Source organism: Peromyscus eremicus, unplaced genomic scaffold (genome assembly GCF_949786415.1).
Source record: "Peromyscus eremicus unplaced genomic scaffold, PerEre_H2_v1 PerEre#2#chrX_unloc_1, whole genome shotgun sequence".
Lineage (NCBI taxonomy): Eukaryota > Metazoa > Chordata > Mammalia > Rodentia > Cricetidae > Peromyscus > Peromyscus eremicus.
This window is the reverse complement of record NW_026734288.1, coordinates 7871480-7943568: the sequence shown is the minus strand read 5'-3', so window position 1 is coordinate 7943568 and position 72089 is coordinate 7871480. Positions and strand designations below refer to the sequence as shown.

Below are 72089 nucleotides of genomic sequence, written 5' to 3'. Positions count from 1 at the left end.
CTACCACATATCAGTTGTGAAATGATGCTCAGCCTGACAGCTTTGGAGAATGCTGGTTATGTGTCCCTCCAGGGTCAAATGCTCATTCACCATTTGTGGCCTCACCCATTGTCCTATTAGATTCTCTCACCTTATCATTTGTTATTTGCTTCAAGCTAAATGTCTCTTCTACCCCTTATCTCTCTCACATTCCTTTCTTTTGCATTACAGACTTCTCTAAGTCCTCAGGAATACACTTTGTGTGTACTCTGTATTCTGCAGACTGCAATAATACTATTACCCTTGGTACTAACACCCATCCCTTATGTCCAAACATTCACAATGCCTCTATTCTCTGTGGTACTCATGTTTATCACTTTACCTGCTAGGTGGTCTGGAACTCCAACCCTGGTATTCCTGTTTTGTAAATTAGGGATGGTACCTGGTGAAGAACCCATGCCAATTCCCAACACCAAGTTCATAGCAGCAAGGCATGACAAATGAGCCATCCAAATAATACTCTTTTAGCAGCCCTGGGCATAAGTGCAGGCACAGCCACTGGAATAGCAGGACTGACTACTTCTCTAGCTATTTACCATTAGCTTTCCTCACAATTCATCCAGGATTTCTAATGAGTAGCTCAGATCATCTTTACTCTTCAGGAACTAATAGACTCACTGGCCACTGTAGTATTACAAAATCAGAGAGGATTACATGTATTAACAGGAGAAAGAGATGATCTTTGTCTCTTGGGGAAGAGTGTTGCTTTTATGTCAATCAGGGGTAGTGAAAGATAAGATCCAACAACACCAGATGGATCTTAAAATTAGAAACAGCTTGATGCCCCCAGACAGTGGAGTGCTAATAGTCAGATATGGAAATGGATGCTGCCTTTCTTATCTCCTCTTTTCTTCCTTTTTCTAGCCATAATAATTGCACCCTGCCTCATACATTTCTTGGTTAGATTTCTTCAACAACAGATCCAAAATATTTCTAACCCAACTCTGAACCAGTTAATATTATAGGATTACCATGACCTATTGACAAAGCCAGAGATCTGCAGAACCTGGTTACATCCTGAGGAGGAAGATCAAGATTGTCCCTAGAACCTCGATGCTCCAAATCAGTAGGACTCAGTGTAATAATAACTTCATCCCCTTTCCAGCCCCTAGCTGCTTATTACCCTTTCCAACTTTTAATTGCTTATTACCCTTTCCACATCCCAGCTGCCTATTACTTTTCCAACACCCAGTGGCTTATTTTTAAACAAAAAAGGGGGATGTAGGGGATAAAAGCTAGCTAAAGAAACCCAATATGACCCTGGATCTAAGAATGAGGAAAAGGTGGCTCATATAAGTCCAGTGAAAGAAACACAGTTTGGCTCAAATCAGAGCCATCTCTGCCCCTGGTGAACTGACTTGTGAAACCAACCATTCACAGAGTAGGACAGTAGAACCCTGGCCCAAGGGCCCATGACCAGGGAATGAAACAAAGCCTAAGTTTGGGACCTGAGCCAGAGAAATGTACACTTTATCCCCAAACCCAGAACTAAGGAAATATATCCTGACTCTGACTCTAGTGATAAAATAACACTCTTGGTCCCTAGAATCAGAGTCAGTGAAAGAAATAAGCCCTGGTCTTAGAGGTAGTATTAAAAAGCCAAGAACGGCCAGTGAAATAAACACAGTTTGACCCTGAAATCAGGGCCATCTCTGTCTCTAGCCCACAAAACTGGCCAATCCCTGGAAAAAAAACTAACCAATCACGGTGGACTCTGCCCCCAGGACATCCTATGTAAACCACCCTGCCTGGTCAGTTGTGAGCTGTTCTCTCCACCCTGGTAGAGGCAGCTACTCTCCTGGACTCATCCTTCCTAAATAAATCACTTTCTCAAAATAGTTTTGGGTGTGAAGACCTTCATTCACTAGTGCACAGAAGATCCTTGCTGAATATCCCATAGTGGATTGAGCAAGGGGGAGCTGAACAGAAGAACCTCACTGAGATTCCCCCATAGTCAATTGACAAGAAGGAGATAAACAGAAGAACTTTGCTGAGGCATCACTTACTGGATTGAGCAAAGGCGAGCTGAACAGACTATCATTGTTGAGATGTCTGTCAGTGGACAGAGCAAGGGAGAGCTAAAAAGCAACACTTTTCCCCTGAACTGGAGGAGATTGGTACATATTGGCAATTTTTTAGGCAGAAGAAGCAGAACTTTGCTAGGAAGACCCCTTAAGTGGGGGCTGAGTAAAGCTCAGCTGTAGTGGTTCTCCAGGCGAGGAACAGGATTGCTATATCCTGCAGGAAGACCATCCCACATCACACCAGGTATAGCCTGACTTCTCTGAACAGTCAGGATACCCTGACTTTCCTGAACAATTAGGATATTCTTTGCTGCTGAAGCACTTCCAGGCCTACCTTTCCCAGGAAGTAGAAAAAAAAAAAAACTTCTCTCCAGGCTGAACTGTCTCCTTGCAGTTCCAACCATCAGAGCTGTGCTAAACAGCTCCAGGTGTCTAGGACGCCTTCAGGGCAGACCTATTGTTCTGAGCAGCTTGAGGTGTCCAGGATATCTTGCCCTTCAGCACTGAATTGTTTCCTTGCAGTTTCAGCTGTCAGAGTTGTCCTAAGCAGCTCAAGGTGTTTTCTGACTTCCAAGTAGTCAAGACACTTTTCCTCAGAGTTGCAAAACTCATATTTTGGTGGCAAAATCTGGGACCAAACCCAGAGTTGTTGCAACCAATTTATTTACAAATACATTTTAATGATGTTAATTTTAAAATAGTTAATAGAAAATATAAAAATCATTAAATACTCCATGTATATCCAAAAAAACATTTTCATCTATGTGGAAGAGATGTAATAATTTAAGTGAGTCAGTAATCAACTGTATATTTTACAATAAAATTAATGTGCTATGAATATACATACATTATTTAAAGTTCCACGCATTTTCATGTCCTCATCTGTTATGCATTTGGCACTTCATCCCAAAGTATTGTCTTCTAAGGGAATTATCCAGAGATGCCAGATAATGTAATAGCAGTGAGATTTAATTTGTGAGGTCTACTTTTGTCCAACTTCATATAGTCATCAACATAACATTACAGACTTGCACAAGAAAGACATTTCCAGCACACCTGTCTCATTGATGCTCAAATAAGATTAGTGGTGATATTAAATCAATAAAATAGCATCTTTTCAGATTGTAAACATATTTTCATTGAAAGATAATGCAAATTAGGAGAAATTGAATGCTAAATCCTACTTGTAAATGAAAATGATATATTGCTATCTCTTTTGTTTTTCCTGTTTTTGAATGTGAAATTATTTAGTTTATTCCAAGGACCAAACATTTGTTCATATTAGTTTTTCAGATCAACAAATGAATGTCAGTTATTAGTCATAGATATGTATATGTATATATGAATTCATGATCTTCATGTGTCAGTCTCCTGAGTACAAGTCTAAGGATAGATGATTTACTTCCAATAATTTTTATTTTCTCAAAATATTTTAACAATGTTAATGTTAAAATTCTTAATTCAGAATATGAAAACATTAAATACTTGTTTGTATACAAAGAAACATTTTCATCTATCTGGAAGAGATTTAATAATTTAAGTTAATCCGTAATCAACTGAGTATTTTACAGTAGAACTTGATGTACTATGTATATGGATATATTATTTGATATTCTGTGCATCTTCATGTCCTCAACAATTATCCATTTGGCATAATATCTTGAAGTATTGCCTTCTAAGTGAATTATAGAGGTACCAGTTAATGTAATAGCAGCGACATTTACTTAAAAAAAAGTCTGGTGTGTGTGTGTGTGTGTGTGTGTGTGTGTGTGTAATGTGACTATAGGTTTTTAGTTCATGACAGATATGTGAAGAATAGAAGACTTTGTGGGGTCTACTTTTGTCCATCTTCATATGGTGATCAAGATGAGGTCACAGTCTTGTACAACATAGACATTTCTAACAGAGCTGTCTCATTGATGCTGAAATAAAATTAACTGAAAGATTAAAACAGGAAATTACTGTTTTTTTCTGATTGAAAACATTTTTTTTAAAAATAATGGAAAATAGGAAACATTGACTAATAAATACTATTTGTAAATAAAAAGGATATACTGATATCTCTTTTTTTCTTTTTCTTGCATGTGTAATGAGTTAGTTTATTCTAAGAACCAAACATTTTTTATAACACTTTCTCTAAACAACAAATCAATGTCAGGGAGTAGTTTCTGTGAGTAAAGGTGGTTGCTGCTAAGCCTGGTGTCCTGAGTTCATACTCTAGAATCCCATATTACTCCTACAAATCTTTCTCTTATTTCTAAACTTCTGATGTGGCATATGGACACTCACATGCCAGCACATACATAAATAATTTCAAAATAGAAATAGGTGCCATTGAGGTAACTGGCAACCAAGTGATTACCTGGCTTTCATCTCTGGAACTCACATAGGATGAATAGATAGCAGACACATAAGTTGTCCTCTCACAGCTACATACACATCATGGCAAAAGAACAGCATCAGTACATACTGGACTTCATTTCTGAGGACTCTCTCTTCGATAGCATGATTACACTCTGGACTTCATGTCCCAGGTTGCCTTTCTTTATAGGGTCATTACATATGGACCTCATTTCCCAAGATGCCTTTCTCTAGAGCATCATTATATTTGGACTTCATTTCCCAGTTTGCCATTCTCTATAGCATCAGTACATTCTGGAATTAATTTCCCAGGATACCTTTCTCTAAAACATCACTACATGTGTGATTTCATTTCCCAGGATGCCTTTCTCTACAGCATCAGTACATTTGGACTTTATTTTCTAGGATGCGTATCTCTACAGCATTACTACATATTGGACTCCATTTCCCTGTATGTCTTTATGTATACCATCAGTACTTTATTGACTTCAATTCCCAGGATACCTTTCTCAATAGTGAAACTTCATGTTGAACCTCATTTCCCAGGATGCCTTTCTCTAGAACATTACATTATGGACCTCATTTCCCAGGATGCCTTTCTCTATGCCATCACTATGATGGACTTCATTTCTCAGGATGTCTTTCTCCACAGCACCATGACATTTTGGACTCCTTTTCCCAGGTGTCCTATATCCTCAGGAGTTTTCCCATTTCTTCAGCAGGTGTCCAGGGCTCTCAGCCGGTGTAGGGCCTCAGAAGGTGACCTGATTTTCTGAATGTTTGTTATCCTCAGCAGTGTGATGATGGGGGTCAGGGTCAGGGTCTTAGGTTTAGGGTTATTGTTAGGGTTAGGGGGTTAGGTTTAGGGTTAAAGTTAATGGTCAAGGTTAGTGTTAGTGTCAGTGTTTAGTGTAAGGGGTTAGGGTCAGGGTTAAGGGTTACGAGTTTTTAGGGATATGGTCAAGGGCTTAGGATTATGGGGTTTGTTTAGGGGTATGCATTAGGGTTAGTGTTAGAGTCACAGGTTATGGTCAGTGGGTTGTGGTTAGGGTTAGGGTTACGAGTTTTCAGGATTTTGGTCGAGGGAGTTTGCGATTACAGTTAGTCTTTAAATTTATGGTTAGGGTTAGGGTTCGGGTTTGGGTTAGGTTAATGTTAGTGTAAGGGTAAATTGCTGTGTGATGGTCTGTATGTCAAATGTATTGCTCTGATTGGTCTCTAAATAAAACACTGTTTGGCCAGTATCCAGGCAGGAATTATAGGTGGGACTAACAAAGAGGAGAATTAAGAGAACAGGAAGGTGGAGGGAGACACTGCCAGCTGCCACCATGACAAGTGGCATGTGAAGATGCTGGTAAGCCACGAGTCACGTGGCAAGGTGTAGATTTATAGAAATGGATTAATTTAAGATATAAGAACAGTTAGCCAGAAGCCTGCCATGGCCATACAGTTTGTAAGCAATGTAAGTCTTTGTGTTTACTTGGTAGGGTCTGAGCAGCTGTGGGACTGGCGAGTGACAGAGATTTGTCCTGACTGTGGGCCAGGCAAGAAAACTCTAGCTACAGTAAATTATATGCGTTTTTATGGTTTTGGTTAGGGTTAGGTTTGGTTTAGGTGTCTCTATGATCAGGACTTCATTTCCCAGGATATCTTGCTCTATATTGTCACTATGTTTTGGACTTTATCTCCCAGGATGCCTTTTTCTCTATATCAGCATTGGAATAGAAACTCCATTTCCCATCATTGCTCTTGAGTTTTGAGGACACTTCCTGTTCACACTTGAGTGCAACAGTAGGTGTTGGACTTCACTTCCCAGGATGCCTTTGTCTATAGCACCACTTTACTCTGGACTTCATTTTCCAGGATGCCTTTCTCCATAACACCATGACATTTTGGACTCCATTTCCCAGGTGTCCTGTATCCCCAGGAATTTTCCCTTTTTTCAGCAGGTGTCCAGGTCCCTCAGCAGGTGTAGGGCCTCTGCATGTGAACCTGACCTTCTGCAGGTTTGTTTTGCCTCAGAAGTGTGTGGGTATGGGTCATGGTCAGGGGTCAGGTTCAGGGGGTTAGGGTCAGGTTGTTAGGATTAGGGTTAGGGTTAGGGAGTTAGGTTTAATGTTATGTATAAGGGTTAGTGTTAGGGTCAGGGGTTACTGTTATTGGGTTCTGGTTAGGGTTAAGGATTACGAGTTTTTATGGTAGGGAGATTTTGTGGTTAGGGTTAGGGCTAGTTTTAGGGTTCGTGGTTAAATTTAGTGTTAGGGTTAGTGTTTGTACAGTGTTACAGCTATGATTATTGGTTAGGGTTATTGGTTAGGGATAGGTGTGTCCTTTGCTCCTCAGGGTTAGGGTTAGGGTAAGGGTTAGGTATTGGGTTAGTATTAGTGTTAGAGTCAGGTTCCAGGTATATGGTCAGGATCAGGTTCCAGGTTTACTGTCAGTATCAGGGTCAGGGTTAGTTCTCTCTCCATCTTGATTTCATCTCCCAGATGCCTTTCTCTTTACATCTGCAATGTTTTAGAAACTACATATCCCCTCATGGAATTTCAAGTTGGGTGGAAACTTCCTGTTCTATCTTTATATCATCATTTCTTTTTGGCCTCCATTTCCCAGGATGCCTTTCTCTACATTGCCAGTGTGCTACAAGCTACATTTCCCATCATACCTCTTGTGTCCTCTTCCAGGATGCCTTTAATGATACCATCAGTATGGATTGGACTCCATTTCCCAGGATTCCTTTTCAGTACATTAGAATGGTTCTAGAAACTGCATCATGCCTCTTGGATAATTTCCTAGGATCCCTTTTCTTATAGCATTGCTCGATGTTGGACTCCATTTCCCAAAATGCTTTTCTCAATATTGGCCTTATATTACAAACTACATTTCTCATCATGCCACTCGCATCATTTCCCTGGATGCCTTTCCTTTTGGCAACGCTACCAGTTGAACCCCATTCCCAGCATGCTTTTCTATGTATTATCTATGCCAAAATGTTTCCCATCATGCCTCTTGTGTCAAAAGCAAGCTTTCTATTCCCTGTTTATACCATGAGTGTGCTTTGTACTCCATTTCCCAGGATGACTTTCTTTTTATTGTATGTCTATTATAAACTACACTTCTCATCATGCTACTGGGGTTATTTTCCAGAATACCTCTCCTTATTGTATCAGAGTTTTGTGCTTTAATTCCCAGGATGCCTTTGTGTATTGTGTCACTATATTTTAGACTCCATTTCCCACGATGCCTTTCTCTACAGCATCAGTACATATGTACTTCATTTCCCAGGATATCTTATTCTATGGCATCACTATAGTTGGACTACATTTCCCATGATGCCTTTCTCCATAGCACCATGACATTGTGGACTTCATATCCCAAGATGCCTTTCTCTTCAGCATCACTATATTATGGACTTCATTTTCCAGGATGCCTTTCTCCACAGCACCATGACATGTTGGACTCCATTTCCCAGGTGTCCTGTGTTCTCAGGATTTTCCCCTTTTCTTCAGCATGTGTCCAGGGCCCTCAGCATGTATACGGCCTCAGCAGGTGGAACTGACCTTCTGGAGGTTTGTTATCCTCAGCGGTGTCTGGGTAGGTTCCGGGTTTACTGTCAGTATCAGGGTCAGGGTTAGGGCTCTCTCCGTCTTGACTTCATCTCCCAGGATGCCTTTCTCTCTACATCTGCAATGTTCTAGAAACCACATATCCCCTCATGGATCTCAAGTTGGAAGGAAACTTCCTGTTCTATCTTTATATCATCATTTCTTTTTGGCCTCCATTTCCCAGGATGCCTTTCTCTACATTGCCAGTGTGCTACAAATTACACTTCCCATCATACCTCTTGTGTCCTCTTCCAGGATGCCTTTGATGACACCATGAGTATGGATTGGACTCCATTTTCCAAGTTTCCTTTTCAGTACGTTAGAATAGTTCTAGAAAGTACATTTCCCATCATGCCTCTAGGGTCAAAAAGAAACTTCCTGTTTCCTCTTAATACCATCATATGCTTTGACTTTAATTTCCCAGGATGCCTTTCTGTGTATTGTATATTAAAAACTACATTTCCCATCGTGCCTGTTGAGGCAGACTGAAACTTCCTGTTCCTTCTTTATACTATCAGTATGCTTTGGACTTCATTTCCCTGAATGCCTTTCTCCACAGCACCCTGACATTTGGACTCCATTTCCCAGGTGTCCTGTGTCCTCAGGAGTTTCCTCTTTTGTTCAGCAGGTGTCCAGGGCCCTCAGCATGTGTCACAGTCCTCAGCTCATGGACGTGACTATCTGCAGGTTTGTTGTGCCCTCAGCAGTGTGAGGGTGGGGGCCAGGTTCATGGGGTTAGGGTCAGGGGATCAGGGTCCTGGGGTTAGGGTCAGGGGGTCAGGGTCAGGAGGTCAGGATTAGGTTTAAGGGTTAAGGTTATGCTTAGGGTTACGGTTAAGTTTTGGGTTAGGGTTAGGGTTAGTTTTAGGGTCAGAGTCAGGGTCAGGAGGTAAGGTCAGGGTCAGGGTCAAAGTTAGGATAAGGGTTAGGTGTCTCTCAGGTCTGGACTTCATCTCCCATCATGCTTTTCTCTTTACGTTGTCATTGTTCTATAAACTGCATATCCTGTCATGGCTCTGGAGTTGGGAGGAAACCTCCAGTTCACTCACATTAGATCATCACTAGGTGTTGGACTTCATTTCCCAGGATGCCTTTCTCAGTATTAGTGTATTACAAGCTACATTTCCCATCATGCCCCTCAGGTCATTTCCCAGCATGCCTTTCTTTACAACAGTCCAATATCAGTATGCGTTTGACTCCCTTTCCCAGGATGCCTTTTTCTGTTCCATCACTACTTTTTGTAGTCAAGGCTCATGAGTACATGGTGCTGGGTCTTCTGTGGCTCATCTGCCTGCACTCCCATAATCCTAATCCTCAAAACAGATGTATGTTAGAGACTGGACCTGACCTTCAGCAAACCTACTTAGAACAGGTGAGCAGCCTTGAGAAAGGAGTTTTAAGAACTTAGTAATCGCGAGTGTGAACTTGGTGTGATGACCATCAGCCTCATAAAATATAACTTTTGTCACACTAACTACAGATATCTTTCTTGCTCATGACATTATCTTTTTACCCTACGTCTTCTTCAACATTTGTTGTCAGTTGTTTGGCAGGTCTTTGCCATTCTTAATGCAATTACCACAACTCTTTCCAACACACCAAAACCACAATCTATAGAAACAGTAATAATTTATAATATCAAGCTCCATTATTCTCATAATAGACAATATAATGAGTGTTTTAAATACAAAATAGCAAATGTCTCAAAGCAATAGTTATGAGCTTATTACTTTATAACATTTCCAGTTTTACCTCATGCAGTCCAAGGAACATTATGTTACATATCAATACCTGAAATCTGAGAGAAACTGGGGACCCATGGAAAGCTCTGTAAAGCAGCTGGGCAACAGGAAGTATTTGGAAAGAATTTGGATGCAAAGAAGGGTCTGGAGAGTGGATTAGAGGCTAAAGAATCAGAAGGTAACCTGGTAGCAGGAAGGTCCTTTAAAATGGTAGGTAGACATCTACCTCAATTTGCCTTTATCAGGTTCTCACCCATATGAACAGAGCTAGCTGTTTCTGGGTTATTTCCTGCATCCTGCCACTCTGAACATCCACAGCAGCAGCACTAAGACCTCCACCTCCCAGGATTTCATCACCAGCCTTGTTAACACCTTTTCCAGCTCAATTCAGGTTCTAGAGATTTGCATGGAATAGTTCCAGGACTGCAAATGATCAGGGCTGGGGCCACTCTATAAACAGCCCCTTCAGCTTCACAGACATTTGAGATAGGCAAGACAAGTGATGGGTTGGTGCACAGGGCCTGTGAGCTTCTGCAGCCCTGCCTTCCTTCCACTCAGGGCCATGCCTGCAGATCACCAACTAATCATAACTTCTCCCTGAGGCAAACTCAACAGAAATTACATCAGTCCTCTCCTCACAAGAACAGCAATCTCCAGATGCACTCCCAGGCAAGACCCTCAGAGACAAACCCACAAAACATGCTTCACAGACATTCCCCCCTCCCTGGAAATACCCTGCTAGATAATATTTTTAGCCTCATTCAGAGGACCTAAGGATCCTGTGATAACCTCAGTTTTGAGGATAGATACACGATGAGGAGTACTTGTCATGTAAATTGAAAAGCTGCTCTAAGATCAAGGTCAGTGGAGACAGCAGGACAGTCCATGCAGTATACCCACAGGGCCCTGATAAAGTCCTGGACCTCCAGAACTGGAATCATACAGGAGCTGGGAAGCCAGAGTCACAGCTGGCAATGTAGACAGACCCTGAGCCCTGCAAGAAAATCTTAGGTAAAGGAGAAAATATGGCCAGTACACATACTGACGTAGAATTTTCAGGGGAAGAGTCTAATAAGATTCTCTCCCTAGACAATGTGCTACAGAAAACTAATGACTATTAAGAGGGAGAATTCTTTTTCCCAGGGATGAGCCTCCTAGTTGGTTATCCAAAACAAAGTGGCCTGCACTGAAATCATATAAATAGAAGAAATACCAAATGGACTCAGCAGCTCATATTTATTTCTGTGCATAGACACATAAATAAGAAAAATGAAACAACCAGTTTGAGACAGTAATTGAGGGCATTGAGCAGACTTTCTTATGAACTACCAATCAGCTCCCAAATTATGAAACAAAGGCTTCCTATTAGTTATGAATACTTCCTGTCACATGAATTATGGCCCAAGAGTTGATTCTGCCCTATCCACCCATCCAACATCATGCACACCTGATAAACCTCTGCAGCTCAGATTTTTTTTTTATCCCCTAGAATGAAATTTCACTGAAAAACACTTTTGTAGCTGGTGGTAGCAGAAAGTTAGAAGGTTCTAATCACATATTACTGAAAGATGGTCCACATCCCCACTTTTCTATCGTTTCTAAATTATTTGTAGCATTTATAAGACAATCATGAAAGAGAAGTGCAATGTTCAGAACTTCTAGAAACCAGACCTTCAGTTTTCCAATCTGCCTTCTCACTTCACACCAAAAGCACGTCTATGTGTGCACACTAAACAGTGAAACTACAAGCATTATATCCTCTCATGCCAAGGCTACAGAGTCTCCCCTCCCAAGGAAATCCATCCACAGGGAAGTTCCGAGGACAAAGGTAACTGCCAAGGCCACCATATGGACCAACAGAAGCACAGTCTGCCTCATGGTCCATGTGAGTTCCAGCACAAATGACTGATCAACAGACCTGCTCTGAACACTCTATACCCACCATGGCTTAGCTTTTGGTCTTCCTTACAACTCCCTACAGCAGAAGCAGAGAAGAATCCTGGAATTAAACTATAAGCTACCTGCCACCAGGACTCCACATTGCTAAGCCTTCCCAGAGTCCCTCATTGGCTAAGCCTGTCCTCCTGGGCCTCAGAATATTAACAGCTCCCCTACTGGGTGTTCAGAGATTAAACAATTCAGAAAGTACACTGCTTCCAGCTCTGGCATTCCAGCCCAGAAGACAGGGCCTAGTCAAGAAAGTTTGTATTTTAGAAGACATTTTCCACTCTCCTAGAGCACTCCATATTCCTCATCCAAAACACAGGGTCATTTATGTGCACATTCTATTATCCAGACTGATGGGATTTGCAGGACTGTGTACCTAACACTGGGCAGCAAAGGCAGGATTAGGAGGTCAAAGCAATTCTCAATTACATAGCAGGATGCAGTGGTAATACAAGCTCATGTTCTCCCATGCCAGGATGGCAGAGCCTCCCATCCCCAGGGAATCCATACTCCACAAAGTTCAGAGGACAAGGGCCACTGCTCAGGTTACCACAGGAGCAACAGACCTCAGTCTGGCTCATGTTTCATCAAATTCCAAGCTGCTCTGACAGCTCAACCAACCTGCTCCTGCTGGTCTAGGGACAGTGGCCCTCACACACTCCATGGCATGGCTTGTGGGCTTCCTTAAAGCTCCCTACAACAAAACAAGGGGAGAATCCTGGAAAGAACCTGTAAGCTACCTCCTACTGGTGCTACTGATTGCTAAATCTTTCTGAGTCCCTCATTAGCTAGGACTACCCAGTGGCATTTTGGGACATTAGTAGTTACCCTAATGCGTGTGCAGAGATCAAATGATGTAGAGAGCAAAAACCTCAGGTGTGTCCTTCCATACTATGGTCAGACAAGAAGCTAATCTGGGGATTCAGTAGTTTAGTAAAATCTACCAATCTCCCAGAGCACATCCTATTCCTCTTCCCAGGCATGACGTCCTCCAAGTTTGGTAAATCTGGTATAATTTCTCCACATTTGACAATATAAGCACTACAGGCACCAGAATTTCACAGTGGCATTAACAACAAGGACAGTTCTCAGTAGAGATCTGCTACCAATGCTCTGTGCAGATACAGCCCAGGGAGTGAAGTTATTCAGAAGCAGCCAACCCCACCCAGGGACTTACAAGGACAACATAGGTCCATGGTGGACCAGGCAGACACAGGCAGACAAGAACATGCTGAACTCTAAGTCTGGAAGCTTTTTCCCACCCAGCCAGAGGAGGACCCTCCAAACCAGCTCCAGAGCCTCAGTTGGTTGATCCACCTGCCTGAATGGGGACAGCATCCTCTTACTCACCTTTGCTTTCCACACTTTCCCACCTGGGGACAGCGGCCCCTCACTCATATTGGTCCAATGCTCCTCCACATCCGTGGAGAGTAACTCCTCACTCACCATGGTGCTGCTGTTGAGCTGACTCACTCTCTCCAAGATGGAGCCCAAGACACAGCACATGTGACTACTTCCGATTTCTGAAGGAAAATAGCTGAACCAGATGCCTGGCTCCAGAAAGAACACACCCATGTGACTGATGGATCCACTGGAGGCTCTGATTGGCTAGTGAAGACTGAGTGACAGGACCAGGTAAGCAGAAGGAACACAACACAGTGGTTCCCAGACCAGCATTGCAATCTAAGGACAGACATTTCCCAGCTGCCTGAGATTTGTGCCAAATTCAACAGCAAGTCTCTTGCTAATGAAAATTAATGGGTTCAGTTTTAAAATGAAGTGTATCAAGTCAAAAGGAGGCTAATCAGACAATTTTGCAAATGAAGAACACAGCATAACTCACGAACATTATAAAGAAAGTCCACAGTGGTGTTGGGACTGATAACCACAGCCCCTTGTGTGGAAAGTGTGGGGTTCTGAGGATATGAAGAAATCCTTTCTTTTACCGGGTCTCCAAAGCCTATTCCTAGTATTGGAAGTAGAGACGTTTTTGCTTTATACATCAGGTTCTTAGAGAAACCTCCCAAAACTTATGCAGGTTGCCAAACTCGGAAAGGCCTAGTTTCAAGTACATTGAGAGTTCTGCATTTTGCATTTGACATGTAGGTGTAACATTCATTTGGAGTTAATTTAAGGAAGTTGTAAATGGCATCTTATGTACTAGGTAGCACTCCACTTAATAGCTGCAACTTTGAAGATTATAATTGGTGTTATAAAGGATTTACCAATGCTTAGGAAATAATAATTTACACAAAGAACAACTTAGCCAAAATAGGACTGCCTCTAAAAAACCCCAGAGATAAATAGTATGTTAACCAGGGCTGTTAGAAATTTGGATCCTAGGATATAAATGTTTATTCACATTTTATGTATGTTATTATTGGTCACATGTCTGTGGAAACAGGAAATCATTTGGTTGTCAGTGACCTCAGTGGCACTTGTTTGGGTTTTTAAATTATTTATGTATGTGCTGGTATATGAGTGTGCATATGCCATACCACAAATGTAGAAAGAAGATAAAATTTTGTATGAATCGTATGGGTTTCCTAGAGATTGAACTCAGGACATCAGGATTAGCAGCAATCATCTTTACTCACAGAAATTATTCTCTGACATTCATTTGTTGTTCTGAGAAAGTGCTATAAACAAATGTTTGGTCCTCAGAATTAACTAACTAATTGATTCCACATGCAATAAAAACAAAAACAAAGATGATAACAGTATGTCATTTCATTCACAAATAGGATTTATTATTCAATTTCTCCTATTTTCCATTATATTTCAATGAAAACATGTTTACAACACAACAAACAATATATTACAGTTTTACAACTAATCTTATCTGAGCATCAATGAGACAGCTCTGTTAGAAATGTCTGTGTTGTACAAGGCTGTGACCTCATTAGGATCACCATATGAAGATAGACAAATGTAGATGCCATAAAGTGCTCTTCTATTCTCCACAATTGTGTCATGGCCTATATTACACACACACACACACACACACACACACAAACACATCAAGAAAATTATAAAGTAAATCTTACTATTAATACATTTTGTGGCATCACTGAATAATTCCTTTAGAAGATAATACTTCAAGATGAAGTGCCAAATGGATAACAGATGAGGACATGAAGAGGCATGGAATTACAAATAATATGTATCTATATATCAATATCTATCTATATATATCAAATTATATTGTGAAATATACAGTTGATTACTGATTAACTTAAATTATTACATCTCTTTCAGATTGAAGAAAATGTATCTTTGGATATGTACATGAAATGTTTAATGTTTTTTTTATTCTCTTTTAAGTATTTTAACATTAACATATTTAAAATATTTTGAGAAAACATTAATCATTGGGAGCACAATATCTACCCTTTGGCTTGTACTCAGAATATTAACACACAATTCTAATGTATTCATGACAAATTACTGACATTAAAACCAGGGTGGATAACAAATATTTTAGGGAATTTGTGAAAAAATATGAAAAGTACAATGAGGAACAAAAATCCACCACCCTTTCACAGATGCCCTTACTTGAAAAGTATGATCACATACTAGGTGACAGTTAAACAAAAATGAAACACTTAGATGATAGCCATACCATTCTCTACACTGCAGCAGATAAATCTCACTAAGTGAAGGCGCAAAAGATGAACAAAATCCACAAAAGGAATATATGTCCACAAAATAAACTTCATTAATTAGATTTGCCACAAGTATCTCACACTACAATATCTACCTCAAATGTGGCAAAATAGAAGCCACAATGTGGTCTTCACGCCAGTCTTTAGTGAACTTGATTAATAATTTACTTATTTCAAGGCTACAATGAAAAAGACTTGAAACAAGTTTTTTTTTCCTTGAAAATGAAAACAACTGTTATGTCTAAAGTCTTAATAAAGATGATATAAAACAAAAGCTTTATAATACTGACAGGGATAGAGACATGGCCAAGCCTCTAATACAAGTTCATTCCCTGGACCAAGGTCTGGGTTTTGATGACTTCCTTCAGTAATTCCTGCTACAAGAAGCTCCAAGGGTCTAACCTTCTTAAAAACCAGAATGCACATACACATACCCACACAAAGACACACAAACATTGCATAATTAAAATGAAAACAAATCTTTAAACTAATTTTCATCATAAATATTTTTCTATGTAATTCCTGTCACAAAGGTGTTTAGGAATCTCAAAAGTTACAGAGATTTTCTCCATCATGAAGTGATTCATGTAAAAAAAGCAACATGTAGACTTGAAGTCAGAGAAATCAATCATTCTTGTCTGTGATATTATTTGGGAAGACTTAGGAAATGCTGCCCTGCTGGATGAAATATGTCACTGGGGTTAGCCTGAGAATTTACATCTGCACAGCATTTCCAATTTACACTTTCTGCTTATTCTCCAGGTAAAGAATATGAAGTATTAACCTCCTGCATTAGCTGCCATGTCTGATACTTGTTTCCATGCCACTTTTAAATGGTACATATATTGCTCTGGAATGAAGGGTCAAAATAAACTCTTTTTTTAAGTTCACTTAGAATGATGTGTTATCAAAGCAACAAAAAAGGCAATAATATACACCTATGAACTTTTATATCTGGATTCATTCATTACCTCATATGATTGAATAGAAGTATGAAATCTAAGAGGGTTACTTTATCATTTAAATTGATAGACCTTTTGTCTATATAAGTTTCCAGGTATAAACAAAATAAAGGACATCATAAATCTTTAACAGATTATTGACATGTGTCAATTTTTTATATAGAGTAAAAAACCTCTGTAAACAAATTTCTAACGGTCCTATTAATAAAATCAAACCTGGAGCCAGGTATTGGGGTTAATGCTGAAGGATCAGAAAAACAGAACAAGCCACAGCTAACCTCACCTGGCCAACTTCTCAGCTGATCTTGTTTACTCAAACTGGAAGCCTCTGAATTCTCACTTGAATGGATCTCAGCTGAACTGCTGCTTGAAAGCCTAAAAGCTTAAAAAGCCTCTAGTTTCTGGTCTGAATGTCTTATATACTTTTTTGCTTTCTCCCATCACTTCCTGGAATAAAAGGCATGTGCCTTTCTCAAGCAAGACATGAGATTTCAAGTGCTGGCATTAAAGGTCTGTGCCACTACTGTCGGGCCTCTTTGTCTAATCTAGTGGCTGTTCTGTTCTCTAATGCCTGATAAGTTTTATTAATGTACATAGATAAAATATTATCATATTTTCCCTTTGTGTCTAATTAATATGACAAAGCATATACAGTAAGTAAAATAAGTATACTCAATATACAGAGTCAAGAATTACATTAATAATCTCTAGCCCATTAAAATTTGACAAATTCAAACAAAAAGGTCCATTATATACATTAACAAGGTCCAGTTCGTTAATATTTCATTAATTCAGACAAAAATTTCATTACTTACCTTATTTAAAACAAGTAGTTCCTTTTCAAAAGTATATTCAATAATCTTTTCATCTTATATTCATATTCCTTCTTTTTTTCTTTTCCCAGTGGTTCAAAAACCTACATTTTATCATATCATTTCTATATCTTCATTTTTTTTCTTTTCAGAGTAGAATCAACAATCTACCCTTTTCTATATCCTTTTTTCTTTTTCTTTTCCTTTTTTTAAAACAAGAACCCTGTATCTAATCTTCTTTGTTTAACTTTTTTTGACAATTAATGTAGTAACATCTTGTAACCAACCATCACAAATAACGACAATATCCATAACTCTTTAAATGACCAAAAAACCAACCACTCTACCTCTTGAGAGTGTGGTTGTTTAATTCTTTAAATTACTTTCTGCTGTCTAGAGGTGAAGAGATCTTTATGGATTTTTGAAAGGAAAATTTTGGGTTAATTGTCAAGTCCTGTATGATTTGTCCAGTCTTTGCATAATGGAAATTCAAGAAGTCTGTGAAGCTGAATCATCTCAGCTAGCCATCTCAAAATCGTCTTGAGCAGTTTGTAGTCCAAAGCATATCCTTCGGTGGTGTTAATCAGCTTATTGGTTTATCATATTCCATGTGGAATCATCATTGTGGGATTCTGTCATCCTTTCGAAAATTTGAAAGTTGCTGTTAGGCATGTCATGGTCCCCTGCAGATTTTTTTTGCCTCATCTGTGGTTTGGAGCAATCACAGTCTGATAAATGTCTGTCTCTTGGAACCACAAATGTTCTTCCTTAGAAGAGAATATCTTCACAGCAATTTCTTTCCTCGACTTTCCTCGCCAAACTTCTCCAAACTGACCATTGTTAATGCTTTCTTGTATCAAGATGGTCATGGCAATTGTTCTCTGAACAAGCAGCAGTAAACTCTTTGTCTCCAGTAGCAGTGTTTCCATCACCACCAACATGATGAGAAGCAGCTGGCAACTTGAAGCAGAAGCCAACACCTCCATGGTCCCACCAATACCATTTGTAGCCTTGCCCAACCACAGCTTCTCCTCAACAAGCCTCCCTGGCTAGTCTTGAACTTGAGATCTTCCTGCTTCTGCATCTGTCAGCAAATCCTACCAGCATGTACCACCACAACCAGCCCCATGCACCTCAGGCTTTCGCTGGGGCCTGGAAGGCCACAGAAAAGTAGCTTTTACATGAATTTGTACATGATAAGTTGGGCACCAGATATAGACAAATTTAAAAAGGTCTTATTAATAAAAATAAACCTGGAGCCAGTACTTGGAGTGAACACTGAAAGATCAGAGGAAAAGAACAAGCTACATCCAACCTCAAACCTTATGCTGGCTAAGGATCATACCAGTTCATATATATTTAGATTCATTTTACTATAAGATCTTCTAGATCCCCTAAGTCTACCGTTATATTCAAAGGCATTAAGAGACCAATTACACACTAGACAATATACAGTTATAAGGTTACCATGTATTATGACTAGGCTTTAAGACATTAATAACATTTATAGGATTTCTTTCTAGTATGTGTTCTTTTATGTACTTGAAGAGTATGCTCTGTTGTACAAAGACTTTGCCACATTGTTTATATTTACAGGGTTTTTCTCCAGTATGACTTCTTTTATGTACTTGAAGATTACTATGATGTGCAAAGGCTTTGCCACAGTATTTACATTCATAAGTTTTCTCTGCAGTATGTGTTCTTTTATGTACTTGAAGATAACTGTGTTGTGTAAAGGCTTTACCACACTACATATGTTCATATGGTTTCTCTCCAGCATGTGTTGTTTTATGTCTTTGAAGAGCAATGTGACATACCAAGGCTTTACCACAATTATTACATTCATAGGGTTTCCTTCCAGTATATATTATTCTATGCATTTGTTTTCAATAAAGGCTTTATCACATTCATTACATTCAAAGGGTTTCTCACCAGTGTGTGTTCTTTTATGCCATTGAAGACTACTGTAATATGCAAAGGTTCTACAACACTGATTACATTCATAGAGTTTCTCTCCAGTATGTGTTAATTTATGCAATTGAAGAGCATCCTGTTGTGCAAAGGCTTTACCACATTGATTACATTCATAGGGTTTCTCTCCAGTATGTGTTCTTTTATGCAATTGAAGTGCACCATGTTGTGCAAAGGCTTTACCACATTGATTACATTCAAAGAGTTTCTCTCCAGTGTGTGTTCTTTTATGTACTTGAAGATTACTGTTATAATCAAAAGCTTTACCACATTGATTACATTCATATGGTTTCTCTCCAGTATGTGTTCTTTTATGTACTTGAAAGGTGCTGGGATGACCAAAGTCTTTACCACATTCACTGCACTCATAGGGTTTCTCTCCAGTATGTGTTCTTTTATGTAACTGTAGAACACTGTGATAACGAAAGGCTTTACCACATTCATTGCATTCATAGGATTTCTCTCCAGTATGTGTTCTTTTTTGTACTGGAAGATGACTGTAATAACCAAAGGCTTTACCACATTCATTACACTAATAGGGTTTCTCTCCAGTATGTGTTTTTTTATGAACTTGAAGAACATTGTGATAATGAAAGGTTTTACCACATTCATTACATTCATAGGGTTTCTCTACAGTATGTGTTCTTTTATGTAATTGAAGAGCATCATGATAAGCAAAGGCTTCACAACACTGATTACAACCATAGGGTTTTTCTCCAGTATGTGTTCTTTTATGAATTTGAAGTGTATTGTGATGAGCATAGGCTTTACCACACTGATTACATTCATAGAATTTTTCTCCGGGATGTGATCTTTTATGCTTTTGATGCTGACTATCATATGCAGAATCTTTAACATATTGAGTATAAACAGAAAGTTCCTCTCCAGTTTGGCTTCTTTCATGCCTACAAGGATAATTGGCACATTAAAATTTTACCATCGTCAATATGCTGTTGACTCTTTACATCTTTAAGAATTAATTTTACAGTTTGTTCCCACACTAAAGAGGAATCTGTTCTTTGGGTTTTATCACTGTGTTTACACACATGTAATATTTGCACAGTCCTAGAACTCAAGACTTTTCTGTAGTGTGAGTTCATTGATGTATTAACAAGGAAGCTAAAAAACCAATACTTGTATACTTGAATTAATTTTAACAATTATATTCATTTTGGGACTTCTACTTATTTTCTAAATGCTCTGAGAGAGAGGTATGTTATGTGTTTCTATATCCCTATGCTCATATGGCTTGTATCCATAGTGACATATGATATGTACATAGTAAAGGAAGAATAACAAATATAAGATTTCCACATTGAATTCAATTTGACTTTCTGTCCTCATAGACTGGTGGTATATGGATTAAGTTTTCTCCATGTCAACTTCCCCTGACTCTTGACACTAACTCCCCCTTTAACAAAACAGCACAGACACAACAAGTATAAGAGAAATACTGGTTTTTGTCAGGGACAAGAACAGAATCTCTAATTGGTGGAAAAATACAGACCCCCATAAGACAGGGAACTAGATCATCTTATAGTCAGGTTGCCTAGCAACAGGATGTTGAGGCAGAGCCCTTGACCCTTTCACCCTGTAAACATCCTATACAAGCATTCTGTTAGCTTGCCCCACCATATGCAGATGACAGCTTCTTGCTCCCCCCACCCTGAAGGAACTATTTAAACCCTCCTGGAGAAAAATAAAGTTGCACCTTGATCAGAATCTAGACTTGGTGTATTTCCTTGTATCTCCTCTCGAAATCATTCCATCCTTAGGGTGGTTGAGAACCCATTGAAGCCCTGTAGGTGGGGCAAACTGGCAACCAACGTGGATGAAACCACCTCTTGAGGATTCATAACATCATCTCCTGGAGGAAGGCCAAGGTCTTGGTGAAGTTTTTGGATCCCCCTGAAATCGCTCGGTTCAGGACGTGATCCCGGAGGAGAATGACGATGACGCACGTAAGAAAGTGATGAGCCATGGGACAGCCAACATCGTCACAAGATTTATTCCTTTCTGGCCTAAAAGAGGCCCTCAAGATACAAGGAACTAGGGTAAAGAAAAAAGATCTTAGAGCATTTTTGGATTATATTATAGACACATGTCCTTGGTTCCCCCAGGAAGGAACCATAGATGAAAAAAATTGGGCATGTCTTGGGGACTGTTTAGATGATTACTACAGGACTTTTGGACTAGAGAAGATTCCTGTCACCACATTTTCTTACTGGAAGCTTATTAGTGACATTCTCAGGGTCTATAAATATTCCCCTGATATAGAAGAGCTTATTAATATAGGAGAAAAAATCTTCAAAGAAGCCTTTTGCTCCCCCTCTACCTGCTCTAAGACCCCCCAGTGCTTTCTCAAGCGCCTTTGGTCTGTCCCTCGGATCACTACCTGCACTCTATGGAAGAGGGGATGCTCATGACTTTTAAACCTAGGAATCCCCAGGAGTCTGCTCCTGCCCATCTTTATCCCTCTCTTAACAATTTTACCTCTAACTTCCCTCTAGACCCTGCCGAGGAGGTCTCCCGGGAGGATTGGTTCGAGGGTAGTGATGTTTACACCTAATTGATCACAACCAGTTACAGATTTCCTTGTTCCTTCTCCACTCCCACTACTTCACTTGAACAGCTGTCCTCAAAAACTTGGATGCTAAAGAAACTTCTCGGCAACTCCCCCTATGATACAAATGTAGCACAGGCAAAATTCCCTCCCGGCCGAGAGACTGTTCGGGCCGGACAAAAACAAAATTACCTTCGTTAAACACTTGGCCTTTGAAAACGCAAATCCTGCCTGCCAGGAACTAGGGCTTGGGGTAGCTACTGATGCTTTTGGATTTGTCGAGGCAACCATGAGTCCCATGGGTGACTAGAGGGGATGGGGGACATTTTGTCTCTAGATGGACAATCGTCTGGTGTACAAAGCAGGGACTGTCTCTGAGATCATGTTTCTGCTCCAACAGAGTAAGGCGGGTCTGGAGGGGATGGTGGTGGAGGATCTCAAAGTGAAGGAGGTGTTGGCCATGGTTTGTCTTTATGGGGGGGGACGGAGCCGGCCTTGGAGGTGGTTCCCAAAACTGAAGTGCTGGCAGGGCTGGATGCTTGCTGTTGTGGAGGGTTGGGTCTTGGTGGCACTGGGGGGAGGGGAACTTGTGGGGCCTTGAAGGGTGGAGGGGAGGGCTTTTCCACCTTGGCCCCTGCTGGCTCCTTCATTCATGAGGAGAGAGTCACAGGGGCTGGTAGGTGGAGGAGGGATCTGAAAAGGCCAACAGCCTTCTGATTCTCATGATATGGGGTAGGAGAACATTCAACATTAACACCATTGCTGATCATCACAGAAAGACTAAGTCCTGTTAATGGTGCCATAAAAGAGATACACTGCTCCCAGATGGCTACCAAAACTCCTGGTTAGAGCTGTAAATATACCTGATCTGCCCAGGAGAGATAGCCCCTCTCCTGAGGAAACTTCTTCTGTTTCAAATGCTGTCCCTCCATCAAGCCCTCCAGGCTGTTGTCCTTGCCCACAGCAACCCCCACCAGCCCTTTAGCTCTGTTATCACTCTGCTCAGAGTTCCTGTGGGGGGACAGTGGGAACTTTACAGCCAACTGTGTTTGAGACTTTTCACACAGTATACAAGTCTCTTAGTCAATCATGTTCTGGGCTGAGCAGGGACACTGCTTGTCACAAATCCAGTCTGACAGCAGGGGTCATGTTTCCAAGGGCAGTGCTGAATTTTCATCCAAGGTGTCAGAAAGGCTTGTCGGACCTGCTGGCCTTGGTGTCACAGGCAGTCATAGCCATGTTGGGCCTGGTTGACACAGCCTGTGGCTTGCAGGTAGCACAGCAAATAGGGTAGCACCAGATATGCCACTCAGGGCACTTAGGTCCCTTCCACCTAGACTAACCTATTATTCCTTAGATAAATTCCTAGATCTCTAGGAAGAAAAGCCGTGCTGAAACGAATGCCTTGACAGTAGCCTGTTACTGCTATCACCTTAGCAGTCCTTCTGGGGGTTGGAGCAATTGAAACAGGCACAGGAATTGCCTCTTTGGTCCTGTCCAACCAACATTAATCTGAGCTTCAACTGTCCATAGACGAGGATATTGCCCAATTTGAACAGGGAATTTCTGCCCTCGAGTCATCCCTTTCCTCCCTAGCTGAGGTAGTTTTACAGAACAGGAGAGGCCTGGATCTCCTCTTTCTACAAGGTGGCCTTTGTACTGGGCTCAAAGAGGAATGTTGCTTCTTTACAGACCACACGGGGGTAGTCAGGGACAGAATGGTAGGTTAGAAAAGGACTAGAAAAAGAGAAAAAGAAAAGGAGAATAAGAGCTTGGGTGGTTCTAGAATTGGTTTTCCAACTCCCCTTAGCTAACAACCCTTCTTTCCTCCCTCCTAGGACCTGTTGTAGGCCTGCTCCTGGTCCTTGCCTTTGGGCCATGGGCACTTTCCTGGCTCAGTTCATCTGAAGCCAAATAACAGACCTGTTGGCCAGGCAGATCCAGGTTCATTACCACCGCCTTGATATGCAGGTCTCCAGGGTTGAAATTTCCCCTGACAAGAGATGCCTCACACAGACCCCTTCACTCAGGGGAGGCTGCACCTGTGTGTGGGAAAAAGGCTCACTCAAGGCATGATTGGAGTGCAGCTGGGACTGCACAGGCTGGGGACCATGGTACCCCCAAATCCCGAGAGCCTGGATTACATGCCCTGTTGCATAGCGTTTGTGCAGTAACAGCCTTGCGCTTACCCATTTCAGCTTTCTCAAAAAACTGCATGGTCCATTGATTCCTGCACTATGGGGACGCCTGTGGTGCTTGAGTCTGGAGAGACATTCCCTCTCGAACCTTTTTTCACAACCTTTAGAGGGATATGGCCTCTGTAATCCTCCATGCAAAGCCTCTTTCAGAGCCCTCCTTTTAGACCATTCGAACCTGGTTTTTGTTGGCCCTTAGATTTATTACTAAGAAGGGGAAGATGTCAGGGACAAGGACAGAATCTCTAATTAGTGGAAAAATACAGACCCCCATAAGACAGGGAACTAGATCATCTTACAGGCAGGTTGCCTAGCAACAGGACATTGAGGCAGAGCCCTTGACCCTTTCACCTTGTAAACATCCTATACAAACATCCTGTTAGCTTGCCCCACCTTATGCAGATGACAGCTTCTTGCTCCCCCCACCCTGAAGGAACTATATAAACCCTTCTGGAGAAAAATAAAGTGGCACCTTGATCAGAATCTAGACTTGGTGTATTTCCTTGTATCTCCTGTCCCTATCATTCCATCCTTAGGGTGGTCAAGAACCTGTTGAAGCCCTGCAGGCAGGGCAATGATCAGCTAAAATGTGCTTTCTGCGAATAATATCTGTGTCCTCAGGAACAGCACAAAATGCTCTGTACTTCTAAACCATCACTCCAGCTTCTTTTTTATTTAATATTTATTTCCATACATTTTAATTAAAATGAATTACATCACTTTCCCACTTCCTTTTCCTCTTTCCATTCCTTCACAAATTCTTCCCTTCTAATATCTTCTTTGTTAAGCATGTGTAATTAATTATGCACAAATATATTTAAAAAACCTGCTGAGTCCATTTCTGTTGGTTGTGTGTATACAGTTAAAGTGCTGAATACACAGAATTAGATATGCAGTTAGGGAGCTTATCCTTACCTGAGGATAATCCTCTCAACTGCAGGAGTATTCTACTCTTTAATGAGCATCACGAGTCTGCCCCCAAAATGACCTAGGCTGCCTTAGTCAGGAAACATTACCAAGAATTGAAAACCTGTCATATTAATACCTCAGTAGACACTTGCTAGAGCTATGGCCCTGTAGCTCTGGAGCTGCAGGGACGACTATGGACAAGTCCATGACAGCAGTCACAGTTTGCCTTGGTACCATGGGTGTCACACCATACTTAACTGATCATGTTCACTTTAGATGTCTTTAAAATGCTGAAATATCTGACTCCTATTTCTCAATACCATGATTACATGTCTGTTCCAGCATGCCTCACCTTGGTGCCTTCAACTTCATTTAGTAAGGCATTAGAATGACATGATGAATAAGATGAGCAGTTACACTTAATCATATTCAAAATCAAATATTTCTGTGAACCAGGGTTTCAACATCTGGAGAATAAGGACAGAACCCTACCATACTCCCTTAATGAGTTATTAAAAAATCAATGATAAAGTATTTTTATTGTTAGGAATAATAACTATTATTTGACATATTTGTAAGACAGTGGACTTTAAAGTAGGAAGGCTAAATTTGACGGAGGCCATCTTGTTACTGTAGCTAGGACCAGAGGCTGAGCCCTTGCTACCCTAAGCAGCCAGGCTCAGTCATTCATCTTTATTAATCCATTTATGTGAACCAAGTTATCCACTTGTAATGTGCCCACCTATAATTCCAGCACCCTGGAAAACAGTGGGCAGATCCCTCTGATGTCCTAGGATAACTTAGTCAATAGAGAGAGTCCCACGGCAGACAGGGATTTATACTAATGAAAGGACCAAGCAGATGCCATAAAGGGCTGCTCAGTCTTCTCTCAGACATCAAGCCTCAATTTCAGTTTCCTGAGACTTGAGCAAGCAGTTTCTGGGAGGGCCAGGAACAAAAGACAGTCCTTGCAGTAGCTCCCTTTCTGCACATACTCTGACTGCTCAAAGTTCAGCCAGATGTTTACTTTCTGGGGCCCCTCACCAACTTAGAGTTATGTGCAGTACGTGCTTGGCCAGCCAGCCCCCATGGTGGCTCAAGGACAAAGCCTGGGACTTGTGCTGGACTGCCCCCAAAGTAATAAATTGTAACCACCAACCAGTAAATTCAAAGGTTACATACCCTCACCCAATTAAAAGAGAACAGAGATAAAAATAAACCAATCCGAGTTGCACCCGTGCAAAACTCCCCCAACCCCCCTGAAGGGCTTGTGGATTTTCCCTTTAAAAAGCTAGCCACACAAAGAAAAAGTAAGTTCCTCCTGGCCTCACGACTATGAGTGAGTGCTTTGGATCGAGCTTCCCTGCCCGCGGCTTGTAAACAAACAGAAATAAACCATGCTGTTGCATTCTGAACCTAAGGTCTGTGGTGAAGTCTTTGGGGTCCCAATCTGGGCATAACACTAATACTACTTTTTAAAGCAAAAAAAGAAGGAAGAAAAGAATCAAAAATCAAAAAGGACATTTTTAATGAACAATGAAAACATGATATTTATTCAGTTTTACTAATTATGTGATGAATTTATAAGATAACTATTCCATTCTTGTTGTCCTAAAAGGTTTAGATAGAAGGCAAAACATAAATAAAAATAAGTAATCTAATGAAGTCATATAATGAATTTTCCCATATCTAAAAGCTTCCCCCATTTTCAGGTCCTGCTCTCTCTCTAGCCATGCAGTCAGAGAAGGATTAAATGTTTCTTCAGTAGAGACATTTTTATTGTGAGGATTCAGTCTTTTCCCACAAGGAGATTTGCAGGAAAATTACAACTTCATGGGGTCTACTATTTCACTAGGTTTCAGTCAGAAGAAGTGATATAAATGACTCTTCAAAATGTGCTTCTTCCTGCCACGCACACAAATTACAGGGATGTCAGTGTGGAGATTGAAGCCCATTAAGTTCCAAGGAGGCATGCAAAGTGGGTCTGCAGAGTATTGTAACTGACAGGTACATGTTGTTGCCAAAAAAGGAGAGTAGAAGACCTGGAGGTGGCTAACCCACGACAGGTGAGTAGATAAATTGAGTGCAGTATGATCCAACTGGTTCCCGGGTTCCTTTTGTCTTTAACAAAAGTCCCTCCCTAACAATCCTTCCATATTTCACAGCTCTTGTAAATCCCTGACTACCCCACTCTTAGAATGTCTTCTGTTTAAATCTCAGGATCTCCTGACAACCTGGATACCATCTGAAGTCACCACAAAAAGGTTTCTAATTGAAGGTTTTGTGGCCATCATGAAAGGAGACAATGATCTTCACACAAATCAGTTTTTATGCCTGCAAGTTCTTTTCATCTCTTTACTGGAGGTATAAACTCCAGCAAGAGTACACCTGATATAAGCCCTTGTTGGCTTGCATTGTTGCTCATATATGACACTGGTGATAATCTTAGTATTCTGTCTTTGGTCAAGTGTTCAGCTGCTTTTTAAAAACTTGTACTGTCAGTATCATTCCTAATCATTTTTGTACTCTTCCCTCTTTGTGTAGTTATTTAAGCTTGGAAAATTATTTAAGTATGCAATCTAAGTGAGTTAATGATTCTATCAGCCTGTGTCTCATCTTGATCATCAGGACTCAGGTGAAGCTGAATTTAAGATCACCCATTCATACCTTACTATTGTAATGAAATGTATATGTGGCTGAATAAATGGGTCAACACCTGTGAACATTGGCTGCTCATCCACAGAGGCCTGATTTTGATTCCTAACAATGAAGAGATAGCTCACAACTATCTGTAACTACAGACACTGGGGATCAGGCACTCTTGTAATCTCTACTGGTGCCAGGCATGGAATTTATATACACACTGGCAAAACTTATACAGCTAAATTAAATTCCATCATTTTGGAAATATATCCATGAAGAAAACACTTAAAAAAAAGTATGGACTCACATAGATATTTATCTCCCACCATTCGCATCTCTCATGCTCTAGGAAGCCAGAAGAATGCATCAGATCTCCTGGACCCGGAGATACAAGCCATCTGATATAGGTGCTAAGAACCAAACGTGGGTACCTAAGAACACTAATACTGAGCAAATTCTCCAGCTCCCAAACATGTGATTAAAATGCAAAAGACAAAAATGTCCCATTATTCCTGTCTTCTATCACTCAAAAGTGATAAAATTTCCAACTGCGTGGTTTTCAATGGTTTTCTATACTTCTATAAAAGGACTTTCCACTTTGTATCATATTTTGATTATTAACAAAATTCCCTTGACATGAGTAAAGGTAACAAAAGTGTTGGTTGAAACCAGTCAGAGTCCAGTCAGATTATATTAAATTTCATAATTTGAGATTACTTTTTTTTTTTGGAATTTTTCGGAGACATGGTATCTCTACATATCCTTGGCTGTCCTAGAACTCACTACGTGGACCAAGCTGAGGTCAAACAGAGAGTGATATGCCACTATCTCCCAAATTCTGAGATTACAGTCATGCAACTCTGAGCCCAACTGAGATTTATTTTTAAAATGACCTATCTTTGAATGAGAGAATTAAAAGTTAAATAAGATACAGGATGGAATCACTAATTTTTTGATGTGCCACATTACTTCTTGAAATTCTATAATAATAATTTAAACTAGAAAACCATTTCATATGTTCTCAATAACTGAATTAATTCATTTGCTTTTTTGATTTCATCAATTTATAAATGTTTGAGCTATGTTTGTGTGTATATCCTTTTGGCATGAGATGTATATGACAGTGTGAGGACAACTTATATATGTCTGTTATCCACTTATCCCATGCAAGCTCTAGAGATGAAAGCCAGGGAATCATTTGGTTGTCAGTGACTTCAATGACACTTGTTTGGGTTTTAAAATTATTTATGTATATGCTGGTCTGTGAGTATGCATATGCCATACCACAAATGTATAAATAAGAGAAAAATTTGTAGGAGTAATATGGGTTTCCTAGAGATTAAACTCAGGACATCAGTATTTGCAGCAACCATCTTTACTTTACTCACAGAAACTATTGTCTGACATTTATTTGGGTTCTGAGAAGGTGTTATGAACAAATGTTTGGTCCTCAGAATAAACTTACTCATTCCACATGCAAGAAAAATACAAAAACAAAGAAGATAACAAAATATAATTTTCATTAACAAATAGGATTATTCAGTTTCTCCTATTTTCCACTATATTTCAATGAAAAAATGTTTACAACCCCAAAAGACAATATTATACTGACTTAATGTTTCAACTACTCTTATTTGAGCATCAGTGAGACAGCTGTGTTAGAAATGTCTGTCTTGTGCAAGGCTGTGACCTCATCATGATCACCATATGAAGATGGACAAAAGTAGACTTCATAAAATTGTCTTCTATCCTCCACATTTGTCATGGCCTACATTACACACACACATGAAAAATTTTAAAGTAGATCTCATTGTTATTATATTATATGGCATCATTGGCTAATTCGCTTAGAAGGCAATACTTCAAGATGAAGTGCCAATTAACTTAAATTATTACATCTCTTTCAGAATGAAGAAAAATTTATTTGGATACATACATAAAGTATTTAATGTTTTTTATGTTCTCTATTAATTATTTTAACATTAATATCATTAAAATGTTTTGACAAAATAACAATCATTGTAAGTACATCATCTACCCTTGGACTTGTACAGGAGACTGACACATAAGAATTATAAATTCAAATATATCCATGAGTAATTACTGACATTAAAGCCAGGCTGAATTACACACATTTCAAGGAAATCTGTGAAAAATTATGAAAAATAAAATCAGGAAAAACAATCCACCACCCTTTCCGAGACATCCTTAATTGAAAAGGATGATCATATGCTGCCTGAGATTTAAATGAAAATGGACCACTTAGACAATGGCCATCACATTCTATACAATGCAGCAGATAAATACCTCTCAGGAGGTGAAAGCACAAAATAAGATGAGCAAAAGCCAGAGAAAAATATAAAGATCACAAAATAAACTTCACAATTTGGATTTGCCACACATATCCCACACTTCAATATCTTCCTCAAATGTTGCAAAATAGAAGCCAAAATGTGGTGTTCACATCAGTGCTTAGTGAACTGGGTTCATAATTTACTTACTTAAAGGCTACAATGAAAAATACTTGAATCATTTTTTTCCTTGAAGCTGAAAACAACTGTGATGTCTAAAATTTTAACCAAATTGTTTATTTGAATATTTTTTCTTTTGTATGAGTTCCCCCCTATTTCCTGATATCAAGATGATATAAAAAAGATTTAACATATTCAGCGGGATAGAGACATGGCCAAGCCTTCAACACAAGATCATTCCCTGGAACATGGTTTGGTTTTTGATGACTTCTGGTAATTCCTGCTACAAGAAGCTCCAAAGGTCTATCCTTCTTGGAAACCAGAAGCACATACACACATAAAGACACACAGAAAATGCATGATTAAAATAAAAACAAATCTTTAAATTATTTTTCAATCATGAATGTTTGTATATTGTAATTCCTGAAACACAGGTGTTGAGGCTTCTAAAGGGTTACAGATTTTTCTCCATTATGAATTGGTTTATGTAACAGAAAGCAAGCATGCAGGCTTGAAGTCATATAAATCAATCATTTTCAGTCTATGATATCATTTGGGAAGAATTAAGAAATGCTGCCCTCTGGATGAAATATGTCACTGGGGGTTGGCCTGAGAATTTACATCTGCACACCATTTTCAAATTACATTTTCTGCTTATCCTCCAGGTATAAGATCTGATATCTTAGCATCCTTCTTCAACTGCCATGTCTGACACTTTTTTCATTTCACTTTCACAGGGTTCATGTATTATTCTGGATCCAAGGACCAAATTAAACCCTTTTGTAAGTTCACTTAGACATGATGTTTTATCAAAAAAGAAGAAAAAGTAATAATACAGATCTATGAAATTTTACACCTGGATTCATTATGTCGTGATATTGAAAAGAAATATAAAATCTAAAAGGTTACCTCATCATTTAAATTCATAGACCTTTTACCCATATGTTTGCAGGTGTAAACAAAATAAAGAGGGATATGATAGAGCCTGAAAAAATTATTGACATTTCAGGTATTTTTCTCTAGAATAAATAACCTCTTGTGTAATTGAATGTAAGTGTGTGTTGGCTAAAGATCATACCAATTAATATATATTTAGATTCCTTTGGTATGAGTTTTATCAGATCCTCAAAGTGTAGTGTAATTGGCTTTGAGAGACCAATTATACCCTAAAAGATTTAGCCATAAGATTACTCTCTATTATGACTAGGCTTTATCACATTAATTACATTCATAGTGATTCTCTCCAGTATGTTATTTTTAAATTTTTTTTAATTCAACTTCATTTTGTGTGCACTGGTATGAGGGTGTTGGATCCTCTGGAATTGGAGTTACAGATAGTTATGAGCTGCCATGTAGGTGCTGAGAATTGAACTACGGTCCTTTAGAAGAGCAGCCAGTGCTCTAAACCACTGAGCCATCTCTCCAGCCCCACGTATGTTCTTTTATGTATTTGAATTTAAAGATTACTGTGCTGTGAAAAGGCTTTACCACACTGATTACATTCATAGGGTTGCTCTCCAGTATGTGTTCTTTCATGTACTTGAAGAGAACTGTGATAAGCAATGGCTTTACCACATATTTTACCTTCTACATTCACAGGATTTCACTCTACTATGTGTTCTTTTATGTACATGAAGAGCACTCTGATAAGCAAAGGCTTTACCACATTGCTTACATTCATAGGGTTTCTCTCCAGTATGTGTTCTTTTATGCATTTGAAGTGTACTCTGAGAAGCAAAGGCTTTACCACATTGATTACATATATAGGGTTTCTCTCCAGTATGAGTTCTTTTATGTAATTTAAGAGCATTCTGAACAGCAAAGGCTTTACCACATTGATTACATCCATAGGGTTTCTCTCCAGTATGTGTTCTTTTATGACTTTGAAGATTACCTTTTTGTGCAAAGGCTTTACCACATTGATTGCATTCATATGGTTTCTCTCCAGTATGTGTTCTTTCATGCATTTGAAGTTGACTGTGTTGTGCAAAGGCTTTATCACACTGATTACATTTATAGGGTTTCTCTCCAGTGTGTGTTCTTTTGTGCTTTTTCCAGCTACTCTGGCATGCAAAGGCTTTACCACATTGATTACATTCATAGGGCTTCTCACCAGTATGTGTTCTTTTATGTACTTGAAAATGACTAGGACTAGAAAAGGCTTTACTACATTCATTACATTCATAGGGTCTCTCTCCTGTATGTCTTCTTTCATGCAATTGAAGAGAAGTATGATGAGCAAAGGCTTTATCACACTGCTTACATTCATAGGGTTTCTCTCCAGTATGTGTTCTTTTATGCGATTGAAGAGCACTATGTTGTGCAAAGGCTTTACCACATTCATTACATGCATAGGGTTTCTCTCCAGTATGTGTTCTTTTATGGACTTGAAGATGACTGTGGCGAGCAAAGGCTTTACTACATTCATTACATTCATAGGGTCTCTCTCCTGTATGTCTTCTTTTATGCATTTGAAGATTACTGTAATGGGCAAAGGCTTTACCACACTGATTACATTCACAGGATTTCTCTCCAGTATGTGTTCTTTTATGAACATGAAGAGTACTGTTACATGAAAAAGCTTTACCACGCTGATTACATTCATAGGGTTTCTCTCCAGTATGTGTTCTTTTATGGACTTGAAGATGATTGCGACATCCAAATGTTTCACCACATTGATTACATTTATAGGGTATTTCTCCAGTATGGGATCTTTCATACCTTTGAGTACAACTGTGACATTCAAAGGCCTTATCGTATTGCCTACATTCATATGCTGTTTCTCCAGTATGTCTTCTTTCATGCTTTTTAAGATGATTGTGATATCCAAAGGCTTTACCATTTTGAGTATATTCAGAATGTTTCTCTGTAATATGACTTATTTCATGCCTGCAAGGATAATTGGCACATGTAAAAGCTTTCCCTCATTCATTACATTGTTGAATCTGTATATCTGCATGCATTAGTTTTACAATTTTCTATAAATGTAAAGAGGAATAAAATCTTAAGTTCTTAACAGTCTGTTTACACTCAAGTTGTTCCACTTCATTAAGAATTTTTTTTTTTAATATTTGAAGATGCTTGTGAATCTAAAAGCCATTATACCCTGGCTCATATTTACGGTAGCTTTTTTTTTCTCTATTAGATTTTTCACATTATAGAAGAGAACTGGAAGAATTCAGACCTTTACCCCACTTATTTCATTGATACATTTTCCTATACTGTAAGTCATGCTACATTTGCAAAGTGAGCCAGGACAAACAGAAGCATTTACACATCCCCAGGACTCACGGGGATTATCTGCAGTGTGTTTGTTGATCTACACTCAATAAAGCTAGAAGACCAATTGTTTGTAAACTTGAATCATATTCAACAAGTTTACTCAAGAGGGAGACTACTACATAACTTCTAATTGTTCTGAGATGAAGAAACATACATTTCTTCTTTCCATATTCCTATGTTCATATGGCTGGTATCCAGAATGACAGATGATATACCTATTAAAGAAAGAATAACAACTAAAAGGTTTCCACATTTCATTTACACTTGGATGTTCTGTTCCTCATCAATATGTGGTACAGGGTTTAAGGTTTCTCCACAACAACTGCCCCTTAACTCTTGATTCTATCTATCCAACTAAATAAACTTAGCAAAGACACACACACACACAAAAAAACATATATATGAGACACCAGTTTTACTATGGACTATTTTCCAATTAGAATGTTTTGAACATACACTTAGCATATATTCAATTAGTATGCCTTTTATAATATAAACAGTATGAAACTAAATGGATTGTCATTGTGCAGCATAGCTCTGATGAAGCCAGGATTTAAAGGGCAATTTCTGTTAAGCCATTGATTCCTTTTCCTCTTTCTTAAAGGAATGACTTGCAAACACAATATATTTACGTGCCATTGAGGTACATGGCTTTGAGAGCATTTAATGATCATTAATGTTAAACTTATTATTTACATTGCTTCATTTCTTTAAAAATGACATATACATTAAAATATCTTCAGAGACACATTTATATCAGCTTGCACATGAAAATTACCTTCCATGTCTTTGAGAACTTTGACAATTCTCTTCAATGTGATGATCTTTCCACTTGTAGCCTAAAATATAGTATCAGGAAACATATGAAATACTATTGGAAATAGTGCAAAATTAAAGTTATTCACTTCAATGCTCCTTACAACCATGTTTGATTTCTCCACCTCATTCTCCCTCATTCTCAATCAAATTTACAGAAGAGCATAAATAACCAAGAAATAGGTTTCCTCTTCTTTTAAAACATGAAGGAAAATTTAAAGTATTACCTATAGTAGTGAGGTTTTTGTAAGTGTCCACCATCACATCTTTGTAGAGATTCTTTTGTGAAGAATCCAGCAAAGCCCATTCTTCCTCAGTGAAGTTAACATGCACATCATTATAGGTCACTGCATCCTAACAAATGCCATACATAAATGCATCATACATATGCATATGACAAAACACATGATACTGACAACATTGTAAATGCATGCTTCTTTGACAGAATAGTCATATAATTCTAGTGCTTCCCACACTTATTTTATAACACAGACATAATAATATAGTCATCAAGTCACATTAGAAAGGAACTAAATAAGAGGTTTACATCTAACAGTTCTGAACACTCTGAATGGGATATCATCTTGCAAGAGAAACACCTGTTAATGGACATAGAGAGACAAGCAAACCCATCATCAGTACTGAGTACACATCAGAGAAACTGTATGAATAATTATTAACTACAAAAGAGATGAGCAAACTCGGTGTATTGGCTCATACCATTAATCCCAGAACTGAGAAAAATAAGGCAGTTATATCTGACTCTGAAATGAAGGCTAGCCTATACTATCCAATCAGATCTAGGACAGCAAGATTTAAATATTAAGAACCTGTCTCCCCTGCCAAAATCAGTAACACAAACAAAACAAATAGGAAGAAATCAGAGGCTTTTTTAAGGAAAGTCCTACAAAGTATTATATATTCACTCTAGTTCTGCATTCATCTTAAAGAAATAAGAAGTGCTTCAGCTTAAATGGTAACTTTAATAAATCTTTCAAAGAGAAACTGAGCATTAAAGCAGCTAAACAATTGGACAAATGAAAACATTAGAAATATAAATGTTGATAATAAATAATCACCATAGAGCAGGACAGCTCAGACGTTAAGAGCTCTTGCTGATTGTACATATAGGTGGGCTCAATTGCCACTATTTACATGGTGGTCACAACTATCCATTATTCCAAGCTCAAGGGTTGTAAGATCATCTTTTGACAACTAAGAGGACCAAGCAAAAGTGTGGTGCATGCCTATGTATACAGGCATGAAATCATATTCATTAAAAATTAAAACAAACACAACAAGCAGGACACATATCAAGCATCCATATTCTAATAACTCAGAAGGTCCAGACAGAATTAATGCTATGAATACTGCCATCCTGGGAAAGAAAATGATACCATCTGTCAAATTTCAAAATTCAATCTGGAGTAAAGCTCAGCAAAACAGAATATGCTTGATATGTACAAAAACTTATACTCTAGGCCCATCATCCATTAATAAAAATAATAAGAAAAAAACAGAAATGGTGGCCAGCCATTAATCGAAGCATGTGGGAGCAAGAGTCAAGAGAATCTCTGAGTTTGAGGCAAGCCTGATCTATAGAGAATTGTCCAGGACTGCCAGGTCTATTCAGACAAACCTTGTGTTCAGAAACAAATATAAAATCAATAAATAATTTAAAAAAACAGGCTAGCAAAATGGCTCAGCATTGAATAACAATTGCTTCAATTGTATTTTCAGCAATTTAGTGTTAACATCTATAATAGTGGTAAAAACATGACAGCATAAAAAGGAAGCTGGCTGATTAATTTTTAATAGAACACAGTAGAAAAAAAAACAGGAAATGAGTTGAGGTTATAAATACTCAAAAGCCATCCACAATGTTGAATTTCATCCAAAAAGTTTCCTCCTACTAAAGGTTCCACAAACACCCCAAAACAAAGCTGCCAAGGAGACATACATGTTCAAAAACCTCATCCTATCTGGGAGCTTTTCATTCAGTTCATTAGATTTATACCCAGGTCATTACAGGCTCAGGATCTGCCATGAAGAAAGTGAATTTAGTCACCACAATGGTCCTGATAGTCTGCAACCATGCCTACAATCTTCAAATGTCCAAAAATATATTTTGAGCCACAAGACAATCACTTGTCTTTGTCATCTTGTAAAATCAGAAAACAAATTTAAATTTTTCCAATATACAATGGCACAGGATACCCATTCCCTTTCCAAAATAGAGAAATTGAGACATAGTGGGGGGGAAGACTGTACCAAGGCAAGTCTGAAACCCTGGACAGCAACCATCAAATCCAGTAACTCTGTGTCAGACACATGGGATTTCAGTTTCAAAGTGTTCAGATGGCTCTGTCCCCAAAACTTCCTATACATCTCACTTTTGTTTTTTCTACTCCATATATGCGCCTCTGTAACATGAATTCTAAAAGTTTTAACAACAAAAAATCCCTGGAGTCAGATATCAGAGTACATGCTGAAAGGTCAGAAAAACAAAAGATCTAGCTATAGTCACCTTTTATATTCATGACTTCTCAGGAATAAAAAAAGCTGTTTCTGTTTCCATACTGCCTTATCACTTCCCCACTAAACCGAGCCATATCATTTCCTGTCTGTTGTCTATACAGACCTCCAGACTCTATGGTTAGCTAATGGCTAGCTCCACCTTTGACCTTTAGGCAAGCTGTATTTGTTAGAGCACAAACAAATTATCACCATACTTTTACCTTTTTGTTTTGAACTATATATAACTAATATAAGAACAACTATATGTAAGTACAATAACTATATATAATATATCCAGGCAGTAAAAATATCAACAATGCCTATTCCATAAACATTTGACAAATAAAAGCAAATACTTCATTATCTATCCTGTTTTGGTGAGTCCAAAGGGTTGTAACTAATTCCCTTTCTATTCTAACTTGCATTAACAAAACTATCTTTTAATGTTTCTCAATGGTATATACTTTACAATTTTTTTCTGAATCTGTTAACAAGCAAAACTATAACTACAATTCTAACATATTCACTCAATGAGAGACTTGAGAATGAAATAATATTATCCAAGTAAGCAGGAAATGCAAGCAAGTGAATTCTAAGATATGTGAAAAATGACGGAAAGAGTTGGCTACCTGGGCAGCCACTCAAGTTTCTTCTGTAATGTTGGGGTATCCATCTTTGGCCTGTCAGCTTCACATAATTGACAGACTTTTCTGTAAATCTGGATATTTGAAGGATTGTCTCACCTTGTCTTGGTAATGCTCTGCAGTCACTTTCTTTTCTGTTCCACTTGTCCATTTTGGAGAGCAAACTAGCACTTTCTTTCCAAGTGGATAATTTTGCCACAAAGAAAGTAAACTCCATATGAAGTTTCTTCAATGCCTACCTATCATCTTCTCTGAAGTAGATAGGTGTTGTCAGAAGCAGACATGCCTCATTCTCTTTAAAAGAACCTATATTATTAAAATATCTTAAAGGCCATATCCCATAGATTTCTGAAGTGTTTGAAGATGACAAGTCTATCTAAAATATACCTCTCTTTGACTCTGAAAACATACCTACTATGAGGACAAGTTTGTGGTGAACTGAAATCAGAGCCTAACAATGCATGGCCTAAAATTTTGCATCTTCCTTATTTCCAGAACCAGTAAAACATTAATGATTTTCCAAAATGTGCCTCCTATGTTAGGATGGATCCTGCCATGCTTGGACCAAAGCTGCAGCAGGCTTTGTATAATGTTGCTTCCTGGGATTATGAATTACTTTGCTAAATCCCTTCATTAACTGAGGGAATAGAAGGATGTGGGATGTTCTGTATGTTGTGAATGTGTTGCTCTAATTGGTTAATAAATAAAGTGCTGATTGGCCAGTAGCCAGGAAGGAAGTATAGGTGCAACAAAGAGAGAAGAGAATTCTGGGAACAGGAAGGCTGAGTCAAAAGACACTGCCAGCCGCCACCATGAGAAGCAGATGTTAAGATACTGGTAAGCCATGAGCCACAAGGGAACTTATAGATGAACAGAAATGGGTTAATTTAAGATATAAGAACTAGATAGCAAGAAGCCAGAGCCATTAGGCCAAACATTTTAAATAATATAAGCATCTGTGTGTTTACTTGGGTCCAAGCGGCTGGCTGCAGTGCCACAGGAGCTGAACAGTACCTGGACACAATAGCTGCAGGCTTTTTATGACATTGCTTCTTTGGACTAAATTATTTTGCCAAATCCTTCCATTAACTGAGGGAATAGAAGGATGGATTCTTACTCTTAGAGCACCTTGATAGGCTTCCAATGTAAAATAAGAACCTTCCATTTAATGGTGTAAGCTCCCTGAAAATCCCTGCCTTTGTTCAGCACTTGACAGTCACCTGAAACTACCTAGTGCTGTTTTTCTTCACAATCTATAGACTTTTCATTTATTTATGACCCACTTGTTGCTTTTTTTTACTGTAATCCTGAATGAATCATAAGTAATAGACATCAAAGATAGTCAATATTTCATCTAAGAAATCAGCATCATGATTTTTTAATCCTGCCTCACTCAATTTCTTGAGGGCATGACATAATAAGAAAGGTTGGAGGCCAAAACATCAAACAAATGACCTCTAGCTTAATTTATCCTGGAGTCTGTTTTCCACTGAAAACCTGTGACCTCAACCTCTACTGTCTGCATTACTCTTAGCACTGCTTTATTTCAAGTACTACAAGAACAGCTAATTTAGCTCTCTGTGCAGCTTACAATGTCTATTGACATCTAAATCTGGATATCTTTAACATTCTTTCAAAAGTAATCATTCCCTTTCCCTTTACAGCAACAAAATAACTTTTGAGGTACTATATTCTGTTCTAACTTGCTTGTTTCTTGCTGTGATTAAAGTCTGTAACCAAAAGTACTGCAGGTAATAAATGGGTTTATCTGGCTGATTCTGCCTGATCACAATCCATCATTGTGGGAACTTAAGATAGAGTTTCAGGCTAGCAAATGAAGGCAAAATCATGAACAATCTTTGTTTAGTAGCTTTCTCTCTTAATTGGTCATTGTCTTATGCTCAGCTAGCATTCTTATCCATTCCAGGACAACTTTCTTAGGGATATTGTACCCTCAGTCAAGGGCCTTCACACATCAATCAGCAATAAAACATAATCTCTCAAAGACAAAGCAACTAGCCATTCTGATGGGTCACATCCTCAACTGAGGTTTTCACAGATGACTGTAGGCTCTGTTATGTTGACAACTGGAAGTAACTAGAACACAGAGACAAAAAAAATATATGCTAAGGTTTTAAAAACCAAAAGCCAATGTATCAACAATGACAATAACTTAAATAGCAACAATGCAAATATTGATGATAGTAACAACTGGAAAACACAGATATTCCAAGAAATGAGGAGAAGGAAACTTCTAAGATCAAGAAGAGAAAATTAATGTTGTTTCTACACAGAAGTTTCTAAATCAATAAACTCAAGGAACCCATAACATAATACAGTAATTTTTTAAAAAAATAAAATAGGTGAAGGTGCTTCATTTTCCAGAGAAAAATTTTACTAAATTATGACTAATAAAAAATTCACACAACATAGATAGTACCACTGGTAAAAGGAGACACAAAGACAAATCTAATTGTTAACATGGTCTCTTGATCAAGAACTGTAAGATTCTGGTGAAAATCAAAATCAAAGAAATCACTGACCACCACTCACACTGTGCACCTCAGTTCTCTCCATTACCAATAATATTAAATGTGTTGAGTGGGAAGGACTGTTCCAGCAAAATTGGATAGAGTCACTTGAATCCTGATATTTCAATGTTATAGAAAATAGTTTTGACTACTGAAATTATCACATTCTTTTTTCACAAAGAAGAGGATACCAATTAGGATAATTTCAAAACTGTTTTGTTACCTATGATTGGTGACTATATGTAAGTCTGCATCACAGTGAGGAAATAAAATATTTACAAACCAAATTCAAGATAACATATTTTATGTAAATATTGTATGATTTGTATTATATAACTAAAGTAACCTGGTTTTTCCTAATCTCTTTATAAGTCATAAGCACTTTTGAAAACAAGTGTATCCACATTTTTATGTATATGTTTGTAAGTGTGAGAGAAAAGGTTTTTATATGTGTACAGGTGACATGCCAAAGGGTGTGTCAGATTTCTGGATCTGGAATAGCAGATAGTTATGAACCCCTCTACTTGGGTGTTGGTATCTGAACTCATGTCACCCCCAAGAAGAATATTTGCTGATTGTCATGTGAAGCCCACAGAATACTTTTTGTCCAATAAACAGTCTTTCACAGATTAATAACAACAAAAACCTAAATATGGAAAGAAGGAAAGAAATGATATCTGGCAACATGATGAATCAGTATTAAGATGTTGGGTATGGGGCCAGGTAGACTGCCCACAGACCTTCCTCAATCTCTGTTCAACAAGATCCAATACTCAGAGTTGCTCCAAGGGCTGAAACAGAACTTCAGATGCAGCTTCTCCTCCACCTGTTCATAATTGCTGTTGATTCCAAAGACCATTCCAACATGCCCTGCCCTTCCCACCTCATATCTATGTCAAAGCACCCAACTGAGGCAGACACCCTCTGATCAGCTAATTGTCACATCTTCCAAGGGATCAATTAGGCTGTCCACAGATCTACCATATTATCTATTATCTATTATCCCAGAACTGCAGTAGAGCATGGTTACCCCATCACTGCAGTAGAACAACTGAGGCAGCTTCCCCTCCCCTCTCTCCATGTCTCCTGTAGATACCTAAGATCATCTCCCTATCATTTCCCCTTCTCCTTGTCTCCAACACCAGCAAGCATTTTCCCTTAAACACACCAGCCAATAAGACCAGAAAAAAGGAAACATTCAGCCAACACATACTTTGAAACTCAAGAGAACAAACACGAAACCAGGAACAAAACTCCCATCTAACCAAAATAAAATAAAAAATCAGCATCTAGCTCATTAATCATGCCAAACCTGAAGCCTAGCATAGGAACATAATTAATAACAGCCAGGGCAATTTGTGACCACCAGAGCTGAGCTATCCTACCACAACAGGCCCTGAATAGTCTAACATAGTTGAAAAAAAACCTTTAAAACCAAATATATAGAGATGATAGAGGTCCTTAAAAAGAAATTATGTAAATACTTTAAACAAATTCATGAAAGCACAAACAAACAAACAATAGGAGGAAACCAATAAATTCCTCCACAAAAGCTAGGAAAACACAATTAGAGTAAACCAATAAACAACTTAAATAAAGGCAAGATAAAACAAACTAATCATAAAAGAAAACAAATAAAACTGTTTAAACCTGAAAATGCAAATTGAAACAATAAAGAAAACAGAAATTAAGGGAATTTCATAAATGAAAATCATAGTACTACAAGCAGGAAGTACAGAGCCAAGATTCACCAATAGAACAAAGAGATGAAAGAGAGAATCTCAGGCACTAAGGATACATCAGTCAAAAAAAATGTTAAATATAAAAATTACTTGATTTGCCAGGCAGTGGTGGTGCACGCCTTTAATCCCCGCACTCAGGAGGCAGAGCCAGGTGGATCACTGTGAGTTCGAGGCCAGTCTGGGCTACCAAGTGAGTTCCAGGAAGGGCCCAAAACTACACAGAGAAACCCTGTCTCGAAAAAACAAAAACAAAAACAAAAAAAAAAATTACTTGATGCAAAACAACCAAAAAATCTGGGACATTATACAGAGACCAAAACTACAAATGACAGGAATAGAAGAAAGAGAAAAAAGCCCAGCTCAAATGTCCAAAAAATACTTTCAATAAAATCATATAATAAAGTTTTTCTAAGTTAAAGTAGGTGTTCATAAAGGTACAAAGAAGAATGCAAAACATCAAAAAAATTGAGTCAGAAAAGAAAGTCTCCTTGTCACATAATAAACAAATGAATAATATTACAGAACAAAGAAAGAATATTAAAAGCTTCAAAGGGAAAAGATGAACTAACTTATAAAGGCAGACCTAAGAGAATTATACCTCACTTCTCAATGGAGATTCTAAAAGCTGTAAGAGCTTGGACACATGTGATGCAGGCTCTAAGTAACCACAGATGCCATCTCATATTAATATATCCAGAAAATTTTCAATCACCATAAATGAAGAAAATAAGATATTCTCTGAAAAAGTCAAATTTAAGCAATATCTGCGTAAAAATCCAGCCATATGGAAGATAATAGAAGAAAAAATACAACCCAAGGAATCTAACTAGACACATGAAATAACAGTCAAGAAGTAATCTTATGTTAGCAAAACCAAAAGAAAGGAAACGCAAACAAACATACTCTCATACACATACTGCCATCACCACCAACAAAATAACAGGAATTAATAAGCATTATTCCTGATATCTCTCAATATCAAATGCATCAATTCCCCAGTGAAGACACAGATTAACAGTATGGATTATATCCATCCTTCTACCACATACAAGAAATATGCTTCAACATCAAGGATGGAGATTACTAAAAGGTAAAAGTTGAGAAAAACATATTTAAATCAATTGGAACTAAGAAGCTGGCTTGTGTAGCCATTTTATTATCTACCAAAATAGACTTCAATTAATCAAATTAATCAAAATACATGAGAAGAACATTCATTATTTATAAAGGAAAATCCACCAATATGCCATTCAATTATTAATATCTATGCCCCAAACACAAGGTCATCCACTTTTGTAATAGAAATACTTCCACAGATTAAATGACACATTGACTTTCACACAGTGTTTGACAGTGGTACACTTCAATATTCCATTCTCACCAATGGACATGTCATACAGACAAAAACCAAATAGAAAAATATTGGAGCTGATTGATTTTATAAGCCAAACAGATAGTACAGAACATTCCACCCAAAGAAAAAGAATACACCTTCCTCTCAGCACTACATGGGGTTTTCTCCAAAGTTGATTATATACTTGGACAAAATTCCAGTCCCAACAGACACAAGAAAATTGAAATAACGTTGTGCATCCTATCAGACCACTATGGATTACAGCTGGATTAAAAAAAAAACCCAGAAAGTATAAAATCTTATGAAAACTGAACAACAGTCTACTGAAGAAAATGAGTCAGGACAGAAATAAAAAAAGAAATTTAAGAGTTTCTAGGACTCAATGGAAATGATTACACAACACAATTAAACTTGAAGGTTAAAGGATATAACAAAAGTGATGGTGAGGAATTTGTGTATCACTGAGTGTCTACATAAAAAAAGGACATAATGAAAATTATAACTCTCTAGTCTTGAACTCTATCAAAGACCTGAGAATTAAATAATAATACCTGCATCAACAGGAAGTACAAGAAAGCAACTTCCAAAAAATGTAAGAAATGACAGGCGGAGCTGGCTGCCTAGACAGTCACCCAAGATTCCTCTGTAACACTAGGGCATCCAATTTTGGCCTACAAGCCTAGTATATCTAACAGACTTTCATATGAGGCAGAAAAAATTTAAAGACTGTCCTACTTTGTCTTGGCAAAGTTTGGCAGTCACATTTCTTGCATCCAAATGACACTAATTTTTTTCTTTCCTTATATAGAAGCAGCATGGAAAGGGCATTATACTGACTTTTTGTTATGAAACAGCTATAGAATGGTGTGAAAACTGATTATGTCTTTTTCATTGGCAACCAAAGCTAGAGGTAAAAGGGAAACATCTAATAGTTGGGTGCTATTGTCAACCCATCAAGAATGTCTTATGGACTTTGGTCAGTTTAATTCTTTCCAGACACCAGTAAAGAAATTCTATTCCTGTCTGTATCTGGGAGTTTGGACTTTACAAGAGGAACAATGGAAGAGTATCCAGACACTGCCACCTGGTAATCCAAATTCAGCTGGAAGGACACAGATCAATTATTGTTTCAATCCCATAATGTCAGTTAGTGTTTACCCTGCAGAGAAAGATGGAATAAGAACTGGAGGAAGAATTCAACCTGGCAGTTTAGGGTAAAAAGACCCAAAGAAAATGTAACCAGTTGCTCTCTTGACTACAAGCCAGAAGTGTCACTCTCACTCTTAGCAGTTTCAAGTGTTTGGGAGTTCTGATCTCTGATGATAAGTGATACTAGGAGCCAAGAAGGAGAAAAGTTAAATGTAGTAAAGAAGGCTTGTTAGGAGAAAAAGGCCCTTGGTCGTCAGAATAGAATCTCTATCCTGGCACAGACCTAACATTTCATTGGGGACATGTCAGTATCTAGGCCAAGGAACCTGGTCTCTGGAGCCTAAGAAATGGCCACTTGTGACAATAATAGATCACCTATAAGAGATTAAATGATTGCATATTGGAAATCTCAAATATAGACAAAATTGGAAAATTTTAAGGCTCTTTCCCACCCCTCACTTTATGTACTGTGACCAGTTTGTAATGTGTAAACAATGAATTCACATTCTCATGCAAAAGCTTCTACATAACCAATTCCCAGTAAAAGTCTGGGTTGCATTAGAACACTCATTCCCCTATGTCCTTTTCTTTCTCAAAAACCAGTCAAGTCCCAGCATGGAATGACTGACACACTTGGACTTGAAAGTAGAAAAGAGAAGGTGGAAATGATGGAATTATAATCTCAAAAATTACTTTAAAAGTTGGAACACACTTTATGACCATGTGCTCCAGAGAATAGTGACTTGTATTAGAGCATACTAAGGAATACTCACATAATTTCTTTCAGGTTGTACAAATCTTGAACATAAAAAATAACAGTCCTGTTAAGCAGGGCCACACAATTTATCCAGATTTTCTATTTTGGTTGAACTAGAGTAATTATAGTAATTTGGTTTCATGAAATGTCAGTTCTTTGTCTAGATTCTTGACTGCCTGGTCTGTAGCCACTGAGGACACTTTTTGAACATCTAAAGTTGATTAATTCAGTACTCACTGCTAATGTTAACTACTGTCACAGCAGGAAAATTTTCACCTCTTTCTTGCCCATCCCTTTCTTTGCTGTGACTATACCTGCTTTAAAGTTGATCAGTGAACACAATTATTACACAGATCACTTTTCATTTATACAATCCCAATAAAAGCCAGAGAGATTGGAGGACTCACATTCACTGGTATATTTTTCCTTTTCACTGACCAATCAAGGCCTAGACTAGAAGGAATGGAAGGACTGTCTTCTCAGCCCTGGGCAGCAGAGGCAGGATTAAATGATCAAAGTGGTTCCCAATTACAAAGTGTGAGACAAGCCTGAGCTAGAAAAGAAGCTGTTCTAAAAAGAAACAACCAACAGCCCCAGAGAACAATGGATAGAAATTATATATTTTTTGATTTTTCTAGACAGGGATTCTATGTGAAACAGTCCTGGCTATCCTGGAACTCACTATGTAGACCAGGCTAGCCTCAAACTCAGAGATCACCAGCCTCTGCCTCCTGAGTGCTGGGATGGAAGGCAGGCACCACCACTGCATGACAAGGAAAGAAATTCTTAATGACTGGGATACATTGGAGAATAAAGTAAGAGATTAGAGCAGTGATGCATTTGAAAAAAATTAAAAAGTGAAACCAAACATAGACATACTCTGGTTAAACATCACATACATAGACAAACATAGACATACTCTGGTTAAACATCAGGTTAAACATCTGAGATGTTTAACCTGACACACAAACCTACAGAAAATGGCTTGTCTTAACCTTCTGACCTGACATATCTGCAAAGAAGAGCCCTCTACTTGGAAACTGGATGTTAATTAACCTCCCCCAATTGTACACTCACCAATCTGATATGTCTGCATTCACATGACATGATTAATATATGATAGGAAATTAAAAAAAATCACTAAACCTGTCACAATCAAGTCCTTTTCCATAGTTGTAACTACAGCAGCTGATTGCCTTATATTATGTACCCCATGAACTATACACAATAAACTATTCTAACTATACTTGTGTGAAAGCAGAAGCCATGCTCCACACACAAACTCCTTTTCTGTAACTGCAATGGATAGTTGTCCACAGGACTCAAAAGAGAAATTTAAAAACTCAGTGGTGGAACAGCCCATTAACTTAAGAATTTAGTTGGTTTAATCAAGAGGTAAGCTAGGTCATAGCCCCAGAGAACAATAAGCTATAATAAAAGTCACCTGAGTTAACATAGGAGAGCAGAAACATTTTCTAAAAACTGGATGTACAAGCTGTTCCAGAATTAAAATGCCCTCCCAGGGAAAATTCACTCCACATACTTAAATAATTAATAAACAACAACAAAAAATCTCTTTAAAAACAGCAGAATCAGGCTTTGGGTAATGCTCAAGAAGGAGCCAGCCTAGAACAGATTTTGCATTCTTTATGTGATATCATTATTACATCTCTTTTAGTAGCAGGAACCATGTAATCTGTTGAACAATGTAAACTGAGGCAAGAGACTGCAAATGTAGCCACTTGATAGATGAAGATTTACAGAGAAAATCTATCTTTTTGATCATACATAATGATCTACATCTAAGTGTATCAAAACCTTTAAAAGATGTTTCGTGCCTGTAATTCACAAACGTCAAGGAAAAGTCATCTATCAGCACTGTGGATGCTGTTCTTGGTGAGCTATTTTAACCTCAGAATAATGTTGCTCTTTGCCTTGGATCATTCTGACTCAAAGGAAGCAAACAGTTGCTTCCATGCAGGACTGGAAAGATTTCACTGAACCTAGCCATGCCTGCTGTCTGCCTAAGGGCTGTGACATCACTATAGAGAATTCTATTTTTAAGCTTTATTTTTGTATGTATATGGTCGTTTGCCTCCTGTGATCTGTGTGCATTGCCTGTGGAGGCCAGAAGAGGGTATCATATCCCTTGGAACTGTAGTTACAGGAGATGGTTAGCAACCGGGTGGTTTCCGGGAATGGAACCTGTTTCTTCTGTAACAACACCCAGTGCTCTTAACTGCTAAGCTATCACTCTAGGCAGATTCTTTATTTAAAATTCATTCCTTCAATTTATCTCTTCCTTGTTATCTCTTCGTCTCTTCACAAATTCTTCCCTTCCAATTTCTTCCTTGTTAAGCATATGTGAATATGTATGCACAAATATATGCTGAGTCCATTTCTGTTGGTTGTGTTTAAAGGGTTTCAGGGCTGAACACATAGTATTGGATATACAAAAATGGAACTCATCCCTGCTCCTGCTAATTCTCCTACCTGTAGGAGAATTCTACTTTTTAATGAGCAACAAATGTCAGACCCCAGGGTGATCTAGGCTGCCTTGGACAGGAAATATTATCAAAAATAGAAAATATTAACAAGAATAGAAAACTTGAAGTGGTAAATACATCAGCTAACAATTGCTGTTGCCATGGCCCTGAAGATCTGGAGCTGCTAGGAAGACTATGAACAATGTCCTGAGCCAATCACAGTCTCTCTTGGTTCTGTGGTCATCTGAACATACCCCATTGACCATTCTCAATTTGCATGACTTTGAAATCCAGAAATTCCTACCTCCAAATTCAAAGTACCATGATTACAGGCCTGTGCCAATATTACTAGGTTAGTTGCTTCAACTGCATTTAGTGAGGCATGAGAATGATGGACGAGTAACATGAGCAGCTACTTAGCTATATTAAAAAACTACTTATCCCTGTGAGCCTGGGTTTCACCATCTGCAGAGTAAGGATAGACCTTTTCCCAGGTCTTTGATGAGTTATAACAGACTCAATGATAAAGAAAAAACTTCTTCATAGCTGGAAGCCCGTGTCCATTAAGACAGGAAAGCTGCACTTGATGGAAACCTTCTTCTGTTACTAGAGTTAGAACCAGAACCTATGGCTTGGCTACTCTAACAGCCAGGCACAGCCACTTATCCTCAGTAAACCAATTACATGAACCAAGTGATCCAGTGAGTGAGATGCCCACCTATAATTCACATACTCTGGAGGCAAGATGGACTGATCTATCTGGTGTTTTAGGATAGCCTAGACTATACTGTGAGTTCCAGGCCAGCTAGGGAGTCATAGCAATACTATTTTAGAAGAAGAAGAAGAAGAAGAAGAAGAAGGGAAAATAGAAAAGGGAAAAAAGTAAATTATTAATAAAAATTTAAAGATGATATTTATTCAATTCGACTAATTGCTATCAATAAACAGAAAATATAATGTAACTAATCCATCCTTGTTATCCTAAGATGTTTAATTAGAAGACAAAAAATATACAAAATTAACTAATCTAATAAAGACATATAATGAATTTTTCTAATCTTTAAACCTTCCCCCATTCCCCACTTCTATCTTTCCTACAAGGTGGTCAAAGAGGAGAAAATGGTTCTTCAGAACAGTTATTTTCATCTGGAAGATTCAATCTTTTCCCATGATGAGATTCTCAAGGAAATTAGAATTTTATGGGGTCAATTGTTTCACTGGCTGTTAGACAGATGGAGAGATATAAATGTCTCTTTATGATATTGTTATTCTTATCAGGAATGTAGGTTACAGGGGTTCACAGGATAGGGACTGAGGAGCTTTAAGTCCCAAGTGAGGACCACAAAGTTGGGAAATATAGAGAATTGTCATCAGACAAGCCATCAGACACTTTAAAAACTCATCAGTTTCTCTCATGATCACATTTTGTACTCTTCCCTCATTTTCTGGAGATTTGGGCTTGAGAATTCTTTAAGAACCATGTCTATGTTAGGTTTGGAGGCTGACAAACTTTTTATTTCTTTTGGGTGATCGGGCTGAACTAAAGATGAAATCAGGGTCCTCCATTCACAGCTTACTGCTATAATGGCATGTTCATGTGGCTGAATAGATGGTTCAATACCTGGAAGCATGGGCTACTCATCCACAGGAACTGACTTTGATCCTCAGCACCTGAAAGAAAGCTCACAACTCTCTGTAACTACAGGCACTGGGGATCAGACACTCCCTTTTGACATACACTGGTACCTGGTATGCACTTGATATACACACAGCCAAAATTCATACACCTAAATTAAATTTCATACATTTTGAAAATAACATATACAGTGTCCAATACAGCCAACATTTTACTTCATAGCTGGGAAATCCTGCAAACAAACGTAAGTCACATTCAAACAGTAACTGTTGTTAAACAAAAAGAGGCCATGGATTAGAAAACAATGAAGGGTCTATGAGAGGACTTGGAGGCAGGAAAGAGATAGTGGAAACAATGTAATTGTAATTCTAAACATTCTATTAAAAAGTTGAAACATGCTTTATGGTCATGTGCTCCAGAGACTAGTGATTTGTATTAGAGCATACCAAGTATTATTCACATGATTTCTCTTGGGGTATACACCTTAAATGTGGAAAATGTGGGTATATTAGACAGGGTCACACCATTTTATCCAGTTCTTCTATATAGTTTAAACTCATATAACTACAGGAATTTGGGTTAACAAAAATTTAGTTCTTTGTCAAGATTCTTGATTGCCTTGTCTGTATACCCAAGAAATGGCCAGTCAGAAATTTCATTAAACATTCAAAAATTGATTACCTCACTACCCATTTTTAATATCAACTACTATCACAGCAGGAAAGCTTTCACCTTCTTTCTTGCCCTTCCCTTTCTGTGCTGTGACTATAACTGCTTTAAAGTTAGCAACTGAACTCAATTCTAAGACAGGTCCCTATTCATTCAATACATTCACAATAAAATCTAGAGAAGTTGGAGGATACTCATTCACTTCTATTTTTTCTTTCTACAGACCAGTCAAGGCCCAGACAGGAAAGAGTTTCACACTGTCTTCCAGCACTGGGCAGCACAGGCAGGATTAGGTTTTCAAAGCAATTCTCAATTAAATAGTGATAGGTGAGCCTGAGCTACAAAAGATACTAATCTGAACCAGTGGTTCTCAACCTTCCTAATGCTGTAACCTTTTGATATAGTTCTTCATGATGCGATGATCACCCTACTATAAAATTATTTTCACTGCCACTTTATAACTATATTTTTGCTACTGCTATAAATCATAATACATATATCAGTGCCTTCTGATGGTCTTATGCCAGTCCTTTGATAGGGTCGTTTTATCCCCCAAAGAGAACAATGACTCCCAAAATTAAGAACTTGCTCTAAACTGATATAAATAAATGAACAACACTTAAGAAAAAATGGAATGAAATTCTTAAGCTGAGAAGCATTGAGAAATAGAAAAAATAGCAGTAATGCTTTAAAAATGAATTTTAAAAATAATACCAATAATTGATGTTTTAAAATGATAAACGCAATTGGAACAACACTTAGCAATACTGATTTTGAAATTGAGTAGGCACTTTCATGGTAGAGAGAATGTCATTAATAGGACACTGTATGACTTTGTTCCATGTAATCTGTTAGCCACTGTGTAGTGTAAACTGACACATGGGAGTTACAGCCAATGGCCTGTGACTCAAACCTCTCAGCTGACTTTACTGAGCCAACCAGGATTACACAGAACTGCATAGGAGAGTTTGCTAATTGGAAACTGAATACATAGTAGTTCAAGTTACCCTCCTAAAACTGTACACTCAACAATTCTGTCTATCTTCATTCACATGAAAGAAATTAATATGTACAGGAAAATTTCAGAGAAAGTCACTCACCATGGCCCATCATCCTTCTGTGTAATGAAGACCCTTGCACCTCACTGCCTTCAACTGCAGTCTGTGATCTAGTTATTGTCTAGTCTGTTTCCCCCTAAAGGGTACAAAGTACACTCATAATCTTTTTCGGGTCTGAAGGGAGAAGTTGTGAACACACAAATCACAAAAATCCTTTCCTTGTTATGCAACGGATAGTCCACTATATGACTCAAACTGGCAATTTTAGAACTCTGTGGTGCTGCAAACATGTAATCTAAGATTTTAGGCTGGATAGTCAGGAGAATCACAAGGGCAATGCCCTGTGAGGCCACAGACAGGGTTCAAGTCTACCTCAATGAATATAGGAGACCTTGACTCAAAACTGCTTTTCAAAAAGACTGGAGATACCTGTTTCCTATAATTAATATACCTTCATGGCACACCAGGACTTAATGTAGGTTGTGACCTGTAAAGATCTTTTCAGCAGCATTTGAAGGCCAGGTTTTTAATGGAGGGATGGCCTTTCTGCAGGTTATAAATCAGGGTTGTTGTAGCTGGAGAGTTTTCTCTCCAGGTCTCGCCAAGCCCCGGCAGTCCGACAGCCCACTTGTAAAATAAGGAAAAAAATGCTTATATTATTTAAACTGCTTGGTCATTAGCTCAGGCCTATCATTGTCTAGCTCTTACTCTTATATTTAGCCCATTTCTATTAATCTATATTTTGCCATGTGGCTTGTGGTTTACCAGTACTTTGCATCTTCCTTGTCCTGGCAGCGGCTCCAGGCCATCTCCCCCTGCCTTCCTGTTCCTTCAATTCTCCTCTCTGTTAATCCCACCTATACTTCCTGTCTGGCTACTGACCAATCAGTGTTTATTTATACAGAGCGATATCCACAGCAGGTTGTCTCCTTTATTGTGGGAATGTAGCTCCTTAACAAACATGTATATCTTATTTTACTAATTTCTAATGGGCTTGGTTACCAAATTCCTTATCTTTGGGGTATTTGGGATGCAGCCCCCCCTTAAATAATTTCCACTTTGTGACCTGATGTCTTCTAACAACCAAGAAGCCCTTATACCATCAATTCTATTACCATCTTTTATATCAACTCCACACAGGAAATACTGTTTACAAGCTCCACACAATTAACTCCAGTTGGATCCTAAACCTTAATGTTAAATATTCAAAGTACAGAACTTCTGGATGATGCTCAAGGGATCAGGCCTCTCTGAGTTTGGCTAATATGTTTTCCATAGCAGCAAAACACATTTGCAGCTAGTTAAGTGAAATTGCTCAGAGGCTGCCAGCTGGCTCCAGGAATTAAAAAGACCACAGAGAACCATGAAGAACCATACTGGAGCGTGCAGGATGAGCAGGATCATGGTGGACCACATAGGACTTGGCAGGAACATGCATAACTCTGCACCTGGCCACTGGCTCCCACTCAGCCAGGGAAAAACCCAACACACTGGATCCCATGACTCAATAGACTGCTCCTCCCAGTCTGCAAATGGCCACACTTTGCTTACCATGTCATGATTTTCCAGCCCATTCCAGTTCTCTGCTCGGCTTCCTGCAGTGGTCCTCACAGCACACCACAAAAAAACCACTGACTGGCACCACAGCCTCTTCAAAGCCAAGCCTGAAGATGCTGGCCAGAAGGACCCCGTACCAATTCTGACTGGCAGGTCACCTGGAGGAACTGATTGGTTAGTGAGGCCTGAGTGACAAGAGCTTCTCCCATAGGGTTACACTGGGATTAAAGACACAACACAAAGATTTCTGACTATGCATACCACCCCAGACAAAGACTTTCTGAACTGGCAGTAATTTAGATTTCAATAGCACTTGCCTTAGGCTTTAATAGCAGATCTTATCTCTTCCTGCTCTACATAGGAATTTCCCCTTCCTCCTCCTGGACACAATGTGTCTAGCTTGTACAGACCACTATTCTGTCGGGTGGAGTGATTTCCTTTCACACAGGTGGTAGGGTACGTAGATTATTAACAACTGAAGAGAAATACAGAAATGTAAGTACACAAAAGATGTTTATTAGGGGGCTTCACACTGAGGTGAGGTGAATTGAATGTACTTTTGACCTATTTGTCACAGGGACTTCATATAACTGGGAAAGAAAAGCAAGAACTAGATCACAAACTAGATAATAGGTCTTTCTCCCATCAGAAAGCTGGTTAATGGTTCCATTGCATATGGAGTTTTATTCCTGAAATTCAGAGAAAACTGTTAGCAACTTAAATAATAATAAAGAGTAGTCTTCAAGGAAAGTTGAATACTTAGAGAATAATGGAGCTATGAAGAATGCATTTATGAGCACCATTTTAGCTAGCACGTCTTCCTTCTTTGGCAGGCAAAAAAAAAGCCTTTATTATTCAAGCTTCTCTACATGATCAGGACTGGTAGAATGAATCTCTCTATGTATGTAGAAAGTTGATTTAATAGAATGTCTTACAAGCTGTCTTCCAGGTAGTCCAACAATGGCTCCTACCAATGGAAATTTGAAGAGTTTAGTAGTTGTTCAGTTCATGAAGCTGGACATCTCAGCTGGTCTTCAGTATACACTAAAATACCAAGGAAGTAGACTTTAAGGCTGGTAAAGGAATGAACTTGATAGCCAGTGCTAAGGCAAGGAGGGAGAGAGAGTGTGTGCTAGGGCAAGGAGGAAGAGAGAAAGAGAGAGAGAGAGAGAGAGAGAGAGAGAGAGAGAGAGAGAGAGCTTCCTCATTCAATATACATTATATGTGTAGGCTACCACCAGAGGTGCAATCCAGATTAAAGGTAGATCTTAACCTTTGTTTGATTTTTTTATGGTGTTTCCAAGACAAAGTTTAACTGTGTAGGCCTGGAACTCAATTTTTAGACCAAGCTAGCTTCAAACTCAGAAAAATCCAACTATTTCTGCAACTGAGTGCTTGGGGGTTAAAGGGAAACACAGTCGCCAAGCAGTAGAAGGTGGAGTTTATCTTAAATGATCCACATTAAAGATGGGTCTTTAATTTCAAAACATTAAAAAAAATATTCCTCACAGATATACCCAACTCCTTGGGTTTTTGTTAATTACAGAAGTAGTCTGTTTGACTACCAAGAATAGCTATCATAAGAGCCAAGAAAGAGGAAAAGAGAAACATTTCTTACCTGGAGAAGGCAAGGGGAGCATGCTTCTCCTAAACAATGGAAGTATGTGGATTTTACTTAGGCAGTCTGTACAGTTTCATGAAGAAGTCTTCCTATTCTTAAACAGGTGAGTAAACAAACCCACTTCTGAACACAGTCATGTATACTAGTGATTGGGCCCAAGCAGGTCCTGAAGGCACAAGCAAGTTACATGAAGAAGTTGCCAAAATCCCCATGGTTTCCACTCCTGTTACAAAGCCTTCTGCTGCCAAGTATGTACCTACAGGTTAATGAGGTATTCCCTATGATGTGTTGACTGAGTAAGAGAAGACTAGGGTCAATTGTTGGTTTTGTACATTATGCAGGCACAGGCCAGAAGTGGACAGCTCTAGCATTTCAACACCATTTTTAGAAAAGCCAGAAAGATATTGGTGAAGTGTGTAGGGGGCCCAAAACAGTATGACTACATAGCTGCCATGATAGGCTTACTGGTAGACAATACCTGGATCTATAAACTGACCCCACTCAGAGATCCACCCAAGGATGGGGCAGCAACTAAGGAAAATTATCTGACATTTCAAACATTCTAACCATAACATTGGAATAGACAAGATCAAGATCAGCAGATGTCCATGTGAGGGTGTCAGATCCCCTAGAACTGGAGCTGCAGACTCCTGATACTGGACTTACAGATAGTAGTGACCTTCTGTATGTACTAGGACTGGAAGCTGGATTTTATGAAAGAATCTTCAGTGCTCTTAATTGGTAAGGTATTTTCTACCCTAAGTTTTCAGTGAATAAGTGCACTCCAAGTCTTCTACTCCTTCATGTTTTTGACAACTACATGTAGATAGATGTCTGTAACAAGTTCCTGCAGACCCTACTTTGTGATTCACACTTATGTCTTAAAGCTCCTCAGTCCCCAACCTGTCAATCACTGTAACTTACATTCCTGGTAGAAATAAGGGTGTTCTAAAAAGACACTTATATTTCTCCTTTTGGTGAACAACTAGGGAAAGAGTCAGCTACATGAAATTTTAAATTTTATTGTGAGAAAAGACTTGAATCCTCCAGATGAGAATATGGAAGTGTTGTATAGATGTGAAAAATTCATTATACAGCTTCATTAGATTACATAGTTTTGCATATATTTTGCCTTCTATCTAAACCTCTTAAGACCCCAAGGATGGATTAGTTATCTTGTATTTTCTTTATTGCTCTAAATTAGTCAATTTGAATAAATATCCTGTTTTAAATTTTCATTAATAATGTGCTTTTTTCCCTCTTTTCTCTTTTAAATTTACTTTTTTTGTAAAGAATAGTATTACTATGACTCTTTGGTTGGCCTGGAACTCACATTATAGACCACAATGTTCTAGGACATCAGAGTGATCTGCTTACCTTACCACCAGAGTATCTGCATTATACATGAGCATGTCATTCACTAGATAACTTGGTTCATTTAATTGGTTTACTTTGAATGAATTGCTGAACTTTCCTAGTTACAATATCCAGGACACAGTTTCTGGTCCTATCTCCAGTAAATGAAGAGAGTTCCCATCAAATGTAGCCTTCCTGCTTTAATGTTCACTGTCTTCCAAATGTGAGAAATTTTATTTTTTATTATTATTGAGTCTGTTTTAATCATCAATAACCTGAGAAGAATTATTTCCTTATTAAGAAGATGGTGAAACCCAGGTTCACAGAGACCATTAGCTTTTGAATATAATTAAGTATAATTGTGCATGTCACTCATCCCATCATTTCAATGCCTCAATAAATGTACTTGAAGTAACCTAAGCCAAATGTGGTGGCTCAGGATTGTAATCATGGTACTTAGAATGTGAAGGTAGAAATTTCAGGTTTATAAATTATCCAAAATGAGAATGGTCAATGGGATATGGTTGCATGACCACAGGAAACAAGGGAGACTGTGATTGGCTTAGGAGAGTGTCTATAGTCTTTCCTGCAGCTCCAGAACTTCATGGTCATGGCACCAGCAATTGTTCACTGAGGCATTTGCCACTCAAAGTTTTCTATTCTTGATAATAATTCATATCCAAGGCAGTTAAGATCACTTTGGGGTCAGGCTCTTGTAGCTCATTAAAGAGTTGAATTCTCCTACAGATTGGAGAATTAGCCTCAGGCAGGGATGAGCTCCCTTATTATTTATCCAATACAATGTGTTTAACCCTGAAACCCTATAAACAACCAAGGGAAATGGACTCAGCAGGTCTGATGCGTATATATGAGCATACATATTCACACATGCTTAACAAGAAGAAATTGTAAGGGGAGAATTTGGGAAGGAATAGAGAGTGGACAAGGAAAGGGGAAAAGTTGTAATATATTTTAATTAAAATGTAGAAAAATAAGTTTTAAATAAAGAAGCTGCCTATACTGACAGCTTAGCAGTTAAGAGCAAAGTGTTGTTACAGAAGAAAGAGATTCCATTTCCAGAAGCCACCTAGTAGCTAGGCAACTCCTGTATCTCCAGTTCCAAAGGATCTGACACCATCTTGTGGCCTCTGCAGATACTGCACACAGTATGCCTGGACACAAACACCCTTATGCAGAAAATAAAATAAAGCTTAAAAATGAAATTCTCTACATTGATGTCACAGCACGTAGGCAGAAAGCAGGCATGGCTTATTAAAGTGTGCTCTTTCCAGTCCCACATAGAAGCAACTGTGGCCTTTCTCTGAGGCAGCATGCTCAGAGGCAAAATGCAGCCTTATTCTGAGGTTAAAATAGCTCAACCAAGAACAGCATCCACAGTGCTGATATGTCACTTTCCCTTGATGTTCTGTATATTTGTGTTCTCTGCCCTTTGTATGTGTGAGAAGGAAGGGCATGATACTTTTTTTAATTGTATTGATACATCTTAACTGCAGATCATATTGTGTGATTTAAAAGATAGATTTTCTGTAAATCTTCATTAGTCCACATGGCCGGATTTGCAGTCTCTTATCTCTATTTAAATTGTTCAAAGTATAACCTGGGTCCTGCTTCTAAAAGATGTAACAATATGTCATATATGGAATGGTAATGTGTTTCAGGTTGTCTCCTCTTTGAGCATTAGCCAGAGCTTGATTCATGTTGCTATTAAATAGAATATTTTTTAATTAATCATTTAAATTTGTGGAGTAAATTTTTCTTAGGAAGACAAATTAATTCTAGAAGCAATGTATATCTAGCCTTTTAGAAAATGTTTATGACACAAGTTCTCCTATATTGACTCAGGTGGCCTTTATTACACCTTATTGCTCTCCAGGGTAATGACCTTACTTTCCTCTTGATTAAACCAAATAATTCTTAAAGTTAAGGAATGTTCTACCACAAAGTTTTAAAATTACTCTTTTATGTTCTATAGTCAACTATTCATTGCAGTCTCAGGAAAAAGACTTGTGTGTGGAGCATGACTTCTGCCTTTAGACCACATTGAATGAATAGTTTACTGTGTATACTACATGGGATAAAAATAATAAGACAATCAGCTTGATTATTACAGGAATCAGAAAGATCAAGGACACAAAGAGGACATAGCCAACAGAATCAACTAAGCAGGAATCAGAGTGTCTCACAGAGTCTTTAGCAAAACTAAAACTGTATCTCCACACAAAATTCACAAACCAACAAATAAACAGTGAACTTATAACAAGAAATTTTCAGAATACAAAATTGTTGAAGGTCCATCATTTTCCAGAGAAACAATATAATTAGAAGATAATAAAACTAACAACATATATGGCACCACAGAAAAAATGAGATGAAAAAAGATACCTACAAATACATCATGTCCCTTAAAAAAAACAAAAAGATTCTAATCAAAATCAATCTACAAGAAATCACTGACCAGCACACATCATGTACAATAATTCTCTCCTTTGCCATTAATAGAAAATGTGTTGTGTGAGGAGGGTCTGCCATCAAAATTGGAGAAATTCACTTCAAGTTTTCTGATGTTTTAATTTTATAGAAAATAGTTTGACTTCTAAAAGGATCTCATTCTTTTACATTAAAGTAAAGGAAGTCTGTTAGTAACACTTAGACACTATTTTTCCGCTATGATTGATGATTGCGTATAGGTCAGAATCAAAGTGAAGAAATGAAAACTTTTTAAAACAAAATAAAAAACAATAGATTTTGAATATATCAGTGTACACCTAAAGTGACTTCTTTTGCTGTAATTGCTTTAGAAGCTATAAGCATTTTGAAAACAAGTTTTTGTAATTTTTGCATATGTTTGTACATGAGAAAGAATGTTTTCCATACATATACAGGATCTGGAATAGTAGATAATTATGAGCCTCTCAACTTGAGTGTTGGTATCAGAACTCAGGTCATTCTCAAAAAGAATATGTGTTGAGCCACCTGTCAAAACCATGACATGTTTTATCCCATAAACCAAAAGTCTTTCACATGTAAACTCAACCTAAATAAATACAGAAGCAAATAAATGATTCTTGGTAACATGATGTATCAAAATAAAGTTTTTGCTTATGGTAAATCTGCAGCATAAAATGAACACAGTCCAATAACAATGCCCAACAATTTACAACAGGATAACTGATTACATACATAGTGAAAACAATCAAAGTGATCACTGGGATTATAAAAAAAAATTGTACACAGGTTGACATAATATGATCTTTATTCCTATTACTAAGGTACAGCAAACAAGGAGTGAAATATTTGTGAAAAAATGAAGAGGATATAGAGAAAAAAAAACAAAGGCAGAAAAATATAGTCAACAATAAATCAGAGACCAAAGGTAACTTAAGCAGGAAAAATGTGATCTCGACCAATGTTACCCAGCTACCTATGATTCTATATGTATAGAAAGTAAATAAGCACAGACTTCACAACTACCACAAAATTAATTCAAAGTGACCCTTGAACAATTGATTTTAAACCTCAAGCTACTGATATTTCTTACAAAGGAAGAAGCCCCATGCTCTAGACCTCTCTTTGCAAAAGGAGGTGATCTCTTGTTAAGGCTCTGTAGCTCCTTATGCCTCTTTGTGGTTTCAGGTAAGTCCAGCTCCACTGATGTCCAATCCCAAAGCAACATAGAAGAATAAATTATAATCTGCTTTATTATGTCACATGGACTATGGCACTAAATGTGAATTCTATCCAATCTATCTTCCCAACACCATGCACACATAAAAAACCTCTGTAGCTCATAAACACCTTTGTCTCCTAGAACTAAAATTTGCTGAATCACACCATTGCAGCTGGTGGTAGCAGAAACTGAGAAGTGTTCTGTTAATGTACTGCTGAAACACAATCCACATCACCATCTTTCTACCAGTTTCTAAAATACTGAATACATTTATAAGAGAAATCTGAAAGTGGAATGCAATATTCAGAACTTTTAGAAACCAAATATTCAGTGTTCTAATGTGTCTTCCAACTGTACACCAAAAGCTTGCCTATGAGTACACACTGGACAGTGATATTACAAGAGTCATATCCTCCCATGCCAGGACTGCAGTCTCCCCCTACCACCATGGACCAGCTACAAAGATGTTTTTAAGCACAGCTCCGTACTTCCAGGTCTGTGAACAGATACAGCCCATAGAGCAGTGATTCAGAGGGCTGCCCCTGGGTCTAGGGAGTTTCAAGTACCACATGGGACCTCAGAGGACCGAGTTTCTGCAGACAGGTTCCCACCCATATCCTGGGAGGACTGACCACAGTAGATTCTACACCTCACCATCTGCATCAACCTATCTGGAGACAGAAGCAACTTACCTTGTCATGGTTTCCTAGGTCAGCCATGCTCTCTGCTCAACTCCCTGCAGCAGGGCTCACAGCACAGCACACAAAGCCAATAGCACCAGCTCCTCTTGAAAGCCATGTCTGGAACCTTTGGCAGCAGGAAGGACCCTGCACCACTTTTGACTGGCAGGTCACCTGGAGGACCTGATTGCCTAATGAGACTTGAGTGACAAGAGCACATCCCATAGGGTTACAATGTGCTTAAAAACAGAGCACAATGGTTCCTGCCCCTCCCTTCCACCACAGACAAAGACATTTTCTAGATCAGCAGAAATATACATTTCAATAGCTCTTGCCCCAGGGTGCAGAGCAGACCTGCTCTCTTCCTGCTCTCAATAGGCACTTCCTCTTCCTCTTCCTGGACACAATGTGGCTAGCTAGCTTGTCCAGACCACTATACTTTGTGGGGTGTAGTGATTCGCTGCCACACAGGTAGAAGGGTGCCCATAATATTAACAACTAAAGAGATATTTAAAGACACACAAAGAGAGTGTTTGTTGTGTGACTTCACACTGACATCAGGTGAACTGAAGGTACTTTTTTACCCGGTTGTCACAGGGACTGCAGACAAACAGCAAAGAAAAGCAGAAACTAGATCACAAACAAGATAAAAGGTCTTTTTCCCATCAGAAAGCTGGAGGATGGCTCCATCCTCCTTAAGGAGTTTTATTCCTGAAATTCAGAGCAAAGTTTTGGCAAAATAAATAATAACAAAGAGTTGTCTTTATGGAAAGTTGAATACTTAGAGAACAATGAAGCTAGGAAGAATGCATGTATGAGCACCATTGTTAGCCAGCACATCTTTCTCCATAGACAGGTAAAGAAAAAAAAAACACCAAAACTCTATTATTCAGGCTTCTGTACATGATCAGGACTGATAAAATGAATCTCTCCATGTATGTAGAAAGTTGATTTCATAGAATGTCTTACAAGCATGCAGGATCAGGAGGAAAAGGAAAAAAAGCAGTAGCCTTCCTGAGAGATGCTTCCCCCTCCCCTCTTCCAAAGGTTTTTGCTGACCAGTAGTTTTAGAAGTGACCAAAAGTTGAACTTTTAAGGCTGGGACAATAAATCTATGTATCCTGGACTTGGCAAAACAAGATACATTTGACCAGAAATTGAACTCAGGGGAGAGTAGGACAGGAACAATAAATCTGAATGTATGTATCCTGGGTTCAACAAAAGCAGGACATAGGGAGTAAAATTTATGTCTCTGTAATACTGTGAATCCTGTTAGCCATCAGTAACCTCAAGGTTACAGTTCAGCCGGTAACTTCAGGGAACTACCTCACACCTAGCCCCCTCATTCAATCCCAAGCTGCGTGTAAATGTTTCCTCTATAAACCCTTTAAAATGAGTGCTCAGGGCCATTTTGCTCCACCCACTTTGTTGGATGATGAACGTGACCAAGCTTGCTTGTTTTATTCTTCAAAACTTCTGTGTGCTTGCATCAGCTAATGGCTCTGTGGTGGTCTTGCTTAGGGGTCTTGTGACCTCGGCACAACAGAGATCATTTTAAATTGCCCTGGCTGCTCTCTGTCTCAGGGCTGTGACATCATTGCAGAGGATTCCATTTTTTAAGCTTTATTTTATTTTATATGTATGGATGTTTGCCTCCAGGTATTTGTACAGGGTACTTGCAAAGGCCAGAAGAGAGTTACAGGAGATGACTAGTTAAAATGGAACCTGTGTCCTATGTAACAACAACTGGTGCTGCTTTTAATTGTTAAGCTATCTCCCTAGGCCACTTCTTTATTTAAAATTTATTTTTATATATTTTAATTTGTTGTGCCCAGATCGTGACCCCCACAGAGACCACCAAAGATGAGCATGCCTGAATGCAAAAGCAAGGTTTAATTCTGGATTTAAAATACAAGCCTAGGCAGGGATTTAGTCCAATACATCCAATGCAGTGGAGACTGGAGGAAGTGCCCACCTACCTGCAAGCTCAGTTTTTAAAGGGAAAAATCACAAGGTTACATCATTTAGGGGTGCTAGTACGGGTACAATTCTGATTGGCTCGCTTCTAGGGGCTTTCTCGAAATCATGGCTTAATCTTACTTCTAAGGGGGTGGTTGCCTGCCACCATTGCTCATTGGCTGCCCTCAGGTGGGGACATTTTTATGGTCAGTACCCTGGAAACCAGGGTTAGACCATTCTATAGTCCAGCAGTCATTACCTCATGCCTACCTTGTGACTCTGTACTTTTAAACTTCCTGGTTTCTGGAATCTGGACTGACTTGTTTTAGTAACTATTGGCCTATTCCTTGAAGGAGAAATCTTAGGCCTTAGTTTTTGGGTGAAAGCATTTTGGTCTTATTTCTAAGATGGCTCATTTTGGTTTCACAAATTAATATGTAATAAATCATTTCCCCTCCTTCTTTTCCTCTCTCCATCCCTTCCCAAATTTTTCCCTTCCAATTTCTTCCTTGTTAAGCATGTGAGAATATGTATGCATAAATACATGAATAAAACCTGCTGAGTCCAATTCTGTTGGTTGTGTTTATAAAGATTCAAGGATGAACACATTATATTGGATAAGCAAATAGGGAGCTCATCCCTGCCCAAGACTAATTTGCCCACCTGCAGGAGAATGCCACTATTTAGTGAGCAACAAGAGTTTTATCCCCAAGTGATCTTGGTGCCTTGGACAAAAAACATTCTCAAGAATAGGAAAACATTATAAATAATAGTAAACTTGACGTGGTAAATACCTCAGCTAACAATTGCTGGTGCCTTGGCCTTGAATTTCTGGAGCTGCAGGGAAGACTATGTACATTGTCCCCAGCCAATCAGTTTCCCTTGGTTCTATGGTCCTCCTGTCATGCCCAGATCGCGACCCCCAGAGAGATGAGCATGCCAGAATGCAAAAGCAAGGTTTAATTCTGGATATCCAGAAGCAATACAAGCTTAGGGAGGGACTACATCCAATACATCCAATGCAGTGGAGGCTGGAGGAAGTGCCCACCTATCTGCAAGCTCAGTTTTTTGTTTTTGTTTTTTTTTTTTTTTTGATTGTTCGAGACAGGGTTTCTCTGTGTAGCTTTGCACCTTTCCTTGAACTCACTTGTTAGTCCAGGCTGGCCTCGAACTCACAGAGTTCCGCCTGGCTCTGCCTCCCAAGTGCTGGGATTAAAGGCGTGCGCCACCACCACCCGGCGCAAGCTCAGTTTTTAAAGGGAAAAAATCACAAGGTTACATCATTTAGGGGTGCTAGTATGGGTACAATTCTGATTGGCTCGCTTCTAGGGACTTCTAGAAATTACTTCTAAGGGAATGGTTGCCAGCCGCCTTTCTCATTGGCTGCCCTCAGGTGGGGGCATTTCTTTGTTCAGTTACCTGGAAACCAGGGAGAGGATATTCCATAACCGGTAGGCATTACCTCATGACTATCTTGTAACTCTGTACTTTTACACTTCCTGGTTTCTGGGATCTGAACTGACTGGTTTCAGTATCTAATGGCCTATTCCCAAAAGGAGAAATCTTAGGCCTTAATTTTAGGGTGAAAGCATTTTGGTCTTATTTCTAAGATGGCTCATTTTAGTCTCATACTCCAATCACAACCCATTGACCATTCTCATTTTGGATGACATTGAAAACCTGAAATTCCTACCTTCACATTCTAAGTATCATGATTGCAGGCCTGAGCCACCATGTCTAGCCTAAGTGGCTTCAAATGCATTCCATGAGGCATTAGAATGATGGGGTGAGTTACATGAACAATTATACTTAACTATATTCAAAAAATACTTATCTCTGTGAGCCTGGTGTTCACTTTATGAAAAATAAGGACAGAACTCTTCCCAGGTCATTGATGAGTTATAACAGGCTCAATAATAAAGAAAAATAAAATTTCTTAGTGTTGGAAAAAAGGTAACAGTAAAGCAGGCAGGCTACATTTGATGGGAACCTTCTTCTGTTATTGAAGATAGGATCAGAACCTGTGTCCTGGCTACTCTAAGTAGGCAGGCACAGCCACTCATCCTCAGTAAGCCAATTAAATGAACCAAGTTATCCAGTGAGCAACATGCCCACCTATATTTCAGAAACTCTGGAGGCAAGGTGAACAGTTCTCTCTGATGTTCTAGGATAGACTAGTCTGTAGTTGAGTTCCAGGCCAGCCAGGGAGTCATAGTAATACTATTCTTTACAAAATGAAAAGAGAAAAGGGAAAAAATCTAATTATTAATGAAAATTTAAAACATGATATTTATTCAAATTGACTAACTTGGAACAATAAAGAAAATATAAGATAACTAATCCATCCTTGAGGTCCTTAGAGGTTTAAATAGAAGGCGAAAGATATGCAAAACCAAGTAATCTAATGAAGCCATGTAATTATTTTTTCCCATCTTAAAACCATCCTGAATTATCATCTGGAGGGTTCAAGTCTTTTCCAACAATAAGATGCCCAGTGAATTACAATTCTTTCTTTCTTTCTTTTCTTTTTTCTTTTTTTTCTTGGTTTTTTGAGACAGGGTTTCTCTGTGCAGTTTTGTGCCTTTTTGGAAATCGCTTTGTAGACCAGGCTGGCCTCAAACTCACAGAGATCTGCCTGCCTCCATTTCCTGAGTCCTTGATTTAAAGTCGTGTGCCACCACCACCTGGCGAAATTACAATTTCATGTGGTCCACTGTTCCAATAATTGTTAGCCAAAAAGAGAAGTAGAAATGTCTCTTTAGAACATCCTTATTCCTTCCTACCAGGAATGTAGGTTACAGGGATTGACAGGTGCGGACTGGGGAGTTTTAAGGCCCAAATGTGGACCAGAAAGTGGGGACCTGCAGAAAATTGTCAGTGACAGCTACATTAGTTGTCAAAACAGGAAAGAGGCCGGGCGGTGGTGGCACACGCCTTTAATCTTAGCACTCAGGAGGCAGAGCCAGGTGGATCTCTGTGAGTTGGAGGCTAGCCTGGGCTACCAAGTGCGTTCCAGGAGAGGCGCAAAGCTACACAGAGAAACCCTGTCTCGAAAAACCAAAAAAAAAAAAAACAAAAAACAGGAAAGAGTGAGAGACCTGGAATGCACTAATTCATCACACCAGAGTAAATACAGAGAGCACAGTAGGAGACAGCTTTTCTCAGGTACACCCTAAGGATTCCTCTCTGGTCATATAATCCTGGGCTTTCACACCCAAAACTGTCTCCTAACACTTCCTCCATGCTCTATAGTTCTTTTTTAAAGGCTTATTGCCACTGGTTTACAGTGACTTCTGTTTAAGTCTCAGGATGTCCTCACAAGCTGGATGTCATCTGGAGTCACCACAATTAGTAGCTCCAACAGAGAGTTTTATAGGCATCAAGGAAGCAGAATAGGATTCCATTCAGACAAGTCAGTCTTCATACCTGCTATTTCCTCTCCTCTCCTTACAGGAGGCATAAACTCCACCAAGGGTACACCTGCTAATTGTCCTTGTGGGCTCACATTGCTGCTCATTTTTGGTATTGGAGATAAACTCATGTCTCGTGGATTTGGTCCAGCAGTCAGACAATTTTTAAGACTTATATTGTTGGGGGCTGGATACCATCTGAAATGAGATCTGGTGACCTCTTTTGGCATGCAGGCAGAACACTGCATATATAATAAAAATAAATAAATATTTTAAAAAAAGACTTGTATTGCCAATTACACTTCTGATCATTTTTTGCACTCTTCCCTCATTTTGTAGAGATTTGGGTTTGGAAACTTCTTTAAGTACTATGTCTAAGTTAATTTTGGGTCCTTTCAATCTTGTATTTCTTTTGGAAAATAAGGGCTGAGCTGAAGATGAAATCAGGATCATCCATCACACCTCACTGCTATAATGACATTTTCATGGGACTGAATAGAAGTTTCAACACCTGAGAGCACTGGCTGTTCATTCACAGGGCCTGACTTTGATTCCCAGCACCCAGAAGACAGCTCACTACTCTCTGTAACTACAGGCACCTGGGATCACACAATCTCTTATGTCATACTCTGGTACTTGGCATGTTCTTGATATACACACTGACAAAACTTATACATATAAATTAACCTTCATTCCTTTTGAAAATAACATATGCATGAAGAAAAACTTTTTCAAAAGTATCAAATCACACACATATCTGTCTTTTTGTCATTTGTATATCTGGAACCCGAGCAGGACTAAAGAATGCAACACACCTCCTGAACCTAGAAATACAGGTAGTTCTGGGTTATCTGGGTCTAGGAACCAAACTTGTGTACCCAAGAGGAACATGAATATTCAGTAAACTTTCCAGCTCCCAAATCTGAAATTAAAATGTAGGTGAAGATGCCAGATTAATTCTTCTGTCTCCTGTCACTTGAAGGTAATAAAAGTCCCCTTTAGATGGCAAAGAGTTGGGCTTTTTAGCCCTCTTTGAATGGACTCTCTGCTTTGCTTCTTATTTTCATTATTAACACAATTCCCTTGATGTGAGCAAAGAAAACAAACCTGATTTGTTGAAACAAGAGAGTGTCCAGTCAGATTTTATAGAAAAAGTTCTGTAATTTGAGATATGGCATATATTTTAAGAATTTTTTTTCTTGGATTTTAAAGACAGGGTTTCTCTGTGTAGCTTTGTGTCTTTCCTGGAACTCCCTCTGTAGTCTAGGCTGGCCTCGAACTCAGAGAGATCTGCCTCCCAAGTGCTGGGATTAAAGGCATGCACCATCACCGCCTGGCTATTTTAAGAATTTTTTGAGACGGGATACCTCTACATAGCCATGGCTGTTGTGGAACTCACTATATGAACCAATCTCACCTGAAACCTCAAACTCAGAGATATTGGCTTGTCACTGTCTCCCAAATGCTGGGATTACAGGCATGCACCTCTAAGGCCAGCTGAAATATGTTTTGAAATGTTCTATCTTTAAATCAGAGAATTAAATGATAACATAAGATTTTAAAAGAAATCATCAATGTTGCATTTAATACTAATACCTCTTGAATTTCTGTAATAATAATGTAAACTGGCAAATAATTTCATATATTCCCAATAACTGGGTTACTTGCTTTGTTAACTTTATCCATTTAAAAATGTCTGAACTCTGTCTGTGCATGTATACCTATGCCATCATGTGCATATGGCAGTGAAAGGACAACTTCAAAGTGTCTAGTAACTACTTCTCCTATGTGAGTTCTAGGGATGAAACTAAGGAGTCTTCTGGCAGCAAGTGACCTCAATGACATTTATTTGGGTTTAAAAATTATTTAGGTATGTGCCATTGAGGGAGTGTGCATATGCCAAAGTGCTAATGTGGCAATAAAGGAACATTTTTTTAGTTACTTGAGTATTCCAGAGATTGAACTCAAGCCAACTTTACCACTGAGACAATTCTATGGCATTCATTTGTGGTTATGAAAAATGTAATGAACAAGAGCTTAATTCTCAGAGTAAACTAACACATTCCAAAGGGGAAAAGAAGATAGGAGTATATCACTACCATTTGCAAGGATCTATTACTCAAATTGTCCTGTTTTCCTCTACCAATAGATGATAATACATTTACAATTTGAAAAGAAGACAATATTTTACTGATTAAATATCTCAACTAATTTTATTTCAGGAGCAGTGAGACAGCTAAGCAAGAAATATCTGTGCAAGGCTGGGGCCTGACTTTAATCACCATATGAAGAGGGCCAAAAGTAGACCCCACAAAGTTTTTTTCCTGTTCCTACATATCTGACATGATCAAAAAACCCATAATTACAGTAACACAAACATATCAAAAATATTTTCTGTTTGTTTTGTTTTTTTTCAATAAATTTCATTTCCATTGCATTATCTGGCATCTCTCAATAATCCCCTGGAAGGCAGTACTTCAAGATGAAGTGGCAAATATAAAATTAATGGGGAGATGAAGAAGGATGAGACTTCAAATATTATATACATATCCATCGCATGTCAAGCTATGTTGTGAATACTGGTGTGGACCATTGCTGCTTGACAAAGTTCCAGCATTTTGACTTTGCTGATGGACCATATTTCTGCAGTACCTTTTTGCTTATTGTTAATGATTCCCACTATTAATGCCTTTCTTTTTGGGGAAATTTGTGCAGGCTTTGAAAAATGATAAAAATGTGTACAACGGTAGACTCCCTTAACAAAACAATTATTGGAAACAAATCCTTGCCACCACTGAACCAAGAATTCCTTTGTGCCATCTTAGTTGCACCAAGAACAGGAAAGTTAGAGATTTGCTAGACACACCTGATCCCAAGGATAAGATACATACTTTTCACATCCAGAGTCTGAGATAATTAAAGGCAAGAGTTCAATTAATAAATAAAGAGAAATTAAAATGGAATGGTACAATGGAAAAAGAGTGAGAGCTCAGGATCTTTACTTTTGGGAGTGTTATGAGGGGAACAGGCCTATACAGTAAATTTAAGAAATTGTAGTATAGTGTCTGTTCCCCAGAAGAAGTCTTTTTCCCAAGGTCAGGCATTTGGAAAAGGGTCCCCATTACTTCAGGGAATTGGGGAAAGTGACTGACTAGTAGCTAAAGCACTCATTTTTCTTATCTGTAGCAGGAGAATTTTGTGGTCCTTTCATTAACATATGGCTGGTGTCTATTATCAAGATCAAGGCTATCTTCCTCAACTCATAATTTCAAGCCACACACCAGCTCCTAAGACTTCTTTTCTCCTTTTTAATCCTACATGTTATTATAGATTGTAAGCAATATGTTTTTCAATTCAATGCTGCTGGCAGCCATCTTAATTCACCCTCAGATCATGTCCATTTCCTCCTTCTTTCTAACCACTGCAGACTCCACACATCTTAGAGTCCTGAACCCTCTCCCTAAGCAAGTCTCCAGGAAAATATACAATTGAGTACTTGTTATCTTCCATTGTTACAGCTCTTGAAGACAGATGAAAATGATGATTTGGAAATGCACAGGGTTTTTAGTGTGTCTTATGCTTTTTTCGATTAAACATTTTAACACTAACATGGTTGAAACATGTTGACAAAACAGCACTCATTGGGGAACATCATCTGCTCTTGCACTTGTACTCAGCAGCCTGACACATAAGGGTCGTGAGTTCAAATGTATTCCTGAATAATTATGAGTTTCCCAGCCAGGCTGAATAACAAACAACATCGCAAGGGAATATGTGAAATTATGAAAGCCAAAATGAGGAACAAACTCTCAAAGACATAGCAGTTTAGGGCTACTACGAATAAAGCTGATATGAACATAATTGAGCAAGTGACCTTGTGGAAGGATGAAAAAGCATCTTTTGGGTACATACCCAAGAGAGGTATAACTGTGTCTCTAGATAGGTCAATTCCTAGTTTTTGAAAAAACCACCATATTGATTTAAAGCTGTACAAGTTTCCACTCCCCCCAGCAATAGAGGAATGTTCGCTTTCTTCCATATCCACGCCAGCTTGTGATTTTTCTTGTGTTACTGATCTTAGCCATTATGAGAGGTGTAAAATAAATCTCAAATTACATTTTATTATCACATCCTTGATTGCTAAGTGTGGAACATTCCTTTAAGTGTTCCTCATTATTTTAGATTCCTCTGTTGAGAATTCTGTCTTTAGATCTGTACTTCATTTTTATTAGATTATTTGGTTTGTTCATGTCAATTTTCCTGATATTTTTATTATCCTAGGTGAGGCAACTGAGAACCACATAGACAAACATGATATGTACTCACTTATAAGTGGGTATTAGCTGATAATTAAAGAATAATCACAGAATAATCCAGAAACCCACAGAAGATAAGTAAAAAGGACAGCTGTGGGGAGGGATGCACAGAACCCCCTAGAAAGAGGAAATAGAATAGTTTTGTGGTTGGATGGGAAGTAGGAATAGGAATGATCAGAAGAGGAAGCAAAGGACAGAGGGATAGAACACATGAAGAGAAGATTGGAATAAGGAAGATATTATGAGACAGTGTGAAAACGTAGTGCAGTGGAAATTTCCAGGAAGCTATGCGTGTGGCTGAAGTGAGGACTCCAAGTAATTGAGAATATAGAACATGAACTGGTCAGCTTCTATAGCTACACAAAGCTCCCAGGGGTGGGACTTATAACAATAGAGCCAAAAAAAAATTTGAACCACACTTGTCCAGTCTGCATGATACTCTGAAGCAAATGCAGCTCAGAGCTTATATAATGTCCAACCAATGAGTTGTATAACATGAGACACAGGCCACAAGAGGGAGCCCATGCCCAACACTGCCTGGGTGTACAAGAACTGAGTGAAAAATGGCTCAGAGAATTTTTTTTTTTGGAGCTGAGGATTGAACCAAGGGCGCTGCACTTGCTAGGCAAGCACTCTACCACTGAGCTAAATCCCCATTAAGGTAGAACCAAATACAGTTGACTAAAAGGAAAAAGTCAATGAAATGATTCCTAATTCTATTCTACTATACTCAGAGAATGGTGCCCATTTCACCACTGGACTGCCATATGAAACTACCTAGTGATTTTCTCTTCAAAACACAAATTTTTCATTTCTTTGTTTCTTTTTCACTGGAGACCTGCATGAGTCATCAGTAGTAAACATGCAACAAAATCAACATTTTCTCTAAGAAATCAGCCCATTGCTTTTAATTCTGACTTACTCAATTTTCCAGGGAAGGGAGAAAGTAAGAAACATTTGGAGTCAAAATATCATAGAAATGACCTCTGGCTACATTTTTCCTGGAGTCCATTTCCCACTGAAATGCAATAACCTTAACCTCTACTGCATTACTCTCAATTCTCCCATCTTAGCAGGCCTACAAGATTAGCCCCTTAAGCTCTGTATACAGATCTCTATGTCTTTTGCTATCTAAACTCTTAATGTCTTCAACAGTCCTAGGTCCTATACTTTAACAAAATCACCTTTGTTGTCCCATGTTTTCTCCTAACTTGCATCTTTCTTGCTGTGATTAAATTTTCCAATTAACAGCATATTAAGTAATGAATGGGTTCATTTAATGATATAACCATACCATATCATATCATATCACATCATTGTGGGAGCTTAGGGTAGAAACTCAAGCTAGCACCTGAATGCAAAAATCCATGGGTAAACTCTGTTGACTTGCTTTTTCTTTTGCCTGGCTACTGTCTTGTGTCAGGTAGCTCCCATATCTAGCCCAGGCCCCCTTGCTTATAGATATTGCCATGCTCAGTGGAAGAGGCTTCACACATTAATAATCAATCAATGCAATCTCTCAAACACACAGTAACTAACAATTCTGATCTGGAAACACTCTCCGTTGATGTTCTCCCACATGACTCTAGGCCATATCATGTTGAAAGCAAAAGCTAATTAAGACAAAGAGACAATGATACCTCAGAAAGTTTTAGTAACTCAATACCAATGTATTAATTAACCTTATCAATCTTTAAGCAGAAAAATTTAAATATGAAGATAACAATTACTGGAAACACAGATATGTCTAGGAATGATGATAGACAACCCTCTAAGATCAAGAAAACTAAAAGTGTCTCTGTACACAAAGTTCACCAACAAACAGAAAACCTCAAGGTAATTTTAACATGATATAATAAATTTTCGTGAATATAAAAATTGGTGATGGTTCATTATTTTTCAGGGAAACAATATAATTAGATGGCAATAAAACTAAAAACATAGCTCCACTGAAAAAATAAAAGTCACACCTACAAATATATACCATGGTCCTTTAATAAGAACTACAAGATTATAATCTAAATCACACTAAAAAAATCTCTGGTCATCTTTCATCCTGTGCATGCCAGTTCTCTCAATTGCTAATAATAAAAAATGAGTTAGGTGAGGAGGGTTTTTCCACCAAAATTAGAGAGATTCACTTGAAGCCCTCTGGTATTTTAACTTTATAGAAAATAATTTTGAGTATTAAAAAATCTTATTCTCTTATGATAAAGAAAATGATATTTGTCAGAAGACACCAATTTGTTTTTTATGCTTGATGACTACATGTGAGTCTGAATCAGTGGGGAACTGAAAACTTTTCCCAACAAAATACAAGGTAACAGATTTTTCAATCAAAAGTATATGATTTATATTTTACATCTAAAACAACTTATTTTACTTTAATTGTTTTATAAGTCACAAGTATTTTTGAAAAACAAGTTTATCCTCATTTTTATGAATATGTTATTAAGTGAAATAAAGAATATCTTCTAAGTATGTACAGGTGACACATTAGAGAAGAACATGTCAGATCCCCTGGATCTGGAGTAGCAGGGGCATATGAACCTCCCAAGTTGGGTGTTGGGATGTGAACACAGATTGTTTCCAAACACAGGTGCTGAGACACTGTCCAATCCCCATAGTGCATTCTATCCAATAAACTAAAAGTCTATCATAGATTAACAACAAGAATGTTGGGCGGGGGTGGCGCACACCTTTAATCCCAGCACTCCGGAGGCAGAGCCAGGTGGATCTCTGTGAGTTCAAGGCCAGCATGGTCTACCAAGTGAGTTTCAGGAAAGGCAGAAAGCTACACAGAGAAACCCTGTCTCAGAAAAAAAAAAAAACCAACAAGAACAACAAATTTTAAATAAATACAGATGTTAATAAATGATTTATCAAGAACATGATGCATCAATATTAATATATTGAGTGTGGTAAATCTGTAGCATGAATACAATCCAAAGA

General features: G+C 38.4%; 1 protein-coding gene across 1 annotated transcript; it reads right to left on the bottom strand.

Annotated features, from left to right (window-relative positions):
* Window positions 1-30842: 30842 nt before the first annotated feature.
* LOC131900975 (zinc finger protein 120-like) lies at window positions 30843-59491 on the bottom strand. The gene is made up of 5 exons (XM_059252277.1): window positions 59465-59491; window positions 34235-34361; window positions 33970-34030; window positions 32631-32798; window positions 30843-32222 (listed from the first exon to the last, which is right to left on the bottom strand). The coding sequence occupies exons 1-5, from the start codon at window positions 59489-59491 to the stop codon at window positions 31490-31492; spliced, it is 1116 nt and encodes a 371-aa protein (XP_059108260.1). The 3' UTR covers window positions 30843-31489.
* Window positions 59492-72089: the final 12598 nt, after the last annotated feature.

Excerpts from the sequence above, each read along its gene's own strand:
- LOC131900975 (XM_059252277.1), bottom strand. The coding sequence starts at position 59,491 with ATGGCTGACCTAGGAAACCATGACAAG. Across the intron at positions 34,362-59,464 it reads ACCTAGGAAACCATGACAAG|GATGCAGTGACCTATAATGA; the intron begins GTAAGTTGCTTC and ends GGCATTTGTTAG. Across the intron at positions 32,223-32,630 it reads TGTCACAGTTGTACTCAAAG|TGCTCTTCAATCGCATAAAA; the intron begins GTATGAAAGATC and ends TGCACAACATAG.